This window comes from Coregonus clupeaformis, chromosome 14 (assembly GCF_020615455.1).
Source record: "Coregonus clupeaformis isolate EN_2021a chromosome 14, ASM2061545v1, whole genome shotgun sequence".
NCBI classification, from domain to species: Eukaryota; Metazoa; Chordata; class Actinopteri; order Salmoniformes; family Salmonidae; genus Coregonus; species Coregonus clupeaformis.
In genome coordinates, this window is record NC_059205.1 from 16,280,736 (window position 1) to 16,351,662 (window position 70,927).

The window sequence follows — 70,927 nt, forward strand, 5'->3', positions numbered from 1 at the left end:
TTTTCTCCAGTGCGCCATTATTACTGCACTGTAGTTGTTTTACGCATTGCTGCATATCGCTGTATTTGCCGAATAAACCATTTATTCTGTGATTTACCCCTCCTGCGCCTACTCCATCCAAATCCCCCGCTACAGAATCACACACCCAACAGCATGGAGTCAGCAGGAGCGGGGAATATGCCTGGAGTCGTTGAGCGGGTCCGGGAGCATTCCAACATGTTAACCAGCTTGGGTGAAGCGTGGATTGGGTTCTCCAGGTCGTCCAGCGCCTGGAGAGGAGAGGATCCGACCCTGAGGAACCAGCTGAGCGACCAGATACAGCCACCCACACCCCAGCGCCCAGAGGTATTCACCTGTCTCGACCGAGGCAATACGACGGGACAGCGGCCTGCTGCCAGGGTTTCCTCCTGCAGCTGGACCTCTATTTTACCACCATCAGCCCGGCTCCATCGGATCGGGAGAAGGTGTCCGCCCTCGTCTCCTGCCTCTCGGGGAAAGCCCTGGAGTGGGCCAATGTGGTCTGGAGTGAAGGAGGAGACGTGTTGGACAACTACGGGGAGTTCGCTCGCCTCTTCAGGGCAGTCTTCGATCATCTCTCCGAAGGAAGAGAGGCGGGTGAGTGTCTGGTCCATCTGAGGCAGGGGACGAGGACCGCGCAAGACTTTGCCATGGAGTTTAGAACTCTAGCGGCTGGGTCCGGGTGGAACGATCGGGCCCTCATCGACCACTTCCGATGCAGCCTGCGTCAGGACATCCGAAGGGAGCTAGCCTGCCGGGATACCACGTTGACCTTCAACCAAGTGATGGACATGGCCATCCGGTTGGACAACCTGCTGGCTTCGAGACGACGTCCTGGAAGGGGCCTGCCCGTTTCACCCCCCTTCAACCCGGATCACGTTCCGATGGAGCTGGGTGGTGCAGCGATCCGGGAGAACGGAGGACGACAGATCCAGTGTCACTCTTGTGGCAAGAGAGGACATTCTGCTGCACGCTGTCGTCAGAGTTATTCTGGGTCTGGAGGCGGCAGGCAGGGCACTCTTGCGTCACCACAGGTAGCGCAAACCCACACTCGTTCAGAGCCCTCTGCTGCGCATTTCACCATCCACGTCAACTTCCCTGATTACACAGTAGTTCCCCTGTGTAAGGCGCTGGTCGATTCAGGCGCAGCTGGGAACTTTATGGACAGGTCTTTAGCTAATAGTCTACATATTACCTTGGTTCCCCTTTCCATTCCATTTCCCATCAAAGCACTTGACAGTCGACCATTAGGGTCGCAGCACCAGTCACTATGATTACGCAGCAAATCACCTTTTATATTATTGAGTCCCCTGATTTCCCTGATGTGTTGGGCCTTCCCTGGCTAGCACTACATGACCCCACCTTTTCATGGCTGCAGAGGGTTCTCACGGGGTGGTCGCGAGAGTGTCAGGGTAGGTGTCTAGCTGTTTCCGTTGGTGCAACCATGGTGGAAAGTCCAGAGACTACCTCCACCGTACGCATTCCCCCAAAATACCTCGACTTGGCGCACATGTTTTCCAAAATGCAGGCAACCAAATTACCACCCCATCAGGCAGGGGATTGCGCGATAAACCTCTGGTTAGATGCTGTGCCTTCCAGGAGTCATATATATCCCCTGTCGCAGGCTGAAACAGAGGCTATGGAGACATACGTCTCAGAGTCCCTGCGCCAGGGGTTCATATGTCCCTCCACTTCACCCGCCTCCTCAAGTTTCTTTTTCGTGAAGAAGAAAGACGGAGTCTGCACCCTTGCATTGATTACCGTGCACTTAATCAAACTACCATTCGCTATAGTTACCCTCTACCCCTCATATCCTCTGTTATCGAATCAATGCATGGGGTGTGCTTCTTCACGAAATTAGATCTCTGGAGTGCGTACAACCTGGTGTGTGTCCAGGAAGGGGATGAGTGGAAGACAGCATTTAGCACAACCACAAGGCATTATGAATACCTGGTGATGCCGTATGGGTTGATGAGTGCTCCATCAGTCTTCCAGTCCTTTGTGAACGAGGTGTTTCGGGACATGTTTGGTCGCAGTGTGGTGGTCTACATTTGATGACATTCTGGTGTATTCCGCTACGCGCGCCGAGCATGTGTTCCTGGTTCGCAGAGTACTGGGCCGACTGTTGGAGCATGACCTACAGTGGGGAGAACAAGTATTTGATACACTGCCGATTTTGCAGGTTTTCCTACTTACAAAGCATGTAGAGGTCTGTAATTTTTATCATAGGTACTTCAACTGTGAGAGACGGAATCTAAAACAAAAATCCAGAAAATCACATTGTATGATTTTTAAGTAATTAATTTGCATTTTATTGCATGACATAAGTATTTGATACATCAGAAAAGCAGAACTTAATATTTGGTACAGAAACCTTTGTTTGCAATTACAGAGATCATACGTTTCCTGTAGGTCTTGACCAGGTTTGCACACACTGCAGCAGGGATTTTGGCCCACTCCTCCATACAGACCTCCAGATCCTTCAGGTTTCGGGGGCTGTCGCTGGGCAATACGGACTTTCAGCTCCCTCCAAAGATTTTCTATTGGGTTCAGGTCTGGAGACTGGCTAGGCCACTCCAGGACCTTGAGATGCTTCTTACGGAGCCACTCCTTAGTTGCCCTGGCTGTGTGTTTCGGGTCGTTGTCATGCTGGAAGACCCAGCCACGACCCATCTTCAATGCTCTTACTGAGGGAAGGAGGTTGTTGGCCAAGATCTCACGATACGTGGCCCCATCCATCCTCCCCTCAATACGGTGCAGTCGTCCTGTCCCCTTTGCAGAAAAGCATCCCCAAAGAATGATGTTTCCACCTCCATGCTTCACGGTTGGGATGGTGTTCTTGGGGTTGTACTCATCCTTCTTCTTCCTCCAAACACGGCGAGTGGAGTTTAGACTAAAAAGCTCTATTTTTGTCTCATCAGACCACATGACCTTCTCCTATTCCTCCTCTGGATCATCCAGATGGTCATTGGCAAACTTCAGACGGGCCTGGACATGCGCTGGCTTGAGCAGGGGGACCTTGCGTGCGCTGCAGGATTTTAATCCATGACGGCGTAGTGTGTTACTAATTTTTTTCTTTGAGACTGTGGTCCCAGCTCTCTTCAGGTCATTGACCAGGTCCTGCCGTGTAGTTCTGGGCTGATCCCTCACCTTCCTCATGATCATTGATGCCCCACGAGGTGAGATCTTGCATGGAGCCCCAGACCAAGGGTGATTGATCGTCATCTTGAACTTCTTCCATTTTCTAATAATTGCGCCAACAATTGTTGCCTTCTCACCAAGCTCTTGCCTATTGTCCTGTAGCCCATCCCAGCCATGCAGGTCTACAATTTTATCCCTGATGTCCTTACACAGCTCTCTGGTCTTGGCCATTGTGGAGAGGTTGATGTCTGTTTGATTGAGTGTGTGGACAGGTGTCTTTTATACAGGTAACAAGTTCAAACAGGTGCAGTTAATACAGGTAATGAGTGGAGAACAGGAGGGCTTCTTAAAGAAAAACTAACAGGTCTGTGAGAGCCGGAATTCTTACTGGTTGGTAGGTGATAAAATACTTATGTCATGCAATAAAATGCAAATTAATTACTTAAAAATCATACAATGTGAATTTCTGGATTTTTGTTTTAGATTCCGTCTCTCACAGTTGAAGTGTACCTATGATAAAAATTACAGATCTCTACATGCTTTGTAAGTAGGAAAACCTGCAAAATCAGCAGTGTATCAAATACTTGTTCTCCCCACTGTATATGCCAAGGCTGAAAAGTGTCTGTTCTTCCAACAATCCATCTCCTTCCTCAGATACCACATCACCACCTCAGGTGTGGAGATGGAGGGAGACCGCATTTCAGCCGTGCGTAATTGGCTGACTCCAACCACGGTAAAGGAGGTGCAGCGCTTCATTGGCTTTGCCAATTACTATGAGGTTTATCCGAGGCTTTGGCAAGATCGCAGCTCCCATCACCTCTCTGTTGAAGGGTGGGCTGTCCCGGCTCCGCTGGTCTGCTGAGGCTGACAGGGCTATCAGTAACCTGAGGGCTCTGTTCACCTCAGCCCCGGTATTGGCCCATCCCGATCCGTCATTGCCGTTCGTAGTGGAGGTGGATGCGTCCGAGGTAGGGGTAGGCACTGTCCTATCCCAACGCTCGGGCACGCCACCCAAGCTCTGCCCCTGTGCCTTCTTCTCTTAGAAGCTCAGCCCGGCGGAGCAGAACTGTGACGTTGGTGATCGGGAGCTGTTGGCTGTTGTCAGAGCCCTGACCGCGTGGAGGCACTGGCTCGAGGGGGTGAAACACCCTTTCCTCGTCTGGACTGACCACCGTAACCTGGAGTACATCCGGGCAGTGAGGAGGCTGAACCCTCGTCAGGCCAGGTGGGCCTTGTTCTTCACCCGGTTTGATTTCACGCTGTCCTATATACCAGGGACAAAGAACGTGAAGGCAGACGCACTGTCACGGCTGTACGACACAGAGGAGAGGCCCATAGACAACACCCCCATACTCCAGGCCTCCTGCATTGTGGCGCCGGTAGTGTGGGCGGTGGACGCGGACATAGAGCGGGCGTTACGCACAGAGTCATCTCCACCTCAGTGCCCAGCTGGGCTGCGGTACGTGCCATCTAGTGTCCGTGATTGTCTTATCTATTGGGCACACACGTCCCCCTCCTCTGGTCACCCAGGCATCGGCCGTACAGTGCGCTGCCTGACCGGGAAGTACTGGTGGCCTACCTTGGCTAAGGACCTGAGGGTGTATGTCTCCTCCTGCTCAGTGTGCGCCCAGAGTAAGGCACCTAGGCACCTTCCAGCGGGTAAGTTACATCCCTTACCAGTTCCACAACGGCCATGGTCCCACATCGATTGACTTCCTAACTGATCTTCCCCTCTCTCAGGGTAACACCACCATCCTGGTCGTTGTGGACCGCTGCCACCTCCTTCCTCTGCCCGGTCTCCACACGGCCCTGCAAACTGCAGAAACCCTGTTTACTCACATCTTCCGGCACTACGGGGTGCCAGAGGACATAGTGTCTGACCGGGGTCCCCAGTTTACGTCTAGGGTCTAGCCACTGCCGCTCCTCATCTCGTTATTCCATTTGCGCTTGTAACGCCAGGGTAGTGGGTTCGATACACAAAAATGTATGCACGCATGACTGTAAGTCGCTTTGGATAAAAGCGTCTGCTAAATGGCATATTATTATTATTATATTATTATTCATATCCCCTCATCAGTCCCTGTATAAGTATCCCCCCCACACAGAGAGACGAAAGATAAATTATTTTGTATATTTTTTTCTTGGTCCATTTTTGGGGGAAGCCTGGCTTCCCTTGGCATCTATGAATACATTACACTGGGAAGAAGAGAAGTAGAAGTAGAGCAGGTAGATGAAGGAGAGGAAATAGTTGTTTTCTGTGCTAGCTGACACACTGACCTAGTGGCACAGTGAGTTCTACCCTAGCCAGATTACAGCCCCACAGCAGAGGGAGGGAGCGAGGGATTAGAGGGGCTCTGAAAGAGGAGAAAGAGGGATTAACAGAATGAGAGAGAAGTGGGAAAGGGATTATACCCCCATGGACGACAGGATCCTGACATATTCTCTGTGGAAATGTGTGTGTTTGCGTGCGTGTGTGTGTGTGTGTGTGCTCAAACCAGTTCAAATATTGCACTTCCAGTTCTTTAAAGTATTTTCAGCTACTTTTCACCACCCAGTTCAAAACTATTTTCCATGTGTGCATTGCAACTTTATAGAAATATTTTAGTTAAATTGTTCATTTGTCTACTGGGATATGGAGAGCTCACTCTAAAAGAGAATAGGAAAAAAACCTAAAATGGGAAGTGATCATGAGGCCTCAGCAGTTTTAGTGTTGTTAATCATTTATTCTCAATAGCAAATCAATAAAGCTCCTTTCGTATAGAATAGTAGTCACCAGTCCTGGTCCTGATAGGCCATTGTCTACACAGGATTTCATTCCTGATTTAAACTGATCAATCTCTCTCTTCTCTTTCTCTATACAGTATGTAGCTATGCATCACTCATCCATGTATGTAATCTTTGTTTTCCCTGTGTGTGTCTGTCAGTCCGTCTGTTGCTCTGTCTGTCTGCCAAATATATCTCCATCTGTTCTGTTTGGTTTGTTTCGCAGCTGCTGACAACCTTCAAAATAACACTCCTCCCCTCTGTCTTTCTGTCCTTCTCTCTCTCTTTCTCTAATTTTCACTCTCTTTGCAAAATTTTCTCTCTCTGTAGTTCTCTCTCTCACTCATATTTGCATGCATGTCTCCCAGCCATGTTGGAGTCCTCCCTCTCCTTCTCTCCCTCTTTCCCTCCCTCCCTCCCTCCCTTTCTCTCCCTCCCTCTCTTTCTCCCTCCTTCCTCTCCCCACTAGCTTGTTCTGTAGTTATGTAAGTCTTTAGGTCAGAGTGTCACCTCGGTTGTCAAGGGAGGCAGAGAACAGAGGGGCTATGGAAGAGGGGTATGAGAGAAGGGAGAGAGTTGGAGGATAGAGAGAAAGGATACAGATGAGAGAAAGAAAAGAGAGATTTATGATTATGCTATAAAGGTTGGAACAATATACATTATGTATTATTAGTAATTTAAACAATGTATTAAAAGGAGAAGGAAGACAGATGAGGCATAGACAGGTTGGTTGTTTAGCAGCAAAACCAACCCATTCTCAACTATGGGGCAAAACAGATGGGGTTGGCTTAGATTGTTGACAACATGTAAACTATATTTCGTCTCCAAATGTTTATTGAAAACATAAATACATTTGCACAATGAGCACAACTGTACATCGTTACAGTTGTTGGTTAGATAGCTAGCACATTTTTGCCATATTAGCATAGACATGACATCAGTCAAAACACCTCAAAACAAGACATGGTATCAATAACAAGATATGAGCTGAAGTGAGCCACTTATAATTCCCCCATGGCAGCTTCTTGCCATTGTTGCTAGCTCTCTGACCTTTCAGAATCATAACAATGCACGCGCATAATTTTCGTGATGTTGTCAGCCATTAAAAAAATACTTTTAAAAAACACAGAAGGGCTACAAAGAGCAGGAAATGGAGGGATTAGCCTGGATGAAGGAAATAGAGGGGAGGTGGAAAAGGACTATTGGTGTAGGGAAAACCGAGAGTGGATAGAGGGAAAGAGAGTCACATGGGAGGGGGGTCATAGATAGGCCTATAGATAGGCGGTGAGTGGTGTGTGGCTCCGGGCTCCAATCACTCCAGTGTTGCGCCACTAACCTATTGCGTAATCTGCCTTCTCGCGGTTTCATTACTAAACTGCCAGAACTTTGCATGACAAAGCACAACCCCTATACAGCTCTCACAGGGGAGAACTCACACATTCACTTCCCTGTGAATGGCATGAATCAGAAGTAATCATTGCTACACAAAGCTCAGAATTGTATTATCATAATGCCCATTGTTCTTAGATATGGCCTATCCACCTCAACACAAAATGTGATACAAGTGCAGGAAAAAACGGGTTTAATAGCCCATACTGTTTTTGACCATGCCTTGCAAAAAAATGTGATTTGTGAAAACTACAAAAAAAACTATATTTTTCAAACCCACGTGACTAAATGAGAGTTAAAGACTTAATTGTTGTTTGTTGTTGACATTGGATCTGATCCTCCTTAAAACTCGATCCCGCGAACGCGCGGCCATGAAGAATCCGAGAGGAGCTATGGGGAGTGTGAGATCATATGACAGTCGAAAAGGAAGTCAGCAGGGTAGACTGAGCGAAAGGCAGTCAGAACGAAAAAGGGGAGTATAGTATTGGGACCTTGCTTGCAAGCTAAACCACAGTGAGAGCATTTTGTAAAAAGTTACCGAAATAGTGCATCGAGACAAACAGGATATAATTCAACTTGAACAGTCGAATTTCTTTGCATTTGATTCACCGTTGCAAGACTTTGTCGAACAATAAGGAAACACTCGCGGATTTTTGCCTTGTTTTTTGAAAAAATATTTTCTAGTTCATTAGGCTAAATACGCTTTATTTTACGTGCCAGCAAATGCTTGTCTTGCAACAGTTTGACAGATATTTATATTCAGTTACAAACCACATGAAGTCCAATTCATTGATCCAGAAACGATAACATTCAACATGAGAGGTAATTTCATTATTAGGCTATCATTCATATTCAAATGCACATCGTATACTTTGCAAAGTATACGATGGTCATTTGAATATGAAACAATGTATCAAAAGCTATTGAAATGTAAGTTACTGTAGGCCTAAATGTGTAATTAACAGTGCAACTGCTTTCTTTTCGAAGTGCGTATGATCTCTCATGCTGCTTTGCCTGACTGGGTTATCTGGCTAGTTTTGCCAGGTGCGCCACTGCCGCTGTGAATAGGCGTATAGACTAGAGTTTTCTGTCTGACAGAGAACTAGTGAAAACGTTTATATTCATGATAAAATAATGTTTTTGTTCAATATTTGAACACAGTTTTAGTGCTTTAATGTTGCATTTAATTCAGAATTGAGACCATAGGGTTGTAAATAGCCTATGTGTTTTGTTTTGTAGCCTATGATTTGACTTTTTGCATAAATGTCATAAAATTGAGGTTGATTCCACCTGGGACTCTGTCTGTAAAATGTGCCTGGGGATCCATATTGGGTTATGCAATGAGTCGAGGGAGGTGCACTGGGCACTACAAATTCTAAAATAGGCTACACATTATGTGATCAAAACATTATTCAGTTGGAATCTCATGACTAAAATTAGTTGGCTATAAATCAAAGAATTACATTTATAAATCATACTAGCATATTTGTGGCAGTTTATTTTTATATCTTTGCCAGAATAGTAGCCTTCCTGAGCACAAACGGCGCTATAAATCCATGTTAATTAATCCAGAGTTACACTGAGTGTACAAAACATTAGGCACACCTGCACTTTCCATGACAGACTGACCAGATGAAGCTATGATGTCACCTGTTAAATCCACTTCAATCAGTGTAGATGAAGGGGAGGAGACAGGTTAAAGAAGGATTTTTAAGCCTTGCGACAATTGAGACATGGATTGTGTATTTGTGCCATTCAGAGGGTGAATGGGCAAGACAAAATATTTAAGTGCCTTTCTAGGTGCAAGGCGCACCGGTTTGAGTGTGTCAAGAACTGCAACACTGCTGGGTTTTTCACGCTCAACAGTTTCCCATGTGTGTCAAGAATGATCCACCACCCAAAGGACATCCAGCCAACTTGACACAACTGTCAACATGGGCCAGCATCCCTGTGGAACACTTTCGACACCTTGACCCGACGAATTGAGGCTGCTCTGAAGGCAAAAGCGGGTGCAACTCAATATTAGGAGGTGTTCCCAATATTTTGTACACTCAGTGTATAATATTGTTAATGTATCGCGCTCAGTGGGTTAATTAATCGAAACATAATTGTGTGTTTTCGGCATGTTATTGTGATGGCGGTGCTAGCATGACCGACTGTGTGGCTGGTCCACTGGCTGGTCGCGTTCCCCTGCTTAGACGGTGCATGCATCAATCAATGGTTCTGGTTGCGTGCCACGTCATTGACTGTGTCATCGACTGACATTACATTTTAGTCATCTAGCAGACGCTCTTTGCTAGACGCAGATTTAGCAGACGCAGATTGCTATAACGTATGATGTGGTTTAGGGATGGGCACGGTTATTCAAATATCGGAATGGCGGTTAGTATTCGAATACTTGTGAGTGTTCATAAAAAAATAAAAAATAAATCATAGGCCTATTTTAACAATAAAGGCTTTGTCTCAATTAAATACAAGTTTCTATGTGACATTGCTACACACAAGGATATATCATGACTTTAGAAATTCTTAATTTAATAAAACAACAAACTTTTGAATGTTTTTTTTTAAAACTTATGCCCCCTGAAAAGACATACCGTATAGCCTACACAAGTTTCACGCGTGTAGCTTGTTGTTGTTGGCACTACAGTCAGAGGCTCCATGTGTAGCAACGTGAAGTGTGAGATCTTTAAAAATGGAATTCAAATTACTGAATTAAATTAGCTAAATGAGAAGGCGCAGGCTACAATGAGCAACCGACAGGTAGGCTGTTTAAACTGAATGGAGTTGTTGTAAACAAGGACGGGGAGCGCAGCAAAATAGCCTCAACTAGCCTAGCTGGCTAGCTATCATCTAGCTATCATAGCTAGCTACTTAACATAGTTTTGATGCAGTAAAGACAGGCCGATATATAACCTATAGCATTTACAAGTTTGTCTAACTAGCGCAAGTCAGTGGCTACTTTTTTCCTCTCTTCCTCCCATGTCACACACCACCGGCCCCTGCCCATCCCCCGCTCTGCTGCAGAGCGCACTGTCTCTCCCGAGTCGCGCAGGCAGCGCAGCAAGTTTAAACAAAATAAAAAATACAAATAAAGTTTTAGAATATACAGATATCCGGAAACATTTCATGATATTATTCGAATAGTGAAAATATTTCAAATAATCATCCCTAATGTGGGTAGCTGATACTTAAAATACCTATCCAGGTGTTGTAAGAACTGACATGTGTCAGCAACGCCTGGGCAGAGGAACACGTCGACGTGACACACATTTGGTTGATGTATACAACATCTGAGCAGGAGGACGCAAAGGATGAGAACAGTTGGTTGGTTGCAGAGCATCGCCCTTGTCAGGGGCATTCCGAAAGCGATCGAACTTGTACTCGGGCAGTAGGTTATAGATACATTTTCTTTAGCTCCTGGAATGGATATAGTAGTTGACAGGATTGACAAAATCAACAAACAGAAAGATGATGATGATGGTTGAGATTTTCTGCAATGCTACTGCTACTTTTCTTCCTGCCTATCGCCTCTAAAATTGCAACTTTACTGCAATCAAAAGGCATGCCAAGACTTGTTACATTTACATCATAGACTAGCCTACTGTCTGTGGTTGTCACAACAATGTAACAATACATTGTAAGAATGATAGACATATATTGCTATAATAGCATATAAAACATATTTTTATTTTTATGAATTACAGTATTTAGTGTTTGTTTGGATTGAGGGCTTTTGACACTGTGAGGCTACTCTGTTCCTAATCTGCTTGGGGAGGGAGGGAGATTATTTGGGCCTGTAGAGGGTGGTTCTACTTCTGGCGGGATATTGAAATGTAAACACTAACTATTTGACACGTCATTAAAAGCGATCACTAACACATTCATTTCACACCTCAGAGTATGTGGTCCTCTGTAGCTCAATTGGTAGAACATGGCGCTTGTAACGCCAGGGTAGTGGGTTCGATCCCCGGGACCACCCATAACTAAAAATGTATGCACACATGACTGTAAGTCGCTTTGGATAAAAGCGTCTGCTAAATGGCTTATTATTATTATTATTATTATTATTATTATTATTATTATGCAGTAACACTCCTCTAATAGGGTGTAGTACTAGGTAGTTATATTTGCATTCCATGTCAGACCATACCAGAAGTTGTTTTACATTTTAGCAGACGCTCTTATCCAGAGCGACTTACAGTTAGTGAGTGCATACATTTTCATACTGGCCCCCCGTGGGAATCGAACCCACAACCCTGCCGTTGCAAACGCCATGCTCTACCAACTGAGCTACACGGGACTTTTGAATACTTATTTCACAGCCAAAGTGCAAATAAGCATTTGTTTTGTGAGTGGGAGGGTAGATTGCGGGGTAGAGCCATTTGAGTACAAATAAATACTCACTGTACTCAATAATAATAATAATATCATCATGATGATAATCTCGCTTCACCATATTGACCGTAAGCAACCCTGTGTGCTACAAAGGGACAAATGACCTCCGTCGGGAAATTAACTGTTACACTTTGTCCTTCACCTTGTGTGACATACGACAGACAACAATCACCTAAGGGGCTTAACTAGAGGAGCCTTGTATGTGGCAATAACTGCCAATATGTGTCATGTAATGTGATACTGTTTTGTTAGCCTAGAAAAAGTGGTAGGAGTGGTGATCTAGAAGGCTGGTTGGGTAAATGGCATCCAATCCATCTGAGTTTACTGGCCCGCTGACACACTGACTGCTTGACACGCTGACTACCTGACAGTAAAATTATCTCAACATATTCCGAGAAGGGTTAGAGACCAGAGCCATAAAGCTATTGAATTAGCCTCTAGTAGAGAGAACACCGTTATGTGCTTAGGCTGTGACTGATCAACAGAAAGAGGTAGCTAGAGTTTTATTCCCTTTTTAGCATGGTTAGATTGTTTGCGAGATACCTGGTTTGGGTGTGTTGTGAGAAAGAATAGGCCTATTATGTTACCACTTTGAAACGTTTGTCTTTCTCTGAGATATCTGCGATGAGTTTAGGGTTAGAATGAGTCATTTTGAACTTGGGAACTTCTGTGCATAAACCTTAACCTTGTGTTAGTTTGGCCTCTACTGAAACAAACTGGGGACTCCTATTCACATTTCTTTGTTATGTAACCAGTTCAGTTAAGTTTTACTCTGTTGTGGTTGCTCTCCAGGAGGATAGGTCAGAGGTTAAAGGGGATTGGAGGGATTAGTCTGGCAGCCCAGGTCAGGGGTCAACTGCAGAACTGAGTGATGATGTCACGAAATGGAAAATAAAAGGCACCCTGGGAAATAAATATGCAAATAAGGCTTTACACCCTACAGTTTTAAAACAACACCCCAAAACAAGTTAATGTAATACCACATGTGTTCATTCCCTAACACTGAGAAAGTGTAACGGCATCAGCTCTAATAAAAAGTGTTAGTTTAACACTATTTTGGTGGGTCACATATAATTACTAAAAGTGGGAGTTAAAATTCCGATCATAAATTTGCTGTGTGTTATTCTGGCCACTGCCTTCCCTCAAGCTGGGGACAATAATATAAATAGTTGAAGCAGAAGCTCAATGCCAGCGAGAGTAGTCAGATAGCAGACATGGTACTGCTGTACCTAGGGCTGTGACGGTCATGGAATTTTGGATGATGGTTATTGGTCAGCCAAATGACGCGGTCACTGTAATAAACATTCGATTAGGGGAAAAAAAAAAGTTTTTTAAATTTTGTACTTTTGAAAGAAGCACATTTTCTCTTCTCCTCTCCTGACTGTATGTGCTGCTGCAGGGAGGGGGGAGGGGGGAGGGGTTCCCTAGGCTGCCATAGACTTGTTTGCTACAACACCTTGCTTGTTTCAGCAAGGAGCAACAAAGTTTAATCATGTTGTAGAGTCCATGTTACAGCAGAAACGGACTCAATCGCACGGATGCCCGGCCGTCCTGTCTTCAGTCAGCTGTCCTTTCCAAACACAAAAAAACATTGATAAAAACCGGTCATGACGGTCTTCATCCATAACCGTTGGTTACACAGAGAAAGTGTGTCAGTTGGACAGAATGGTCTGGCAGGCAACCGCACTTAAGTGATATCCCACACAACCAACCTGACAGGCCCTGCCCACCCCTCAGCCAATGGGAGCTGTAGCGGCAGAGAGTAGGCAGGGCGGTAGCGTTGCTAGAGTGATCTCCCTGAATGAGTGTGCTTGCAGAATGCTTGCAGATGAGAGTTATATAATCAAGAGGAAAGGGAGGGGGAGCGGGGGATTGGAGAGAAAAGAGAGGGCAGAGGGAGGAAGAGAGCAGGAGCTACTTTTTTTTCATTGCATGCCTGCAGCTGCCCTGTTGCTCTGTGTATTTGAGTCATTACTTAGAGAGAACAGCAGACTTTCCCCGTTTTTTCATAGAAAAAACACATTTAAAGTGATATTTTCCTACATGCAATGTCACAACAATGCATTAAATCACAGAGTTAAGTCATTTTCCTTATATCTATCTGCCTCTTGGAATACTAAAGATCCCATACTTTATGAATAACACAGATTTGGTATCTCTTTCTCTAGCACAAAAATGAAATAGACTGACAGATTGAGTAATGGTAGCATGTCACATTCATAAGTTAGTTGTTTTTGTCTTTGTGTAGCACTATGGCTGCTGTGAAGTAATACAGCTGACCGGCTCCGTCTGTTTAAAAGGAAACATGTTTTTCTTCTTCGCATACTGCCCTCCATTTTAGCCACTCATATCATATGGGCCCTGTGTATGTGAAGGGAGAGAGTGGGAGAGAGCGTGTTTGAGGGGGCTGAGTTTTCTGACACATGACTCGTGTCTATTTCTGTCTCTTTCACCTCACTGGGTCTACAGTCAGACAGACAACTTTAGAGACACTCGGCCAAGTTTAGGTGCAAAGCCATGGAACGCCGTTTGGGTCTTTGCGTGTCAAAAAAGATACACGTCAAATAACACTATTTGACGCATCAAATAAGCACGTATCGTTCTTACTCTTCTCAACGAGCAGCGGGTGCTTTGTTACCCCCGTCCCAAAGCACTCACAGGCGGCCCAGTCCTCACGCAGCAGTCCAGACTGCAAATGAATCGCGCATGCGGGAAGCCGCCGCTGGCTGATCCCGCCCTGGCTTACATTCAGGGCGGGATGTAAATATAGGGTGTTTTTTACTCACTTTTTGTCTCTCCCACAACGTTATTCCTCTCTCCTACAGCGTCCATCACAATTACATGCACATTGCCAATTATGCAAATTAGGTGATGACGTCATTTAGCGACTTCTAGCGACTTTTAGGACAGCCAATAGCTACTTTCCTTACTGAGGAGTTGGCAACACTGTGAATTTGCACCTGCAAGCCAAGCGCCACCATAACGATCACTGTCAAAGCTGTACAATACTGCGTTGGTAATAAGCCATTATTTGTCCGACCGAATGAGAAAACGTCTGTGTGAGCATTTGAAATTAGATCAAGATCAAACGAGCAGGATCAAAAATGTTTGCAAATATCTTTGATACAGATGTTATTAGCAACTTCTGGGGTATCTAGCTAGCTTTAGCTTGGTACCTAGCTAGCACCAATGCAACCAGCCTGAAAACAATGACCAGTAGAAACTGCAGTCATTTTCAATATTCTTAGCAATGATTTAGGAATCCATGTGAGTAAGTATTAGCTAGGGAGCCACTTCTTGTTCTCCTATTAAAATAACTAGCTAGCAAGCTACTTAACCCTGTTGCCCAAAACTAACTTTATAAGCAGCCAGCTAGCTTCATCTGGCTAGTATGGCTTGACCGGCACGGGTTATGTGTTGTGAAGCTAGCCACAATAAGGATTAGCCACAATAGTGTAATTTGCGTGTCACCTTCAAAATAAAAGTCGCCCTTTGAAAGTGATGCAGAAGGTTACAATTGGTGGAATCATGCCATATGTAAGACTAGGTCATGTTAAACAAGGTTGAAGTGTTGGAATGTGGAGCAATGAAATGAGGTATCAGCCTACTTGGTGACACCCACAGAACACAACTGTAAAGAGTTTATGCAAATATTAGCGTCGTACCTCTTATTGCAGGACTTTGACTGTGGGAAATCACCTCCCCAGACAGCCTATTGTGCGTATTGACATTCATATTGCAGTGTACAGCCTTACCTAAGGATTGGGGATCAATGAAATGGGGTTTCAGTCTACTCCGTACCCAAGTGCTTTTTTCCCCAAAGACCTACTCAGTTATCAGGCTCCAGAACATCCACGTTGTATTGTTTTTCCTCTGGAATAGTGTTCAATACACATAGTAGGTTGACTGGTACAATAAATGTGGCTAAATTCACAGTGGTTTCAGAGTCCCGCAATAAGAGCTACGACGCTAATGTTCTCTGGGTGTCACTGAGTAGACTGAGACCCCATGTCATTGATCCACAATCCACAGGTGAGGCTGTACAGTCAAATAAGTAAGCCCTTTGTTGAGTTTATATAATAACACTCCAACCTGGTTTAGCATGATCTATTCCATTATGGCATAATTCCACTATTTGTATTAATTTGCATCACTTTGATTGAGACTTTTATCTTGAAGGCGAAACGCAAATTCCACTATTGTGGCTAATCCTTATTGTGGCTAGCTTCACATCGGTGGGTCCGACCACCATTAATCAAATAAGAACTGTCTTATAAATTAGAGGTATTTTAGATGATGACACCTAGCTAGAAAGTTAGCTAGCTAACTATAGCTACTGAAACAGATTATGTCGTTTTGCTATGTTTTTGGGGAAGAACATTTGTTTGCATCCATCAGCTAGCTAGTTTTTTTTCCGACTAGCTCTGTGCAGTGCTTGGGGAAGTGTCTGCGCTCGTGGGCCAGACAACTTTACCAGCATCATAGCATACGTATCGGTGAATCGTTGTGACATGAAATACGGGTGATAGTGTAATCAATGTGTAATAACTACGTAACAAAATTATGAACGTGTTAAATTATTATATGACGTGCAGTCATATTCAGGTCCTGATTGGTCAACAAGCTTATTTGACGCGTCAAATAGTGTTATTTGACGTCTATCTTTTTTGACACGCGAAGACCCAAACGGCGTTCCATACAAAGCCCTTCAGTCAAATCATTCCTCCGTGCTCCTTTTATTTCATACTATGTTTACTTTCAGTTTTCTTCTTCTCTTTTCTGGATCAATCTGTCTGGGGTGTAACTGTACTTAATGTGATTATTGTGGATACATTAATATAATAGTTCGATTTAAAACGTTTACATGCTTTGCAAGAACAACGATTTCCCTAATAATCCTGTTTACATGGACACATCTGAAATCAGGCTACCTAATGGCACTCAAATTGGCAATGAAAGTAAAGGTTCTACTACAGCGACCGTGTTATTTTTGGGAAGCATATTTCATTCTGAGTTCAGACATATAAAGTTTGTCTGTGAAAACTACTTCTAAGACACATACAGTGGGGGAAAAAAGTATTTAGTCAGCCACCAATTGTGCAAGTTCTCCCACTTAAAAAGATGAGAGAGGCCTGTAATTTTCATCATAGATCTACAATGTGATTTTCACCATTTCGTCAACTATGAAAGACAAAATGAGAAAAAGAATTCCAGAAAATCACATTGTAGGATTTTTAATGAATTTATTTGCAAATTATGGTGGAAAATAAGTATTTGGTCAATAACAAAAGTTTCTCAATACTTTGTTATATACCCTTTGTTGCCAATGACACAGGTCAAATGTTTTCTGTAAGTCTTCACAAGGTTTTCACACACTGTTGCTGGTATTTTGGCCCATTCCTCCATGCAGATCTCCTCTAGAGCAGTGATGTTTTGGGGCTGTCGCTGGGCAACACAGACTTTCAACTCCCTCCAAAGATTTTCTATGGGGTTGAGATCTGGAGACTGGCTAGGCCACTCCAGGACCTTGAAATGCTTCTTACGAAGCCACTCCTTCGTTGCCCGGGCGGTGTGTTTGGGATCATTGTCATGCTGAAAGACCCAGCCACATTTCATCTTCAATGCCCTTGCTGATGGAAGGAGGTTTTCACTCAAAATCTCACGATACATGGCCCCATTCATTCTTTCCTTTACACGGATCAGTCGTCCTGGTCCCTTTGCAGAAAAACAGCCCCAAAGCATGATGTTTCCACCCCCATGCTTCACAGTAGGTATGGTGTTCTTTGGATGCAACTCAGCATTCTTTGTCCTCCAAACACGACTGAGTTGAGTTTTTACCAAAAAAGTTCTATTTTGGTTTCATCTGACCATATGACATTCTCCCAATCCGCTTCTTGATCATCCAAATGCACTCTAGCAAACTTCAGACGGGCCTGGACATGTACTGGCTTAAGCAGGGGGACACGCCTGGCACTGCAGGATTTGAGTCCCTGGCGGCGTAGTGTGTTACTGATGGTAGGCTTTGTTACTTTGGTCCCAGCTCTCTGCAGGTCATTCACTAGGGCCCCCCGTGTGGTTCTGGGATTTTTGCTCACCGTTCTTGTGATCATTTTGACCCCACGGGGTGAGATCTTGCTTCGAGGGAGATTATCAGTGGTCTTGTATGTCTTCCATTTCCTAATAATTGCTCCCACAGTTGATTTCTTCAAACCAAGCTGCTTACCTATTGCAGATTCAGTCTTCCCAGCCTGGTGCAGGTCTACAATTTTGTTTCTGGTGTCCTTTGACAGCTATTTGGTCTTGGCCATAGTGGAGTTTGGAGTGTGACTGTTTGAGGTTGTGGACCGGTGTCTTTTATACTGATAACAAGTTCAAACAGGTGCCATTAATACAGGTAACGAGTGGAGGACAGAGGAGCCTCTTAAAGAAGTTGTTACAGGTCTGTGAGAGCCAGAAATCTTGCTTGTTTGTAGGTGACCAAATACTTATTTTCCACCATAATTTGCAAATAAATTCATAAAAAATCCTACAATGTGATTTTCAGGATTTTTTTTCTCAATTTGTCTGTCATAGTTGACGTGTACCTATGATGAAAATTACAGGCCTCTCTCATCTTTTTAAGTGGGAGAACTTGCACAATTGGTGGCTGACTAAATACTTTTTTTCCCCACTGTACATTCAGTTGTTCCGAACTCAGTTCATTCACGCTAATGAGGGAGGCTCGCTCGGCTGTTGCTAGCACATGGGCAGATCAAATACACAGCTGGAACACCGATTTAAGGCGTTTACATGTCCTAATATTTCGAAAGATTGCTCAGAAAACCAGGTGTTTTAATCGGCATATGCTTACTTTGATTTTGACCTTACGCTGATTAAGATAAGCAGAGTAGGGTGTTTACATGTACTCAGTAACACCAACATAAAACGTCTTAATATGTCGTTGGGCCACCACGAGCCGCCAGAACAGCTTCAATGCGCCTTGGCATAGATTCTACAAGTGTCTGAAACTCTATTGGAGGGATGCAACACAATTTTTCCACGAGAAATTGCATAATTTGGTGGTGGAAAACGCTGTCTCAGGCACCACTCCAGAATCTCCTGTAAGTGTTCATTTGGGTTCAGATATGGTGACGGAGACACACACGCACCCTTTAAACCCCCTATGCTCCCTCAAAGTCACAGAGATCTCTTCTTCTAGCCATGGTAGCCAAAATAATGGGCAACTCGGCATTTGTATACATGACCCTAAGCATGATGGGATATTAATTACTTAATTAACTCAGGAACCATACCTGTGTGGAAGCACCTTCTTTCAATATACTTTGTATCCCCCATTTACTAGAGTGGTTCCTTTATTTAGGCAGTTACCTGCAGTAGATGCGGCATTATTTAAAGTCAATATTTGCCCATTTCAATACCTTTCTTTCTGCTGCTGCGAAACTCAGAGCACGCAAGGCAGAGCCAAACTGACAGCCTGCCTTACACTTTCACCAACTCTTCCTTCACACTGTGCTAACCATAGCCACATGCCAGGTAGAAACCTGTTAACCGGTTGCAAACGCCAATATTCCTCTGAATCGAAGCCAATGCTAGCCTTGCAAAGTGTCTATAATGTATGTGTGAACGTTTGCAACACCTTATGCAATCACATCTGGTTTTGATACAAGCTCTTCTTGGCTGTGCCCCAAGAGAGATTGGCCTCAGCGGGGGTGTTACTCAATAGTGAGATGGGTGTTTGTGTGTGTAGGCTGTATCAGTCCAAATTCCTGTCCTTATTTTGAGATCTACTAGCTGTAGACTTGACAGGGAATTATACTTTGTATGCATTCTCATTAGGTTTTGATACAGGTTTGATAACTCACTTGATGGCTTAATCTTCACAGCTTTTTCAATATGTTCCCTCTCTCTCTGTGTGTCTCTGCAGCTCAAATAGAAGTAATACCCTGCAAGATCTGTGGGGACAAGTCCTCAGGAATCCACTATGGAGTCATTACCTGTGAAGGCTGCAAGGTGAGCTAGTACTAGAGTTTTTCCACTGTACCACTTCACAAAATAGGTCATGGTAGACTTACTGTCTTAACAATATAAAACCAAGACAAGCTGCAATAGAAAATATCCTTTGTTGTCATCAATGATTTAAAACATCCATGCTATAACATCTAGGTTTATGATGCTGGAATTGTATACATGATGTAATAATTTGACTCATCCCATTGTCTTTCTTTGTATAGGGGTTCTTCCGCCGCAGCCAGCAGAACAATGCCATGTACTCGTGTTCCCGCCAGAGGAACTGTCTTATTGACCGAACCAGCCGCAACCGCTGCCAACACTGCAGACTGCAGAAGTGTCTGGTGTTAGGCATGAGCCGGGACGGTGAGTCTCTCTCACTCACTCACATACGTGCAAGTATTCTAACCCAGAGGATAACCCATGACAGCGTTATACAACAGTTATTTCCAATCCACACAGACATTGACTTCCATTCTTCCCCTTCTCATGTCTCCATCCAGCCGTGAAGTTTGGCCGTATGTCTAAGAAGCAGCGCGACAGCCTGTACGCTGAGGTCCAGAAGCACAAGAAGAACCAGGAGTGTCTGAACCAGGGTCTGTCCCTGTCCAGGGAAGACGTGGCTGGGGGAGAAAGCGAGTGGGACGGGCACGGGGAGCTCAGTCGCTCCTACAGCAGCGGGGGCTCCACCTCCACCCTGAGTGACCTGGATGACATCGCGGCGCTCCCCGAACTGTTTGATCTGCCCTTGACCCCACAGGAGGCCCACGAGTACTGCAGCCTGGAGCTGCAAGAAGACCACGGCGGAAGCACTGGGAACACCTCCAATTCTTCATCATCGTCATCATCCTCTCCCATTTCATCCAATCAGAATTCTCCCCAGCAAAATCTACTGGATGTCACCGACGCCAATGGGATCAAACACGAGTACCAGATGTTGTCACTCACACACACGCTCTTGGCGCACACACACGCCACGCTGCTAGAGCCACTGCCTGATGACTGCCCTCTTATGGATATAGGTAAGAAATCTATTACTATTGCTATAACTAACAAAGTTTCCCATTATCAATAAACATGTTATCTGTAGTGGTCTTGTATTCATAAGTGTGCCTGTGTTGCTTCTGTTTCAGAGCGTATCACCCAGAGTGTGGTCAAGTCTCACTTGGAGACGAGTCAGTACAGCTCTGATGACCTGAAGAGGCTGACATACAATGGGATGCAGTACTCACCTGAGGAGACCCGCAACTTCCAGTGCGAGGTGAATACACACTCACACTCACTCACATTGCACTCACTATCACAATACCTAGTATAATATATTGCATTATCGTTGTGTTCAATTATTATCTCTCTCTTTCTCCCAGTCTGCAGAGTCTGTGTGGCAGCAATGTGCCCACCACATCACCAATTCCATCCAGTACGTGGTGGAGTTTGCCAAACGCATTACAGGCTTCATGGACCTGTGTCAGAATGACCAGATCATTCTGCTCAAAGCAGGTCAGGACCTATATATACATGCACACATGCTAATTAGACTGACTGCTCAAATCACTTCAGTTCTTACAGGACATACACACTGATACGCAAAACCAGGTGGGCATGTTTACACAAGTAGTTATTTCTGTGTGACATGCACACTCTCTCTTATACACACACTTACATATGCAAACAGCCATTATTTCAAACCGTGTACCATAGAAGCACATGACAATTCCTGTAATGTGAGTGAAGAAATGGTGTAAATGGTTTATCTTGCTAACTTTGGCTCTTGTACTTCTTTTCTCCAACCTTCTTCCTTTTTGTGCTCTTTTTATTTGTATCGGTTTGTTTTTTTACAAACCACACATCACTGCTCTGACCACTTTACCATCTCTGAAACCTAAATGTATTTATATAATTTATCATTATATCTGCAACACACACAAAGACATTTCTTTTACAATATCCATATTATACCATTTGTAAATGTTTGAAATCCTTTTTGACAAATCCTTGGTTATCTCTATATTGTCCTGCTGATTTTCTAAATGTTCAAATGCCTTACATCTGCTGTCCTCCAATCTGAAATATTTACTTTTCATTGTGTGTTTGTGCATGTTGGAGCATTTTTCGTCTTCTTGGTTTTCCCCTCCCTCCTCTTCCTCCATCTCTCCATCTCTGTGGCTCTCTATGGTTGCCATTGCAGGCTGTCTGGAGGTGCTGTTGATAAGGATGTGCAGGGCGTTTAACGCCACCACAAACACCATGTTCTTTGATGGCAAATTTGCCTCCGCTCAGCTCTTCAAAGCCCTCGGTAAGTGTCTTATAAATAGGCTACTCTTTCTGTGATACAGTTGAATGTATAGGGTTGATAATGTTAGCGACTGCAAATTAGCCTGGTCCAAGACCAGCCTGACCGCTGCTCTTTATGTAAGCTCGCGAGATTCTGATGGTAGTATGAGGCTAACTCATACAATTCAATGAAAACTCAACATGGTGTCTGGATATCTAATATTGTGATATTTCTCTGCAGGTTGCGATGACCTGGTCAGTGCCGTGTTTGACCTGGCTAAAGGTCTCTCCCGCCTGCAGCTGACCGATGAGGAGATGGCTCTGTTCAGCGCCGCTTGCCTGCTGTCCCCAGACCGACCATGGCTAACCGACAGCCAGAAGGTCCAGAAGCTACAGGCGAAGGTCTACCTGGCTCTGCAACACAGTCTGCACATGAGCGGGGCTGCTGACGAGAAACTAGACCAGGTAAGGCCCAGCACACTCCACGGCACCATAACAACAAAACACAGCCCACAGTCTCTAGCCATGGCCCAGTTGTCATTAGCTGAGATCCACCATATTGGAGTCACTGGTGTAGCATATGTCTCCTCTCCAATAACTTTTTTATGATACGCTCCTCTCCAGAATATCCCAAACAGCTGCATATGCATATTTTATAGGGCCTTATGGCCTGAATGATCTTGTGCTGTAGACATTCTGACATTCTTTAAATCTAACAAAGACAAACATTTAACCAGTCTAGTGCTGTAGACCGGATCTATCCCATTTAGCTTAGCTTAAGTCCATACACATTTCATGCATTCTCTAGATTTTTCCCATTCCATCCCACCAAGTCCATAGATATTGATTGTGTTTTCCTGACTGATCCCGGTGTGTCCCCTCTGTAGATGGTGTCCAAGCTGCCAATGATGAAGTCCATCTGTAATCTCCACATCGACAAGCTGGAGTTCTTTCGTCTGGTCCACCCCGAGACCGCATACAGCTTCCCACCACTCTACCGGGAAGTGTTTGGGAGTGAGATCTCTCTCCCCGACTCTACAAACAACTCCTAGAGAGAAAGAAAGAGTGAACGTGTTAGCGAGAAAGAGGGAGAAGTGTGGAGGTAGGGAAGCGGAAGGAGAGAATGAATGAGTGAGGAATATAAATAGTGACCTCAAAAATAACCAGCAGTTAACGAGACAATCCAGGACTTCAAATACTCAGTCTCCCAGCATCCTGTGGTGTTAGTCCTCCACTATCCCAGCAGGCCATGCACCTTACACTACAGACTTCACCTTCATGGTCCTTTTGTACCGTAGCACTTTGGACAAACTAATAGGTGATATGCATATTCTACAGTATGCACATAGATCATTTAGCATTAGAACATCATTTTACATGAATGTACCTCACTGACAAGCACCAATGCACCAGCTAGAACCCCACACCAAATGTAAATACTAACACTGCTACAGTTCGACTGGTCAAATTAGAATCATTAATTTATAGTCCCACAGACAGTTCATGGCAGTACCCATATATGTAGGCTACATATACAGTACCAGTCAAAAGTTTGGACACACCTGCTCATTCAAGGGTTTTTCTTTATTTTTACCATTTTCTACATTGTAGAATAATAGTGAAGACATCAAAACTATGAAATAACACATATGGAATCATGTAGTAACCCAAAAAGTGTTAAGCAAATCAAAATATATTTTATATTTGAGATTCTTCAAAGTAGCCACCCTTTGCCTTGATGGCAGCTTTGCACACTCTTGGCATTCTCTCAACCAGCTTCATGAGGAATGCTTTTCCAACAGTCTTGAAGGAGTTCCCACATATGCTGAGCACTTGTTGGCTACTTTTCCTTCACTCTGCGGTCCAACTCATCCCAAACCATCTCAATTGGGTTGAGGTCTGGTGATTGTGGAGGCCAGGTCATCTGATGCAGCACTCCATCACTCTCCTAGGTCAAATAGCCCTTATCCAGCCTGGAGGTGTGTTTTGAGTCATTTTCCTGTTAAAAAACAAATGATAGTCCCACTAAGTGCAAACTAGATGGGATGGCATATCGCTGCAGAATGCGGTGGTAGCCATGCTGGTTAAGTCTGCATTGAATTCTAAATAAATCACAGATAGTGTCACCAGCAAAGCACCCCCACACCATCACACCTCCTTCTGCTTCACCGTGGGAACCATACATGCAGAGATCATCCGTTCACCTACTCTGCGTCTCACAAAGACACAGCGGTTGGAACCAACTATTTCAAATTTGGACTCATCAGACCAAAGGTCAGATTTCCACCGGTCTAATGTCCTTTGCTCGTGTTTCTTGGCCCAAGCAAGTCTCTTCTTCTTATTGGTGTCCTTTAGTAGTGGTTTCTTTGCTGCAATTCGACCATGAAGGCCTGATTCACGCAGTCTCCTCTGAACAGTTGATGTTGAGATGTGTCTGTTACTTGAACTCTGAAGCATTTATTTGGGCTGCAATCTGAGGTGCAGTTAACTCTAATGAACTTATTATCTGCAGCAGAGGTAACTCTGGGTCTTCCTTTCCTGTGGTGGTCCTCATGAGAGCCAGTTTCATCATAGCGCTTGATGGTTTTTGGGACTGCACTTGAAGAAACTTTTAAAGTTCTTGAAATGTTCCGCATTGACTGACCTTCATGTTTTAAAGTAATGATGGACTGTTGTTTCTCTTTGCTTATTTGAGCTGTTCTTGCCATAATATGGACATGGTCTTTTACCAAATAGGGCTATCTTCTGTATACCACCCCTACCTTGTCACAACACAACTGATTGGCTCAAACGCATTAAGAAGGAAAGAAATTCCACAAATTATCTTTTAACAAGGCACACCTGTTAATTGAAATGCATTCCAGGTGACTACCTCATGAAGCCGGTTGAGAGAATGCCAAGAGTGTGCAAAGCTGTCATCAAGGCAAAGGGTGGCTACTTTGAAGAATCTCAAATATAAAATATATTTTGATTTGTTTAACACTTTGTTGGTTACTACACGATTCCATATGTGTTATTTCATAGTTGTGATGTCTTCACTATTATTCTACAATGTAGAAAATAGTAAAAATAAAGAAAAACCCTTGAATGAGTAGGTGTGTCCAAACTTTTGACTAGTACTGTATGTTGTGCAGGTGTGTACTCACTAGCCCTAAGGGACCAAGATTATGATTCAGTTATTACACAAACATAGGCACTTGCTCTGACCGTGTTTGGTGCTGCCCTTTGTAGGCTTTTAAAATGCATTGAGAAACCTCAGTCCCACACCCCCTTCCCTTGTTAATGCCACTTAGAGACAAGAAGAAAATAAATGATCTTTAATTTATATACACATTTATAAATGAATGAATATTTTAATTAAGAATGTATATAGATAAATATGTGGGTATATATAGAGAGGGTGTGAGTGAGATGGAGAGAAAGAGGGAGATGAAAGAGAGAAAAAGGGAGTTAAAGGAAAATGGACTCCAGTGATCTCAAGAAAAGCACTCTTGGAAATGTATTTTTTTCATGGACTGTTTTCCTCTCTCGACTGGACTCAGGTTTCCACGGCAACACCCACCCCCATTGCAACCTGATGGGGTTATGTACTGTATGTCATGTGATCAATGGGGAGGAGGCTGAACACTCTTTGCCTAGTGGACACTCCCGGGGTAGGCAGCCCAATCACACAAAGGCAAAGGAGGAGACACGTTCTTGGGCCAGTATCTGAACTGTACAGACTATGGCCCAACATTGTCAATGACCCAATATTTACAGAAACGTAGGACCCTTGCCTCAGGAGACCGCTGAAATAACAAAGAGTCTTGAGGAGAAGAGTTTCTCTGTGAGAGTCCCTAACCAGCAACAGCCAGCCAATAGGAATAGGCCCCATTCACTCATAGCTTTTCTTTGGGTTACAGTTAAGTTTGTCTGTATCATAAGCTCTCTTTGCTGATTGGATCAACTGTATTATTTTTGTACATTGCTGTCCTGTGTCCTCCACTGACTGTATGTCAAAGATATTTCCTATCCATTGTCCCACTGGGCAGGATGGACTGAGCTACCAGCTACACCCCTGAGTTAGGCATTGATGTTAATTAGGTTTATGATTCAGAGAGGGCATCTCTTAACCCTTTGAAGAGGATGGATGGACAGCATATCCTGATTATACTTCAGTCCTTATTGAACTGTAATGTTCCGGAACAGAATATTGATAGTAAGGTTCTAAGAACTCACTCCAGAAAGGGTTCAAAGTGACTCTTGAGCGACTCGGGGAGCTAGCTGTTTTGTCTGGGTCCTCTCACCAGTGTCTTCTACTACCCTTGTATTCTTCTCACCCATAACCTTGATCACTGTGTACGTAAGCTCTATTTTTGTGAATGGTACTCGGTGTCTAAAGACCTTTTCTCTTTATTCTCGATATTATAACACAATCTGAATTTTAAAAGACATAGGATCAAGAAAATAAAAATAGATTAAAAAACATATTTTATTCTTGGGATTTAATGTTACTTTTGTTGTGATTTTTATTTCTCTGTTGGTCTTTGATCTTTTTATGTCATCACCTTTTTGTCTTGTAAAGTCAGTTATCTATTTTTTTAAAGAAGAACCTAGGGAAATTCAAAAAATTTATAAAATAAAAAAAATCTCTCTTCCCCCGTAAGACAAAATGTACAAGAGGTATTTTGTTAGTTAAATCGTAAACGAGTCAGTCAGCTCGATATATATTGTTGTACATATACATTACATGTTTAAATAATGTAATTAAAGTATTTCTTTTGAATCAGTGAAGTCTGTCTTTTAAAAATGTAAATTCCCTCATCACAAACTTGGTTTATTCACATAAAAAATATAATACCACTTACAGCATGTAATAAAGTGGTAATAGTATGGCAACAAGTTCACAATGAAAACATTATTTGCCTAGATATCCCTTAATTTCAGTATAATCATATTCTTGTTTACAGGGTAATACACCATATACTTTGTGCTGTGCTATAGTATAGAGGGGGTAACAAAAATAATATCTGAAAGGACTAGATAGGTGTGAATATTATCCTAATGGCTCCCCCTAGCCTTCCAACAAGCTAAGTGGAGCTTCTGCAATTTTGCTCTCACTGATCCAGACTGTGAACACAGAAGTGGTAGGAGTTTGAGGAAGGGGCTAGGGACCTAAATGAAACTGGGCGTATGTATAACACATTAGCCTGGTCCCAGATCTGTGCTTTTTCCTACTCCATTGTCATTGTTTGGCATGACAATTCCTTAAGAAGTTGGCAAGAGAGCAGAAACAGACTAGGACCAGGCTAATAACAACACATCACATTCCAAACTGCAGAGTGGGACCTGGATCATTCAGGATGGCATCACATTGTAAAATGTATTTCACTGAACAGACATGATTCTCTGCATGTAGAAAAGGTATTGGCCAACTGACATCAGCACCATCATTTTTTTATATATCATCTGCAGCATTGTGAATATTGCACCCCTCTGAAAAAGGCACAAATGTTGCCAAAAACATTCACCCCTTGCCAATGGGAAAGGAAAGTGAGCCGACTGGGATGCATCCATTGTCCTCAGCAGAGCTGTCACTGACTGTCACATCTACGGCCCACAGCTAGTCCCTTCACCGATATCTCCTTTCCTTTACCTGTACTGCTGTAGGGGGGATTGGGTAAAGGTGAAAGAAGATTCCAAGTGGCATCCACCTTTTATTGTAGCAACCACCTGTCCTCTCACAAATCAGCAGATAAAGAAGATGGCTAACACCTAACTCCTCCTGACGTCAGTTTGGAATGGCTCTTTGATGTTGTTGGCACAATGCGTAGATTAATGAAGGGGGATGTGTCTCTCCTCTGTGTCTTTCTCACTCAAAAACTCACACGCAAAACCATACACAGCCCCCAAGCACTGCCCCCTACCATTACATCGGTTAAATTTTATAATACAAACAATGAGGTCTCAACCCCCGAGAAAAACAACAACATTTGAGACAACCAATCAAACCGTCGCACAATTTCTGAGCTAATCTTGCATCAACAAACGACCTCCTTTCCAGACCAGTGCGGTCACAGAGCTCCTGCGCTGTGAGTCACGTGGGGCTCATCAGCCAGGCTAGAAGAGATAAGGAGCATAATCAAATCGGATCCTTTTGAAATACAATAAAGGGCCAGTTTCCTGGACACAGATTAGGCCTAGTCCTGGACTAAAAATACAATTTCAGTAGAGATTTTCCATAGTCCACCACATTGGACGTGTCATAATACCCATAAACAGGGAAATGTTCCAATGGTTTTTCCGCCATTCATTTTTCGCATCATGAATATTACAAAAAAATCAAATTAATTGTGTGTTTGGTGTAAGCTTACTTTAACGTTTTGTTTTGATAGCCATGTAATTCTCTCTCGGACAAGGTGAGTTTTATCAATATATTCGCCTCAATTTACTCGCAAAAATTCACAATGCTAATTATTACTAAAAGTTACCTTGTCCAGAGAGGTTTGCGTGGTTATCAAAACATCACGCCAGGGTAAACCTACTCGAAACACATACCTTATATGAAGTGGCTAGTTGCAAAATCCCAGATGGAAAAATGAATGGTGAAAAAAACGATTGGAACCATTTCCGGGTTTTATGACTCATGCTCTTCAATTCAGAACTTGGTTTAGCCTAATCAGTGTCTGGGAAACTGGTCAGATGTGTTAAAAACAGAAGGGCTGTCATAATCTCGCGATGTTGTGCCACTGGGTTTAGAAACTACAGTATGTGCCCACACCATTCCAAAATAGAAACGTTTATTTGTAACATATTTATTTAAAAAATTGGAAGGAAAACTATTTCACTCATATTGTAAGTAATTATAGGTCATATTTCATAGAAATCTGGGAACACTGGACAGTTACTTTAATCCGCTTGGACAATAGTGGGAGTTGCAAAATCATCATCTAGCCACAGATCTAGCAGCTACTACGCCTTACAGGAAGTATGGTTGCCAGGCAAGTTCCCCTCGCCAAGGCATAAAGTAAACTAGCTTGAAGAAGTGTATGGTCAGAGCAGCAGAGAAACTTCAGCGAGCTATTCCTAAAATCAAACTTTCAGTAATTATTTTAAAGCAGCTTGCACGTAAAGAAATAAGCTAACATCCTGCTGCAAAAATGTCTGTTGCAGGCTTCAAGAAACAATTTTATAAAGCCAGCCAGGTCAGTGAACAACAACTTTTTACTTCGGCTAACGTTAGCTTGCTAGCTAAATTAGTTGGATTGCTAGCGTTAGTTCAATTTATGCAAAATATATAAATGTAATTTTTGACAAGAAAATATGTGACCCACATTTTTTTGTTAGCTAAATTATTCAACGTTTAATTTAGTCTAATGGCTAACTTCAGTGGACGGAAAAGTCCTGCAAAGTTAAATCGGCATTGCGCCAGTGAGTTGGGTACGTTAGTTAGCTACTGTTAGCAGCTAGCTAGCTGTCAGTTCAGCACGGTTTAGAAACTCTGACTGTGCTGTTACTTTGTCACGTCGTTATGCGATTGACACAATGTTTACATTTACTTCGGCTAGCTCACCACAATGTTTCAATTTACCATAACAAAAATGAGTTTGAAAACAGCGCCATTGCAGTGATTTCATTGTATAAGTTTGTATAGCTAAATTAGCTAGTGAGTTTCGTATCAGAATGTTGACTTGAAATACTTTCCCCCCTCTTTGTCTGCTGAGTTAAGCAGAAAAATTCAGCCACTCTCTCTTGACATCCTGGCTTGGGTTTACTGCCAGATTGCCCTTTGAGAAATGGGTAAAGCAGGGTAGATTAGAGGTGAATTAAACTAGCTGTGTGTGAGTGTGAGAGAGAGATACATTCATGGCAGGTGAATTCCTCACTCACACGATGAGTAGCACGGTCCCTACTCGCCAGATACAAACATGCTTATTACCCTTTTGTGGAATGTATTGCATGATGTAGTTGTCACTAACAATAGCACTTATCTAATAATAGGTTTGTTATTGCATTGGATGGATATGAGACGCATTGTAGCCTTTGCAGATACTATCAGAATCTGCATTTGGCCTCAAGGGAAGTAACTACAGAACAGGTTGTAAGTAGTCCTAAGGAAATCAACCGACAGCTTTGAGAGAGAGAAACTGTTGAAATGGGCCTATTAGATTTTTGTAAATACACTGCAGGCCCTCCATAAATACTGCTGTAACACAATGTGTTGTGTGTGTGTGAACTGGATTGGCATCTGACTGTACCACTCACCTCTACAGCATATCCTAGTCTCAGACAGGTTATTTGGCATATGCACCAATTAGGCTGGGCCTAGTCACCCTCAAGCCCATGTCATTAAATGTCCCTAGGAGAAATTAGGACATGGTTGAACATGAGTGTGCAGAGACTGACGGACCCTTATTATGAGGTCATCTGCTATGTATGAAAAATGTATGCACTCACTAACTGTAAGTTGCTCTGGATAAGAACTTCTGCTAAATGACTCAAATGTAAAAAAAAAAAATGTAAATGTTATAGGGGCCTGTTTTGGAAATATGAGTGCGGTCTGTTGTAGTGTTGTCACGATTAGACCTTGTCTACGATATTCTGCTCCAAATATCGCGATATCCAATATAATCATTTTGCCATGTTAATGACAATGTTTCCAGACTGCAATTTTTGTGCTTATTTACAATATTATAGTCGCATTCTCATTAAATAATGTTAATGTGGTGAAACAATATGGCTTAGTTAATCCATTTAGATGTCATTTTCAACATATTGATACAGCCTAACTGATAAAACTGCACCGTTTTGATTAGCACATTTCAAATATAGTATAGTCTTGCGCTTCACGATACAGTGAGGGAAAAAAGTATTTGATCCCCTGCTGATTTTGTACGTTTGCCCACTGACAAAGACATGATCAGTCTATCATTTTAATGGTAGGTTTATTTGAACAGTGAGAGACAGAATAACAACAACAAAATAAAAATAAAATACATGTCAAAAATGTTATAAATTGATTTGCATTTTAATGAGGGAAATAAGTATTTGACCCCTCTGCAAAACATGACTTAGTACTTGGTGGCAAAACCCTTGTTGGCAATCACAGAGGTCAGACGTTTCTTGTAGTTGGCCACCAGGTTTGCACACATCTCAGGAGGGATTTTGTCCCACTCCTCTTTGCAGATCTTCTCCAAGTCATTAAGGTTCCGAGCCTGAAGTTTTGCAACTCGAACCTTCAGCTCCCTCCACAGATTTTCTATGGGATTAAGGTCTGGAGACTGGCTAGGCCACTCCAGGACCTTAATGTGCTTCTTCTTGAGCCACTCCTTTGTTGCCTTGGCCGTGTGTTTTGGGTCATTGTCATGCTGGAATACCCAACCACGACCCATTTTCAATGCCCTGGCTGAGGGAACGAGGTTCTCACACAAGATTTGACGGTACATGGCCCCGCCCATCGTCCCTTTGATGCGGTGAAGTTGTCCTGTCCCCTTAGCAGAAAAACACCCCCAAAGCATAATGTTTCCACCTCCATGTTTGACGGTGGGGATGGTGTTCTTGGGGTCATAGGCAGCATTCCTCCCCCTCCAACACGGCGAGTTGAGTTGATAGCATTGAGGAGTACACCACATCAGTCACTGGCTTCATCAATAAGTGCATCGATGATGTCGTCCCCACAGTGACCGTACGTACATACCCCAACCAGAAGCCATGGATTACAGGCAACATCCGCACTGAGCTAAAGGGTAGAGCTGCCGCTTTCAAGGAGCGGGACTCTAACCCGGACGCTTATAAGAAATCCCGCTATGCCCTCGGATGAACCATCAAACAGGCAAAGAGTCAATACAGGACTAAGATTGAATCGTACTACACCGGCTCTGACGCTCGTCGGATGTGGCAGGGCTTAAACTATTACAGACTACAAAGGGAAGCACAGCCGCGAGCTGCCCATTGACACAAGACTTCCAGACGAGCTAAACCACTTCTATGCTCGCTTCGAGGCAAGCAACACTGAAGCATGCATGAGAGCACCCGCTGTTCCGGATGACTATGTGATCACGCTCTCCGTAGCCGATGTGAGTAAGACTTTTAAGCAGGTCAACATTCACAAGGCCGCAGGGCCAGACGGATTACCAGGACGTGTACTCCGAGCATGTGCTGACCAACTGGCAAGTGTCTTCACTGACATTTTCAACATGTCCCTGACTGAGTCTGTAATACCAACATGTTTCAAACAGACCACCATAGTCCCCGTGCCCAAGGACTCTAAGATAACCTGCCTAAATGACTACCGACCCGTAGCACTGACGTCTGTAGCCATGAAGTGCTTTGAAAGGCTGGTCATGGCTCACATCAACACCATTATCCCAGAAACCCTAGACCCACTCCAATTTGCATACCGCCCCAACAGATCCACAGATGATGCAATCTCTATTGCACTCCACACTGCCCTTTCCCACCTGGACAAGAGGAACACCTACGTGAGAATGCTATTCATTGACTACAGCTCAGCGTTCAACACCATAGTGCCCTCAAAGCTCATCACTAAGCTAAGGATCCTGGGACTAAACACCTCCCTCTGCAACTGGATCCTGGACTTCCTGTCGGGCCGCCCCCAGGTGGTAAGGGTAGGTAACAACACATCTGCCACACTGATCCTCAACACAGGGCCCCTCAGGGGTGCGTGCTCAGTCCCCTCCTGTACTCCCTGTTCACCCATGACTGCATGGCCAGGCACGACTCAAACACCATCATTACGTTTGCCGACGACACAACAGTGGTAGGCCTGATCACCAACAACGATGAGACAGCCTATAGGGAGGAGGTCAGAGACCTGGCCGTGTGGTGCCAGGATAACAACCTCTCCCTCAACGTGACCAAGACAAAGGAGATGATTGTGGACTACAGGAAAAAAAGAGGACTGAGCACGCCCCCATTCTCATCGACGGGGCTGTAGTGGAACAGGTTGAGAGCTGTCCATATCACCAACCAACTATCATGGTCCAAACACACCAAGACAGTCGTGAAGAGGGCACGACAAAGCCTATTCCCCCTCAGGAGACTGAAAATATTTGGCATGGGTCCTTAGATCCTCAAAAAATTCTACAGCTGCACCATCGAGAGCATCCTGACTGGTTGCATCACCGTCTGGTATGGCAACTGCTTGGCCTCCGACCGTAAGGCACTACAGAGGATAGTGCGTACGGCCCAGTACATCACTGAGGCCAAGCTTCCTGCCATCCAGGACCTCTATACCAGGCGGTGTCAGAGGAAGGCCCTCAAAATTGTCAAAGACTCCAGCCACCCTAGTCATAGACTGTTCTCTCTGCTACCGCACGGCAAGCGGTACCGGAGTGCCAAGTCTAGGTCCAAAAGACTTCTCAACAGCTTCTACCCCCAAGCCATAAGACTCCTAAACAGCTAATCATGGCTACCCAGACTATTTGCTTTCTTGAGCAGGGGGACCTTGCGGGCACTGCAGGATTTCAGTCCTTCACGGCGTAGTGTGTTACCAATTGTTTTCTTGGTGACTATGGTCCCAGCTGCCTTGAGATCATTGACAAGATCCTCCCGTGTAGTTCTGGGCTGATTCCTCACCGTTCTCATGATCATTGCAACTCCACCAGGCCGAGGGAGGTTGACAGTTCTTTTGTGTTTCTTCCATTTGTGAATAATCGCACCAACTGTTGTCACCTTCTCACCAAGCTGCTTGGCGATGGTCTTGTAGCCCATTCCAGCCTTGTGTAGGTCTACAATCTTGTCCCTGACATCCTTGGAGAGCGCTTTGGTCTTGGCCATGGTGGAGAGTTTGGAATCTGATTGATTGATTGCTTCTGTGGACAGGTGTCTTTTATACAGGTAACAAGCTGAGATTAGGAGCACTCCCTTTAAGAGTGTGCTCCTAATCTCAGCTCGTTACCTGTATAAAAGACACCTGGGAGCCAGAAATCTTTCTGATTGAGAGGGGGTCAAATACTTATTTCCATCATTAAAATGCAAATCAATTTCTAAAATTTTTGACATGCGTTTTTCTGGATTTCTTTTGTTATTCTGTCCCTCACTGTTCAAATAAACCTACCATTAAAATTATAGACTGATCATTTCTTTGTCAGTGGGCAAACGTACGAAGTCAGCAGGGGATCAAATACTTTTTTCCCTCACTGTATATTGTCAATGTCAAATATCACAATATTTGATTTAATCATATATCGGCCCATTCCTAGTCATGATACCCACATTTTAATATCACTACTTTATACCAGGGGTATTCAACTCTTACCCTATGAGGTCCTGCTGCTGGTTTTCTGTTCTACCTGATAATGAATTGCACCCACCTGGTGTCCCAGGTCTAAATCAGTCCATGATTAGAGGGCAACACTGAAAAAAAACACAGTGGAACTGGCTTTGAGGTCCAGAGTTGTTTCAGGGCTCTATATCATCATGATACCACAGAAGAAGAAAAAAAGAAAGTGGGGAGATGGACTGATTTTCCTTCTTTTTTTTCAGGGTTTCCCACTCGAAATCACACCTTTTTATTTATTTATAGGAGGGGAAAAAACGTGGATGTTCTAAGTCCACAACAATGCTCAAATCACACAGGAGACCATTTTTGAGGTTTGGGAAAAATCTAAATATTGATTTGAGTGTAGTTACCATTTAATTCAAGTGCGCATGCACCAAGGACTGTTTGGTTAGCAGTGTTTATTTAGCGCACATGGAGTTTGCAAAACAAATCCCCATTTGACTGGTGCAAATAATCATGATTCTGCAAAGTAGACGTATACTAGTTTGTACTTAACTTGAGAAGGTTTTTGGGAAAGTCTTTCCATCTACCTGAAGACTGTTATCATTAGCATTGCTAACGGCTACACAAACGGGAATTCCCGTGCCGTTTCCTCTTCAGAAAGTTGCAGGGAATACGAATCACTGATGCATTCTGTTCATGTCTTATGATAAACTTGAGAAAATGTATTACTTTTCTAATAAGTTCAATATATTTAGTTGATTTACAAACGTGAGACACATTTGATAGAAGAACCAAAAGTAACATTCTAGTACCGGACCGTTCTTCATGTTATAGTATCGAAAAAGTACCAAAGTTTTGGTACACCGTGCAACAGTAGTCTGTTGGTGTGTTACTCCCACTTTGTCTGGTGGGGTGACTTGTTCGCTTATGGGTGTGGGCCATGGTGTGTTTCGTATATCTTGCAACGCAGTAGTAGTGCCCAAACCGGATTCCCGGGTCATTATTTAAGCCAGGAGAACAGACCAGGTCAACAGCCTGCCGATAAACACAGTCACTTCCACACACACTATCTCACACTCACTCACACGCAAAGCATTATGCACATACAATACAACATCAGTAATAGTCTGTTGGCTTACGCGCACGCATACACACACACACATAGACCCTCTTGCGCTTCCTCTTCTCTCTGACGCAGTTCAAGTTAATTTGTTAGTCATGGTCAACATGAACATGAAATGATGGGTTATCAAATTTTTTACACCTATGACATTGAAAACCATTTCGTAATTGCTTCATTTTGTATCACTGAACTCCATGCATTAGCCTGTTCCCATTTCATAATATTGACTGTATTGTCTTATGAGGAATTATTTCAAGTTGGCTCTTGGCAACATATGTTGATAATTTTGCTCCTCACAGGTAAAAAAAAAATGAGTAGCCTACTCATTGCTACATCTTGAACCGCAGATCATGGAATAGGCTACGGCTACATTAATGCACAGAGAGAGAACCTGCAAAACCGCTGGTGATCATCATGTGAACACACACCAGAGAAATGTGTTGAGAACATGAACAAACATGCCTTAAATATGTTCCCACTCCCAGGCAGGCCCATCTCCAGTCCTACATGTTATGTCATATAGCATAATGTGGATTACAGCTATCAGTAGCTGAAGCCTGGTCACTGGGCATGGCATGTTATATGACTGACTATGGTAACTGCAACAGTTATTGCACTTAAGGTGCGACCTGTAGTTTCATGATTTATGGCAGCAAAAATATTATTGCCCCTGCAGGACTGAAGCAGGCGTATCGTCTTTGAGAGTGTATTGCACACTGATGGGCCGGTTATCAAGGTTGATGAGTAGTTACTAGTTGATAAGTTTAATCAGTTGTGTAAAACTTCTGGAATGGAGCAAAAGCCTGCACACACTGTGGATCTCCATGACTTAGATTAAAGAACACTGCTAATATAAAGACTGATTGACTAACCCATCTGCTGTGTGCATGTAGTGAGATAAAGGCCCTGGAGACAGCTGCACTGAGTCACATGGTGAAGGAATATACAATAAGAGTCTGTTTGATTTTACCTGCCAATCAACCAAAAGCTTTGGTGCATGTGCACATGGATGTGTGTGTGTGAGAAAGTCTCTGTCTGTGGAAGTGTTCCTGTCTGTCGGTGACTTGTGGGGTCCAAGGGCTATTATTTAAGTAATAATGCATCCAGTATGAAAAGAAAACAAAAAAGTGGTCATCTGAGTGCTCGTCGTCCTCCTTGACCTGACTGCAGTTCGGCATCGTAACAGACTTCAATGGGCAAATGCTCTCCTTCGATGGCCACTGGCACGCTGGAGAAGTGTGCTCTTCACTGATGAATCCCGGTTTCAACTGTACCGGGCAGTTGTGTGAGCAAGCGGTTTGCTGATGTCAACGTTGTGAACAGAGTGCCCCATGGTGGGGTTATGGTATGGGCAGGCATAAGCTACGGACAACGAACACAATTGCATTTTATCGATGGCAATTTGAATGCAGAGATACCATGGCGAGATCCTGAGGCCCATTGTCGTGCCGTTCATCCGCTGCCATCTCTTTCATATTTCAGCATGATAATACACCGCCTCGTCGCAAGGATCTGTACACAATTCCTGGAAACTGAAAATGTGCCAGTTCTTCCATGGCCTGCATACTCACCAGACATGTCACCCATTGAGCATGTTTGGGATGCTCTGGATTGATGTGTACGACAGCGTGTTCCAGTTCCCGCCAATATCCAGCAACTTCGCACAACCATTGAAGAGGAGTGGGACAACAATCAACAGCCTGATCAACTCTATGCGAAGGAGATGTCGCGCTGCATGAGGCAAATTGTGGTCACACCGGATACTGACTGATTTTCTGATCCACACCCCTACCTTTTTTTAAAGGTATCTCTGACCAACAGATGCATATCTGTATTTCCAGTCATGTGAAATCCAGAGATTAGGGCCTAATGAATTTATTTCAATTGACTGATTTCCTTATATGAACTGTAAATCAGTAAAATCTTTGGAATTGCATGTTGTGTTTTTATATTTTTGTGCAGTGTAGACTTTCACTGCTTGGAGTAGTCATGTCCTGTAATGAACCAGCACAAACTGGAGAAGAGCAAACTTTCTCCATCACGTGGTCAAATGCAACATTTCACTTATATGCTACTATTGTCTGAATTAGGCCTGCTTTGTTGTGATCGAAAAGTCATGTCCTGTGCAGAATGGATGTGAAAGAGACTTGTATTCAACGTATTATTCTCCTCCCTTTCTCTCTACCTGATCCTTTGTAGATGGTGAGTGAGAAGGTGGGGGGTGCAGAAGGAACCAAGCTGGATGAAGACTTCAAAGATTTGGAGAAGGTAAGGGCTCGGTCCCCTTAACAAAAACACACACCTGGACAACAAACCACCTACAGTTTTGTAAAAGGAAGTTGTACATAATTCTCTTACTCTTTCTCTCCTCCCCATAGAGGGCAGATGTTACCAGTAAAGCGGTGGTGGATGTCATCTCTAAAACCTCTGAGTACCTGCAGCCCAACCCAGCATCCAGGGCCAAGCTGACCATGCTGAACACAGTGTCTAAGATCCGGGGCCAGGTGAAGAGCCCTGGCTACCCCCAGGCTGAGGGGCTGCTAGGGGAGAGTATGGCCAAGTTCGGACGAGAGATTGGAGAGGACACAAACTTTGGTAAGAAAGAGAAATTGGTTTCATAAACCACCATAATAGTTGTATTTTAGTCTTTGGCCCTCAAAATACAGAATTCCAGGTGTGTTTGTGTGTGTGTATAATGTAGTGACCACTTAAAAGAGTACTCAACAGAAGAACCTTGTCCTTTTTGGCAGGTGAGTGGATTGTGTATCCACTCCTGTAACTGTGTTTGTCCTGTAGGTGGGGCCCTGGTGGACGTGGGCGAGTCCATGAAGAGGCTGGCCGAAGTCAAGGACTCCCTGGACATCGACGTCAAACAAAACTTTATCGACCCACTGCAGGCCGTCGTCGACAAGGACATCAAAGATATCCAGGTACAGATCTAGAATGAGATGAATGAGTGATTCTCAACTCTCCCCCAATGTTACACATTTTTGTTCTAACCTTGCACAATCAACTAATGGAGGGCTCTCTCCTTCTCCTTCCTCAGCATCATCTGAAGAAGCTGGAGGGCAGGCGTCTGGACTACGACTATAAGAAGAAGCGGCAGGGGAAGATCCCAGACGAGGAGCTGAGATCGGCCCTGGAGAAGTTCCATGAGTCCAAAGAGATGGCCGAGAGCTCCATGCACAACCTGCTTGAGACTGACGTGAGTCATACCTCAGGGGTCAAGGGTTAGGGGTTAGAGGTTAGGGGTCAGAGTTGGGGAGTCATACCAGAGACAGACAGCCACAATCAATCAATCAAATTTGTATCTATCAATCACATTTTTATCATAGTGCCAGGATAGTTTTTGATTCCCGGGACCACCCATGCGTAAAAATGCACACATGACTGTAAGTCGCTTTGGATAAATGTGTCTGCTAAATTATAGACAGCTAACTGCCAAAATAATGGAAACACAATTAGGGATACAAAGTATATTGAAAACAGGTGCTTCCACACAGGTGTGGTTCCTGAGTTAATTAACCAATTAACTTCCCGTCATGTATAAAAATGCTGGGTAGGCCATTATTATAGGATGACAATGCCCCCATCCACAGGGCACGAGTGGTCACGGAATGGTTTGATGAGCATGAAAACGATGTAAACCATATGCCATGGCCGTCTCAGTCACCAGATCTCATCCCAATTGAACACTTATGGGAGATTCTGGAGCGGTGCCTGAGACAAGGTAAAATCATGACGTCAGTGATCTTCAGGTCGGAGCTCTAGAAAGGCCAGAGTTCCCGACTTGGAATTCCGAGTTGGATGACCGGTCAAAATGTATTTTCCCAGTCGGAGCTCGTTTTTTCAGTGTTCCCAGTTGTCTTGAATTCACTGAAGTCTGAGATTTCCCAGTACCGAGTTTCCAGTTGTTTTGAACGCGGCAGAAGTCAAGCTTGGTGGACAGCCTGTCCAATGTATTCAACCTTTTCTGGCCCATGGTGTTGCGTGTGAATGTTTATCCTTTTAAGCTTGGAAAAGAGACCCTTAAACCCAGACTTGGACCACACACCCTCTCCATCGAATAGCTGGCAGGGGAAGCAAAATAGTGATTGCTTTGCAACGCTTGCAGTTAGCCACTGATTCCTTCCAAACCACTCATTGTTGAATTTGCGATTTCCATCTTGTTGTGTAATGTTTATGTCCAATGGCCGATGAGCACCGATACGTTTTATCTATAATTTCTCTTCATGTGACAAGGATTTATTTATTTATTTTTATTTCACCTTTATTTAACCAGGTAAGCCAGTTGAGAACATGTTCTCATTTACAACTGCGACCTGGCCAAGATAAAGCAAAGCAGTGCGATAAAAACAACAACACAGAGTTACATATGGGGTAAAAAAACAAAGTCAAAAAATACAACAGAAAATATATATACAGTGTGTGCAAATGTAGCAAGTTATGGAGGTAAGGCAATAAATAGGCTATAGTGCAAAATAATTACAATTAGTATTAACACTGGAATGCTAGATGTGCAAGAGATTATGTGCAAATAGAGATACTGGGGTGCAAATTAGCAAAATAAATAACAATATAGGGATGAGGTAGTTGGGTGGGCTAATTTCAGATGGGCTGTGTACAGGTGCAGTGATCGGTAAGGTGCTCTGACAACTGATGCTTAAAGTTAGTGAGGGAGATAAGTCTCCAGCTTCAGAGATTTTTGCAATTCGTTCCAGTCATTGGCAGCAGAGAACTGGAAGGAATGGCGGCCAAATGAGGTGTTGGCTTTGGGAATGACCAGTGAGATATACCTGCTGGAGCGCAGACTACGGGTGGGTGCTGCTATTGTGACCAATGAGCTAAGATAAGGCAGGGATTTGCCTAGCAGTGATTTATAGATGGCCTGCAGCCAGTGGGTTTGACGACGAACATGTAGTGAGGACCAGCCAACAAGAGCGTACAGGTCACAGTGGTGGGTAGTGTATGGGGCTTTGGAGACAAAACGGATGGCACTGTGATAGACTACATCCAATTTGCTGAGTAGAGTGTTGGAGGCTATTTTGTAAATGACATCGCCGAAGTCAAGGATCGGTAGGATAGTCAGTTTTACGAGGGCATGTTTGGCAGCATGAGTGAAGGAGGCTTTGTTGCGAAATAGGAAGCCGATTCTAGATTTAACTTTGGATTGGAGATTCTTAATGTGAGTCTGGAAGGAGAGTTTACAGTCTAACCAGACACCTAGGCATTTGTAGTTGTCCACATACTCTAGATCAGACCCGTCGAGAGTGGTGATTCTAGTCGGGTGGGCGGGTGCCAGCAGCGTTCGATTGAAGAGCATGCATTTAGTTTTACTAGTGTTTAAGAGCAGTTGGAGGCTACTGAAGGAGTGTTGTATGGCATTGAAGCTCGTTTGGAGGTTTGTTAACACAGTGTCCAATGAAGGGCCAGATGTATACAAAATGGTGTCGTCTGCGTAGAGGTGGATCTGAGAGTCACCAGCAGCAAGAGCGACATCATTGATATACACGGAGAAAAGTGTCGGCCCAAGAATTGAACCCTGTGGCACCCCCATAGAGACTGCCATAGGTCCAGACAACAGGCCCTCCGATTTGACACACTGAACTCTATCTGAGAAGTAGTTGGTGAACCATGCAAGGCAGTCATTTGAGAAACCAAGGAAAAGGATTTGCCAGTAGATTGTCGACGTGATTCATGATGACTGCTTGCTAGCTAAGATTTTGAAAGTATGATGTTGACATGATCAGTCCAATCAAAGCTACAGTGGATATAACGTGATTTGACGTAATTTTATCTGTGGCCAATTACCTTGAGCCTTCTTGGATGGGCACTTCTAATGTAACTCTATGGCAGCACCCAAGGAGGCTTGAACTTTCTAGCTCTCCCTGTAGATTTTGCGGTGGCGTAGTGTCCGATGAGTAACAGAACACTGAGCCAATCACGGCGCAACTAGAGACGATTACCAACCCCTACGCTCTATATTTTCCGCTGGCTGCCCCTCCCCCACAGAAAGCACTGAGCTAGGCTGAAACCCCTGCATTTTGGAGCGCCCTTACTCAAGAAAGCAAAAAAGAGACCATGTTTGAATGCGGCTTTATTAACTGTGTCCCACCTGCCCTGAATGACATGTCGCCACTGCCTGTATATAGTGCTTCTTACAAATGAATTGGTCATAAAGTGCTTCCTTAACAGAAACATATGTGCCTAAACTCCTCAATAGCAAGTAGAAACAACAGTGACAAGGAAAAAAGGGAGCCTGTTTTCCATTGGTTGTCTGGGTAGATGATCAGAGCTAGTATGATCGTCATGCCATATGAGGCTTCATACTCCCAAACCATAATACCCTATCGCTAGCATTAGCATTGGCACTAGATTTGGCATCAACGTTAGTATTAGCCTTGATGAGTATTTCAGGACCAGAATGCAGTCAGCTTACCACGACTACATAGCTGGCGAGTGGAACAGTTATGTAATGTCACAGCAATGTGTGTATTAGCAACTGAGAACAAGTCTAACCCGTCTCAGATGGCCTGGGGCCTCATTTGTAAATGTTGCGCATGTAAATATACCCCAAAACATGCATGCGCTAGTTTTCCCACATAAGTTGGCATTTATAAAAACTGAACTTGGCGTGAGAATGTGCTAAGAAAGGAAAACAACTAGATGCATCCATTTGCAGTTAGTAGGCCTAAAACCTCTGTTTAAAAACATATATTCTGAAATAATTAGACATTGGAAACTATTTCTTATTTATTTTATTTTCATATCCATTGCAGAATAAATTCCTCCCCTTTTCTGGCCGTGATGCATTCCCGAAGTAGCCATACAACAAATGACCATGCGCATCTCTAATTGAATTGGGCCCAGTAGCCTAGTAAATAGATAGACTATGTATTTCAAGCTTTGCTGTAGTGTAGCCTATACCATTCCATTGGCAGCACGGTTTATAACAGGCTACAGTCAAATTTAACAGGTGAACAGACAGTTTATCTTTTACATTGAAGTATGTATGCAACTACTGTAAGTAGCCTACTGTAATGTCAATGTTTTTGAGTAGCCTAGGCCCTAGACAATGTTTCAGAACTTGCAGGCAGTCCAGCATATTTAGGTTGGGGGTAAAAGTCGATGCAAAACATTGTTGCGTTCAAACGTTCTGCTGACAAGTCCACAACAATTAGCCATAGTTTTTTCTTTAAGAATCTGTCAGTCCTTTGCCAGATACAGCATAAGTTACTGCAAAATATTAAAAGATTCTGCCAACACCTTCAAAGACATTTGATTAAATTTGCCATTGCTCTTTCTTTTAGAAACTGACGTGGCCTAATTCAAATAGTTCTAAATGATGTAGCAAATAAAGGGTGTTATTGTCACCATAAAAGGTGAATGGAGGGTGTTTTCCAGGCAGAGTTATAACGCCAGTTCACGAGCGAGCAGTTTTAAGGCCGGTCTGATTTATAATGGGAAACATATGTATGGCGTGTGCCAAGTTTATAAATCTCAATATTTTTCATATCAAAAATTGCGCACAAAGATATTTAGTGTAACATTTATGCAACGGTTATAAATGAGGCCCATGTTAGGTATTTACCTTTTATTTGATCAGGGGTGAGGGGAGAGTACAACACGTGTTAGTAGGAACAAAGCAGTTTTGAGAGTCCGAAAATAGACCTTGTGAGGTGAGAGGAAGAAGAACAATAAAGCAAACATGCCAAAGTGTAAATGTGCCATGTCCCCCTGTATTAATAATATATCTGACTGGTTTCTGTGCTTGTGTGTAGGTGGAGCAGGTGAGTCAGATGGCTTCTCTGGTGGAGTCCCAGCTGCAGTATCACAAACAAGCCGTGCAGGTTCTGGAGGAGCTGACTGACAAACTCAGAGAACGGTATTTCAGCTGTGTGTGTGTGTGTGTGTAGACATCTACAATTCAGTTGAAGATATTTGTGTTGGTTGTTACTGTGTGTGTGTATTTGTGTGTGTGTGACTGAGTCATCCTCTCTCCTGTGTGTGTATCAGGGTGAACGAGGCCCAGTCTCGCCCCAGGCGGGAGTACACTCCTAAACCCAAACCCTCCTTTGACTACGGAGAGCCGGAGCACTCAAACGGAGGATACTCTCCCACTGCCAACTCCCCTTCATACTCGTCAGGTAAGACTGACCCTTAACTGTGCGCGTAGTGTGTGCGTGCTTTTGTCTCTGTCTGTATCTGTCTCACCAGCCCAGAACTGATCTTTCTCTATGTATGTATAGCCCCCCTTGTAGAAGTCCCATCCTTCCACAGAACACCGTCCATGAAGATCAATCGACACTGTGAGTGTGTGTGAGTCTGTGAAAAACTCACTTCAGTCCAGGAGTTTTTTTTAAATAACATGGAATGGTGTGTGTTGGATGCTTTAACCCTTCCATCCCCTGCATGTCACCACAAAGAGGATATGGTTGGTCACTAACACACACTTGCTCCGGCCTCTACAACCACTAAACTAACCCTGTGCACTGGAGATGGTAACGGTTCCCTTCAGCCCTGTGAGCCCAGCGGTTCGGAGGTTTCTGAAGTGTTCTGGTTCCGGAAGGGTTCCTCTCCTGCATCTCCCTCATTTAAACCCTGGAAGTGGTCCTGGTTTGAAAATGCTGACCAGAAGAATGCAAAATTCAAGTTCCTTTTTCTCTTTCCCTTTCCAACACATTCCTCTCCTTCCCTGTCCCAGCCTCTGAGCCGTGCGCTAAGGCAATGTATGACTTTGAGCCGGAGAACGAGGGTGAGCTGGGCTTCCGCGAGGGCGACATCATCACGCTGACCAACCGCATCGACGAGAACTGGTTCGAGGGCACACTCCGCGGCCAATCAGGATTCTTCCCCAACAACTACGTAGAAGTGGTCGTGCCCCTGTAACGCTCAGAGAGGAGAAGAGAACGAGAGGGAGGGAAGGGAGGAGAGAGGTAAACCAGAGGGGGCATCTCAATAGTCTAAAGTGGCCTCCAGTTCATGGTCACTGATCTAAAAATGCAGAACTGATGCCTACAAGGAGATCTCGGTGTAAGAAAATTCGATGAGGAAAGAGGTCACTTTAGGTTATTGAGATTCACCCAAAGATGGATGGATAGAAAAAGTGAGGGAGAGAGGAAAAGGATGTTGATTGAGAGAAAAGTTAGTACAACATTGGGGTGGGTGTATCTTTGTTTTCATTCTCTATGCACCTGTGCACTTTCTACACTTCACCTCCCTTACCGGGAGATATGAAGAAGGGGTTACTAGAGGAGATGTTTGTGTTATTATGTGTGACCTGTACCCATGAACACTACCAGGCTATGCTGTAAAATTGCCTTGAAATTGTTGCCTTTAATCACTCATTTACTTAAGGACAATAACGTTATTTCTAGGCAAAATAGTTTAAATATGTTTTACTCTTCCACAAGTGGGAATCAAAAGCCTGTTCATTTTAATGCACACACGCCCTCCTCTTTTATATACAAACACAAAATCCATACACCCATTATATTCCTCCCTGAAGTGGAGCGTTAGATGGGTCGCCGTTTTAGCAGTTAAATGCTGCCCTCTGCTGGTCTACGTGTGTTAGACCTTCAGGAGTAGGATGAAGTTGCCCATAGATACGGATCAGTTTTGCGTGTTTCCCCCTAATGGTTAATTTCATGGTCCTTTTTTCTAACTCGTAATCTATCCCATACTTGTAAAATGTGATTTGTTCAGCTGGTATGTGGAATAACTAGCCTGTTTGCCAGCCTGTTTCTACTCAAGCCAACGTGGCCATTGTCTTGGCGTGGTAACAATATGGTGTTGTTGGAAACAGTTGGGCACCTAGGCTAGTGAATGACTGTAGTGAATGGTCCTTTTCTGTTGGCATACACACATCTCTGCTGGTCAGAGTTGTACTATGTCTCTTAACACGATCTCTGTTTGGTACTGTTACTGCTGCTAGGCTGCCTTTCATAGACTCCGTCTGCAATACCCCTGTGCCTTCCTCCCCCTCTCCTCTGTATCTCTGCCTTACACTAACTTTTATATGGCCAAATTATCAAAAAGGGAAACTTTGCATTTCCCACCCCGTCCTTAGTTCTGAATGTGTTTTTGTGTTCTAACTCTGATTTGTAGCAATCTGTACCTTCTGACAATAACCCTTGTCTCTGTGTGCCTGAGGGCTGAAACCAAAGTAACACCTTTTTTTTTGAGAGTGGAGATGGATACCACAGTGGCCTCCTATGATTGACTTGCTACTGTCAGTCTGCGTACGGTCAGTAAGGTGTGTGCATGTCTGTCAGTATGCATCGCTTGTTGACACTGCTGGCAGTGTCTTGGAGAATGTATTCAGGTTTTCTAGAGCATGCATTTACAGATGCTACCAAAAGGGGATTTGAAATCACATTCTTCGTTGGAGAAGTATTTTAAAGACGGGTAGTTGTTTTTTATTTACACATGTCACCCCCGTGGTGTGTGTGGGGGAGAGAAAGAGAGGAAAGAGTACTTGATATGACCATGAACTTGTTTTTCTGGGTGTTACACTGTTCTAGTTTCAGTTCCACCTACACCTTTTACCCAGAGCCTCAACTGTAAAGATATGAACTCTACACACAGACAATAACTGGTTCTCCTTGATATCTAGTTGTTTCACTCCATCACAGCACCCGTGGAACTGGAACAGAATCTTTTATTTAGAAATGGCACAGGACAGCTTATCCCCTACCCCCACTCGCTGGCTCTCTGCCCCCATTCCTATGCCCCCTTTACTCCCCTCCTACCCCTCTCTCACACCTGCCCCGGGTCCTTCCCTATTGTCATCCCTAATCCTCCCCCTCGAGCCCTGCCCCTCTCCCATCACTACAGAACTCTCCCTCCCCATCTCCCTCTCTCCACTCCTTCCCTAGAACATGCAGCTCAATACCAAAAGAAACCTAATATCCCTTGTGCATTTTGGCATGTTCCTCTTAACTTAATGTTTACATGTGTCTCTTGTTGTCTGTTATATTCGTTGGATTGACATGGTTTGGGGTTTAGTGCCTCTGTCAGTGAGTAATGTTTAGGTTCAGGTGTGGTTTGCCATGGCCCATTAGCCTAACTAAAAATAACTACACAGGGGGACCGAGGTGGGGGGGAGAGAAGGGGCTCAGGTTGTGCCAAGTACCTCGTATACCTGTTTAATAATATAACAAAGGGCTCAGATCAACTTTGTCCGTTTTTGCGGACGTGTGTGTCGTCAACTATTCTAATGCCATTGGTGACTAATTATATTTGTATGTTTTTCACACTACATTCGTAGCTGGGGTAGATCTACCAAACCCCACAGGAGTACCATATTATTTGGATATTATGAAAATAAGTATTATCTTAACTAACTTTATTTGAATATACAGAATCATATTGGAAGGTGTCCAGTGTACATTTATAGTATCCTGCATGTGTCTCTATATGTAATGTGTCTTGCATTAGCGATGATGCCTCATTTTGAGGCTCAGTTTTTTTTTAACTGTGACGCTCTCCAGGGATCGAGGCTTGAACCGAGGCAGGATTATTTCTGGATTATCTTTGTATTGTCATGTATAATCTCCTGTGTATTGTATATTTTTGTTATGATGTAAAGGGGAAAGGATTCTGTCCTTTCGCTTCTTAAATAAATATAAAGGAAAGTGAAGTGGCCCTCAGTGTGCTGGTTGTGTCTTCAGGTTTACAATGCATGATTGGATGGATTGTTTTCTTTTTGGGGTCCCCTGTAGCTCAGTTGGTAGAGCATGGCGCTTGCAACGCCAGGGTTGTGGGTTCGTTTCCCACGGGGGGCCAGTATGAAAATGTATGCACTCACTAACTGTAAGTCGTTCTGGATAAGAGCGTCTGCTAAATGACTAACATGTAAAAATATGAATTCCACTATTTTCAGAAAAGTCTCATTCATTAATACAGTGTAGTTTCGATATTGTACACACATTTTGAATGAAATGATGTAGGTAATGTTAGCCTAAATTAATAGAATCATCTAATCAGTGGTTTCAAAAACACAAGTCGATTGTCAAAAAATAAATGGATCAATCAGGCTCTGGAATAAGTGTCCAAGCAGACTATTCCAGCAATATATTTGAGATGTCACAACCAATCTCTAACCCTCCTGAAGAAGCCTAGCCCAATCAAAGCAAACTGCACAATAAACCACACAATGACATATTCTATCCTGACTGACACATAAGGACGTGCACGACAGCCAGCTGTTGGCGGATATCCATGGTGATATCTCATCCGAGGAAGGCGTGTCATCTCCCCCAATTACTAAGCACCCCTTTGTCCTCGGTTTATGCCCAGCCAGCCAGCGATACTCATGGCGACTGCACCAGTCAAACAGCGCTCGGCAACGAGGGCGCAGCTCCCGCCCTGCTACTACGAAGGATACCTGGAAAAACGGGGACCGAAAGAAAAGGTAGGTGCAGCCATACCGTCAATGCGCAAATGTCGGTGCATTGCATTGCATGCTGTGTGAGTGGCTGCATAGTGTCGCCCGGATAGCGCGCACCGGGCGGCGGCGAATTCCTTGGAAACCCCATTCTGCGAGAGCTGTCAACTTCCTTATTGTGTGCGAATGGGCGAGGCTTGAAAAAACTGGCAGTGATTTTCATCTAGCGGTACACTTGCTTATTGCGCACAAGTGATTATTAGCGCGTAGGCTAAGCGTCATCCTATTAGCCTAGGGTTGGAATGGACACTGAACTTAAAAGGATAACACCACATACATGTCCCGGTGAATGTAGCCCAGTCAAGACATTATTTGTCATTATGTTAATAAAAACGCAAATAATTATATGTATCGGCGTATTCTATTGGCAAATCTCAGTATAACCAAAAAGGAAGGCTTGGGCTGGCTCAGTGATTTTTGACAACTGTAAATGTTTGACAGCTGATTTTGAATATGGCCATCCCTATCTCTGAGTGATAGTGCCACTGTGCTATGTAGTTTGGGAGAGGAGAGGAGAGAAGCATGGGGTTGTGTCAGTGGCCAGGCCAGCTGAGCAGTGTGGGTTGTGGTGCTGCATGTTAATGACACCGCCTGGGCACAGCTGGGAGGGAGGTGATGGGGGATTGTGGAACAAAGACACACACACAGACCAGATATTTCGGCTGGGGTTCAGGTGCACTCTATTGAAGGGAGGATCACATGGCCACAGATTGACAACAGCTGTGGTGCAGATTCATCCCCTGAGACCTGGGATCACCATTGGGCCAAAGTGTGTGTGAGAGGGAGAGAAACTGTGTGTGAATATACAGTACCAGTCAAAAGTTTGGACACACCTACTCATTCCAGGGTTTTTCTTTATTTTGACTATTTTCTACATTGTAGAATAATAGTGAAGACATAAACTATGAAATAACACATGAAATAATGTAGTAACCAAAAAAGTGTTAAACAAATCAAAATAAATTTTATATTTTAGATTCTTCAAATAGCCACCCTTTGCCTTGATGACAGCTTTGCACACTCTTGGCATTCTCTCAACCAGCTTCACCTGGAAGGCTTTTCCAACAGTCTTGAAGGAGTTCCCACATATGCTGAACATATGGCTGCTTTTCCTTCACTCTGCCGTCCGACTCATCCCAAACCATCTCAACTGGGTTGAGGTCAGGGGATTGTGGAGGCCCGGTCATCTGATGCAGCACTCCATCACTCTCCTTCTTGGTAAAATAGCTATTACACAGTCTGTAGGTGTGTTGGGTCATTGTCCTGTTGAAAAACAAATGATAGTCCCACTAAGCCCAAACCAGATGGGATGGCGTATCGCTGCAGAATGCTGTGGTACCCATGCTGGTTAAGTGTGCCTTGAATTCTAAATAAATCACAGACAATGTCACCAGCAAAGCACCGCCACACCATATCACCTCCTCCTCCATGCTTTACGGTGGGAACTACACATGCAGAGATAGTCCGTTCACCCACACCGCGTCTCACAAAGACACGGCGGTTGGAACCAAAAATCTCCAATTTGGACTCCAGACCAAAGGACACATTTCCACCGGTCTGTCCATTGCTCGTGTTTCTTGGCCCAAGCAGGTCTCTTCGTCTTATTGGTGTCCTTTAGTAGTGGTTTCTTTGCAGCAATTCGACCATGAAGGCCTGATTCACACAGTCTCCTCTGAACAGTTGATGTTGAGATGTGTCTGTGACTTTTCTGAGGCTGGTAATTCTAATGAACTTATCCTCTGCAGCAGAGGTAACTCTGGGTCTTCTATTCCAGTGGCGGTCCTCATGAGAACCAGTTTCATCAAAGCGCTTGATGGTTTTTCCGACTGCACTTGAAGAAACTTTCAAAGTTCTTGAAATTGTCCGTATTGACTGACCTTCATATCTTAAAGTAATGATGGACTGTCGTTTCTCTTTGCTTATTTGAGCTGTTCTTGCCATAATATGGACTTTGTCTTTTACCAAATAGGGCTATCTTCTGTATACCCCCCTACCTTGTCACAACACAACTGATTGGCTCAAATGCATTAAGAAGGAAAGAAATTCCACAAATTAACTTTTAAGAAGGCACACCTGTTAATTTAAATGCATTCCTGGTGACTACCTCATGTAGGTGGTTGAGAGAATGCCAAGAGTGTGCAAAGCTGTCATCAAGGCAAAGGGTGGCTATTTGAAGAATCTTAAATACAAAATCTATTTTGATTTGTTTAATACTTTTTTTGTTTGTTTACTACATGATTCCATATGTGTTATTTCATCGTTTTGATGTCTTCACTATTATTCTACAATGTAAAAATAAAGAAAAACCCTGGAATGAGTAGGTGTGTCCAAACCTTTGACCGGTACTGTATGTAATACAATTCATGTTATAACCATGATCGATGTTGAAGTTTTCGATTAAAATATTAAACAGTTCAAGCTCTAATTCTCTTTGTACCTCTGTCTGTGTATCTCTGTCCGTGTGTGTTACCAGATCTCTCGGCGGCTGTGGACCTGTCTGTGTGGGAACACCCTCTTCTTCTTTAATAATGCCAAGGACACTCACGTAAGTGCTCTGTGTGTGTGTGTGTGTGTGTGTGTGTGTGTGTTAAACACTTTGTATATCTTCAGGGATGAGTTATTGTACATGTTAATTTATGTTTATCTGTGTATCTGTTGCAGTATGTGGAGAAGATGGATCTCAGTGGCTTTGTCTCACTGAAAGACGACTGCAGCCGAGACAGAAACCTTGAGGCAGCTAGACTCATACTGCGCATGAAGGATGGAGAGACAAAACTCACAGTAATAAAACACACAGACACACAGACACACAGACACACACACACACACACACACACACAAACACACACACACACACACACAGCCAGAGAGTAACAACCTCTTCTCTGTTCTCCTCTTATCCAGGTTGCCAATCTAGAGGCTCGAGAGCTGTGGAAGGGTTTCCTCCAGTCTGTCATAGATGTAAGTATCAGACACCCTACATCACAGTATAAACCTGTCTGATTGGTGGTTGCTCCCTGACCTGTCAGTAACCCCCTGTGTGATTGGCTGTTGTAGCTGAGTGTGCCCAGCTGTTTGACGTTGCTGCCGGGGCAGGTGCAGATGCTGAAAGAGGTGGTGGACCGAGAGAGGAACAGACGCAGAGCAGCACGCACCCCCACCCGCGCTCCCCCCTCCCCCCTATCAGTACCTCTACTGGGGGAGATCCCATCGTGAGTCGCGCACACACACACACACACACTGCTGACACTGAAGTGAATGCAGGTGTGTTACACTTAGGTGTGTGTGTGTGTGTGTGTATATATGACACTGCGGTATATGTATGTTTGTGTGTGTGTCTCTAGGTGTTTCCGGCCTGTGTCGAGGACTGAGGCAGAAGTTCTGTTAGAGAGACATCCAGACTGTGGCAACATGCTGCTGAGGCCCGGCAGAGACGGATCCTCATTGGCTGTCACCACTCGCCAGGATCTCAACGGGTAATGGCCACTCAGCATAGGTATACACACCTAGATCTGCAAGCATTTTTCTTAATGATTTGATCCATCAATTGCGCTCTCTCTCTCAGGTCAGTGTTCAGACACTATCGTGTGACTCAGAGAGAGCAGGGAGGATATGTGATAGACGTTGAGAACCCAGTAAGTCCAACACACTCCCAGACACATTGTTTCAACAGGCATATAAACACATGCTACATTGTTGTCTTGCCTCATATCTTGCTATTCCATGGCTCCTAACTCTGTTTTCCCTCTCTAGATTCCCTGTGCTACGCTTCATGATGTCATCGATGCTTTGGTGGAGAAGACAGCAGGAACCCTACAGCCTTTTCTTCTGGAGGAACCTTATGAGGAGAACATCAGTGAGACACACAGACATACTTGAGTCCTTAACACATTTTCACTTACACACAGTGTTGCTTGAAATCCTGGGAGATACAGTATCTTAGGTTCTGTTCAATGTTCATGTAGTTTATTGATATTTGTGTCTTTTTTTTTTTCGCGTTCAGCGTTTGTTTCGTCCAATGATGAGAATGGAGAGAGAATCCTACACTGTGCCCCTTCCAGCCCACTACCCAAAGCCCCTGCCCTACCCCCCAAACAAGGTACCCAGAAATCCTACACCACACACACACAAACACACAAACACACACACACACTAACCGCTCTGTTTGTCCTGTTGTAGAGCGATGGAAACCCCTACCCAGGTCTCCCGCTCCCGACCGCCGTATCCTGTCGGCTGTGACATCACCAGTACCGTCATCACCCAGCAGCCCAATGAGACGGCTCGTTCTCTCCCCCTCCCCACTCCTCGCACAAAGTGAGTGGCATGTGTCCTGATCAATGTATCCATGAATTCACGCACGCAAGCATACTCATACTACAGAGGTCTCACTCCTCTCTCCTTAGGCCTCACAGAGGAGCTCAAAATGAAACTGGAGAAGAGACGGACCAGTCAGGAGTGACTTCCTGTAATTGCTCAGCCAACTAGTGGTCAGAACTCTTCCACCAGCAGCAGCAGCTCTCTTCTCTTCCTGTGCCTTCTGATTGGTGGACTACAGAATAGTTGCACAACTCTGGTCCTCATGGATCACAGTCCTGCTGAACCATTGGTCTACAGTACCTTTAAAAGTGTTTCCCACCATGTTTGGGTAACGCACCTTATCCACCTGAGCTGTGTTCAGCAGCGTAAATTTGCAGCCTCAAAACTTGACAGTTTTCAAGAAGGGATAACCAGTGGGGTTGAGCATTAGATGAGCACACAAACACAAAGGACCAGTGACTGAGCCTGTTGTTACTCTGTTGTTCCGATTGAGCCAATGTCTATTGTCCTGCTGCTGATGTAACTGACGCCACACTTTAGAAGTGAGAGAGTGACACCAGAAGCTTGAGAAACCAGCCTAGAGAGAGAGACTAGAGCAGTAGTCACCAACCCTGGTCCTGGCTACTGGGTGTGTGGGTGCAGGCTTTTGTTCAAACCCAACACTAACACACCTGGAACTGGAACAAAAGCCTGCACACCTTGAACCTGTACACCACTGCACACCTTCCAGGTCCTGGGTTAATGACCACTGGATTAGAGATTAACATATCTAGTTGTTCTCGTGCATCTAGAATGCCAATGCTCTAATCTATTGTATTATGTTGGTGCTATGATGGTATGGTGCTCTACTTGACTAAACCTTCTCTACTGTGTGTGTCGTTGCTACAACTCACGTAAAACCTTATTTTCTACTGTGTGTGGGTGTGTGTGTGCTAGGCCTAGGCTACTGTTAGCTGACTAAACTCAACTCCATGATTTACGATGGAGTTTAGCGGCGACTAGTGTGGGCAGACTGGAGCTCCGACATCACAATAATGACGTTTTTATCAAAAACGACTGATTTCAACACCCAAGGAATAGCCCGCAATTACACAGAACAATGTTGTGTGTAATTGTGGGCTATTCTTTGGGTGCTGAAATCAGTTGTTTTGGATAAAAAAAATATTTTATGTGATGTCGGAGCTCCAGTCCGCCCACACTAGTCTCCACTCAACTCCAATCGGGTAGGCTACTGTATGATGCTATGACCTACTGGTGCCGGGACACTTTTTACTCCTCAAAGGTTCTCTGTCCCCTGTCGCGACAAAAACAAACATATTAGATCTTAAGAAATGAAAGTATTTTAATTTAGGCTTACTATACAGCATTGATTGCATTTGCTCCTCTTGTTGTTTGGTGTTGTGGGCTGGTACACAAGCGCCATCCAGTGGAACTCAAACCCTGTGGTCATTGGCTGATTTGTTCGGAAGGAGTGCATCCTCTACTGGACTCTCTCAGAACTACATTTTCTTGTACCATTCTCTCTATGTTGTGTGTGTTGTTTAAGAATAATATCAGTGTTATTTATAAGATGTCCTATTCAAGGATATTAAAGAAATGGTTTGCATGAAACAGGAATACGTGCTTGTTTCTGTTTTGTTACACCAACAGACTCTTGCAGCCTTTCCTCTGCTCTCATCGAAGCCTCTGGAAGCAAAGGGCAAAATCATCTCTAGCCTACCTTCCATAATTGTTTCAAAAATGTTTATTTTGTTAGTCAGTCTCACTCAGATATCATATTTAAAAACTGCACACATTTAGCTCCACCCTATGGAAAAAATGTTTAGGATTGCAGGAAATGAGCTGTAAAACAAAATGAGTAGAATTGCACAAAAGGAGTTATATAATAGCAAAATCTTCTCTCCACCTCTTGGCAAAATGAGTAGAATTGCAGCAAACTTGCTTTAAAGCTGCAACATTTTCTCTACACCCCATGGGAAAATGTGTAGAATTGCATTAAATTAACTCTGAATCATAAAAAATTATCTCCGCTGTCAAGAGGGGGGCCACTAAAATATTTAGCTCTCAATGTGGTGGTGGTGGTGGGGATGGCGGGTATGATTGTGGGTACGCAGACCCGAGAGCAACTGTGGCCCCTCATGAGTTGAGATTTTTTGTGTCCCCAACTCCCATCAAAGTTGCCCATCCCTGCTGTAGAATACTATACTACACACTGTAGTTTCCCTTGATCGTATGGTGCTTACTATATGATATTGTAGTCTACTGTAGAACAGTGTTTCTTAATCCTTGTCCTGGGGACCCAAAAGGTTGCACATTTGTGTTTTTGCCCTAGCACTAATCAGCTGATTCAAATGATCAACTCATCATCAAGCTTTGATGATTTTAATCAGGTTTGTATTGCTAAGGCAAAAACAAAAATGTGCAACCTCTTTGGGTCCCAGGACCATGATTAAGAAAACGCTACTATAGAATTCTATACTCCACACTGTAGTATCCCTCAATCGTGTGTGGTACTTACTTTGAATTTTGTAGTATACTGTAGAATACTATACTACACACTGTAGAATCCCTCAATCGTAATATATATATATATATATATATATATATATATATATATATATACAGGTATCTGCCTAAATAAAGGAAACACTTGAGTAAATGAGGGATACAAAGTATATTGAAAGCAGGTGCTTCCACACAGGTGTGGATCCTGAGTTAATTAAGCAATTAACATCCCATCAAGCTTAGGGTCGTGAATAAAAAGGCTCAGTTGCCCATTATTTTGGCTACCATAGAGCTCAGTGACTTTGAAAGAGGGGTTTTAAAGGAGCATATGGGGTTTAAAGGGTGTGTTTGTGTGTCTTAGTCACAAGATCTCAACCCAATTAAACTCTTATGGGAGATTCCAGAGTGGTGCCAGAGGCACCAACAAAACACCAATTGATGGAATGTCTTGTGTAAGAATGGTGTAGCATCCCTCCAATAGAGTTCCAGATGCTTGTAGAATCTATGCCAAGGTGCATTAAAGCTGTTCTGGTGGCTCATGGTGGCCCAAAGCCCTATTAAAACAATTTATGTTGGTTTTTCCTTTATTTGGGCAGTTACTGAAAGATCATACCCCAAAGACATGCTAACCTCCCCTGTTAATGGAGGAATGGAAACAGAACACAGAACTAAAGTGATCTCTAGTGTTCTGGTCTTTAAAAATATTCCTAATGTCTAGTATATAATTCTGTAATTATAATGCTAGTAATAGCCTAAACACATTCGAGTTCACTTCATGTTCAGCGCTTCAAGCCAAGCCCCCTCCATGTCCACCACTCTCTCTCCCCACCGCTGAAATGTCAGTTGCATCTCGTACCACCCATTCCATAGCAAGCTTCTCTAGCCGTGCTAATGGGTCGAGTAAATTAATGATCTATTCTGTAAAACCTGTTGATTTCACAGGTTTAAAAAATTACGAAAAATGAACTATATGAGCCGATACTTTTTTGGGTCTCGAACCGGTTCAGAACTTTATTTTCTGGTCTGAACGGAACTAAAAAAATAGGGGTTCTGTTCAGAACGATTGGAAAATACTTTTGGTTACAACTAAATGGGTCATACTTTGACTGTATCCAGCACTTACTGTGACTGAACAGTATGCAAAGGATGAAAGTGAAGATTTTATTTGGGAAACTCATTTTAATTAGAACAGATAGTGTTTTAACGGTTGCCAAATAATGATATATACTGTATAATATTTTTATAATCAAATGTATTTATAAAGCCCTTTTTACATCAGCAGATGTCACAAAGTGCTTATACAGATACCCAGCCTAAAATCCCGCAAAATAAACACTACTGTGTGCTTGTGTCTTGAAAGGCTTGTTATTATATTTTGTGGAATTGCCCATTGTATATATGCTGTGTGAATGAGATTAAAACATGAACACACATTGAAAAAATAGTTGGATTCGGCTATTCAGACACAACAGAGGCATGGCAGTGCCAATCATAGATATACCAAGAGCCGTATGGATAAGGGCGAAGGTGTTGAGTGTAATAATGTTGACCATATTGGATTCAGAATCAAATGTATTTACACCAACAATTTTAATAGGTATGAGTGTTGTACACAATTCTGAAAAACAGCTACCAAAAAGCAAAGTTTACATTCATCATAATTATTGCTAGTTGATATTTCTGCCTATTGTATAGATCTGTGTCTACAGGTTTATATTTCAAAAATTATTTAAGATATCCTAATGCTGTTTATTTGGGTAGACAATTGACTGCTTGTATTCCAAATTTTAGCAATATCAGAGCTTGCAATATTGGGTTACCCCTCCAGCCTGACATTATTCTACACTGTTTGAGTTAAGGGGTGTGTCACAATATCTATAAATGTAACCACTTTTGCAGTAAAATATTTTTACACAACCATCCATTTCATATATGGGAGACCTTAGAGATATGGAAAAACATGGTTGAGCTTTGTTATTCCTCAGGTAGGGGTATGTATCTCCCGAATGGCGCAGTGGTCTAAGGCACTGCATCGCAGTGCTAGCTGTGCCACTAGAGATCCTGGTTCGAATCCAGGCTCTGTCGTAGCCGGGGGAGACCCATGGGGTGGCGCACAATTGGCCTAGCGTCGTCCAGGGTAGGGGAGGGAATGGCTGGCAGGGAGGTAGCTCAGTTGGTAGAGCATGGTGTTTGCAACGCCAGGGTTGTGGGTTCGATTCCCACGGGGGGGCAGTATGAAAAATAATGTATGCACTCACTAACTGTAAGTCGCTCTGGATAAGAGCGTCTGCTAAATTACTAAAATGTAAATGTATCAACAAAAAAAATAACTAAAGCCCTTTTTGAGGATTGGCCACTAGCCTAAAGTGCCTTCTCAGGATCCTGTTAACTGTATTGTATCAGTGTTGTTTATGTTATTAAAACTCTTTCTACCTGAACGATTTATGGCGTCTCCAATGTGTGTGTATAGAATAGCCAACAGGCTTGACTGGTTTCCATCTGGGGCAAGAGTGGACTTGCTAAGAATGTGCTAACATTGGGGGTTAATTAGTCCTAAATAGAACAGCTGTTGTTCCTAAGATTGAAAATAGGTCAACATTATGTTTAGCCAATGGTAAAAGTGACAGTTTACTATCTTATGATTTGTTGACATCCTCTTCCTGACTGATTGAGGCATACTTAATGCTACTCTTAGGAAAATAGAAATGTTGTCAAATGTTTGCCTCACAGCTCTGATGGCACCAAATGGAAGCCAGCTAGGAAAATAATCTTTAATATGTCATTTCAGAGACAGGTACATTGAAAATCACCATCTGATCAAACTAAAAATACAAACCATTCTTTGTGACACAACAGAATGGGCAGGGCTGCCATAGTAATAACACAGAGAAGTAGATCCATAGCGTGTCAATTATTTTTTTGAGGCCTTCAGACTAAACATTAACAGCTAGAATACATATTAACCTTACAGATGATCCCAACTGATGTGATGTCTGATCTATACATTCCATTTCTATGGTTAAAACCTTGCCGTTTGAGGTTCCTGGTCCGGATTGGGGTCTAGGCCCAGGACTGGTGTTGGTCTGTTGAGGTTCTAAACTCAGCCGGTTCTATCTCCTGTAGCGGTACCTCTTGAAGTGGAACCAGAGCTGGAAGATCCCATTGGCGAACTGACAACGGAACCCGTGGCGGTGAGAGTACTCCCACTCGCGGTTAACGATCTTAAAGGCAATGTCCTCGTATGGCGGGCCCGCATGGAACCGCAGAACCCCAAAGTCCTTGTTGTCGGGACTGGGTTCTAGGAAGTACTGCGGTGTGGAACGTTTGTTGATCAAGTCCGGGTAGAAGATGTTGAACTTGTAGCCCTGGACGATCTTTGGCGGAGGGTTGTCAAAGTCGTAATGGGTCTGGTTATATTTGTTCCACTCGAAGCCTGTGTGGACCCTGTTGAAGAAGCGAGGTTTCCGGGGACGGTATTTATCAGCCCACAGGTACATCTTCCCTGTGAGGGGAAGCTCTACGCTAAACTGAGCCTCGTCCCCGCCCATGCCCTGTTTGGCGCGACGCACAAACTCATCCTCTGCATTCTCATTGGCATCACCTGGAGAACAAGGGGTAAGCAGAGAGAGAAAGATTGATTAATTTGACAATGGGTAGAGATAGGCCTTGTAAGAATGACTGAGCGTTTTTGTATGTATGAATATGGGTGTGGGTATGCAAAGCCTCTTACCTGTGACGGCGAGCTGTCTGCGTGAGAGGTGTAGTTTGTGTGTGTCTTCGTCAGGTGTGATGGTGTGTGTGTCCAGCGGTAGCTCCGAGGGAAGCAGCAGTGTGGGACTGTAGCGGCCAGAGTCATACTCTGCCTGGCTCTGCTGGATCAAATCCTCCTCTGTCAGAACAGCCTCTACCACCTCACCCTTCTCCTCTCCATCCCCGTCTCCCTCCGTGGATGGGCCCGCCACTTGCTCATCCTTCTCCTCTGTATCTCTCTTCTGATTGATGGAAGGGGAGGAAGAGGAGGGGCCAGGCACCTCTGAGGGAGTGTCTTTCTCGCTCTCGGTCCTGTGAATGAGAAACAGAGGAGGCAAAGGTCAAACCTTGTGTACATGAGCGTGTGTGTGCGTGCGTGCGTGCATGCGTAGAAAGAGGTTGATGGTGTGCGTGAGTGTACTCACACAGCCTCCTCCTCAGGCTCCTCTTTGATGATGGGGAAGAGAGGCTCACTCTCCACTCCCTGCTCCTGTTTCAGCTTGAACAGCTTCTGACGCAACACGTCCTGGTGCCTCTCTCTCAACCTACAACACAGATAGGGATTTAATTTTTTTTAAACATGTTAGTAATATAGCAGATGCTCTCATCCAGAGCGACTTACAGTAGTGAGTGGATACATTTCTGTACTTTTCCCTGTACTAGTCTCCCGTGGGAATCGAACCCACAACCCTGGCGTTGCAAGCGCCATGCTCTACACACACAAACAACCGCTCCTCACCGTGCTCGGCCCATGTAGACCCTGACTTGCTGCATCAAGCTCTCCCAGTAGCCTATGTCCAAATTGGATCCCCCAGCTCGGATCTTAGTCTCGATATTGAGGTTCAGCGCCTGGAGCTGGCTGTACGTCTTTCCCTTAAACACTATCTGAACATCGGTGCTCACTGACGTGTTAATGCCATCACGACGGTCACCTGGAGAACAGAGAGACAGTTAACGAAACAGAAAACATCACTAGAGAGACTAGGGCTGCACCAGAAAATGCTCTATATATTACACTACTTTTAACCAGGGTGCCATTTCTGACACACCCTAGGAGAGAGAGACAAGGGGAGAAATGCCTAGGCGTAGGCATAAAGTATAGAGGTTGATGGTGGACAGCCAAGACAGAATATGGGCCAATGAGAGAGAGCAATACTGAGATGTCCATGTAGCTGGACCTATGAGAGGTTGAGGTGGTGCACCTGGGCCTTTTCCAGATGCCTCCAGTTTCCGGAGCTTGCTGATCTCATCCTCTGTGATGGTGGTCATATCCCTCCAGAAGTCTACATTCTTCCCCTGCTCCAGCTCCATGTACACCTACAGGGAAAACACACAGGGTCACAAACAAACACTCTCTTGCTCTCTTCCTCCACACACCACAATTTCTCAACCAACAAGCTCCATTTATTCTAGAAAGACAGTAAGCGCACACACACCTTGATATCTTCAAGCAGGTCGTCCATGTCAGTGACAGTGAGTCCATTGAGGAAGGTGTAAGGTTCGTGCATCTCCACAGCCAGGTCGTCATCTTCAGCACTGATGTACTTAGCCAACAGGTCTATGGGCTTAGCACGGCCGTCACGGATACGGATCTTAGACCTAAACACACAAACATTTATTAGTTAGAGGGCTACACACAAATCCACATCGGCAAACACCGGAGCAGCGAGGCGTTGTTTTTGGACCAGGCTGTTTTTGAGTGAGTAAATGGAACTACAGTGCCTTTGGAAAGTATTAAGACCCCTTGACTTTTTCCACATTTTGTTACGTTACAGCCTTATTCTAAAATTGATTAAATAAATAAAAATCCTCATCAAATCTACACACAATACCCCATAATGACAAAGCGAAAACAGGTTTTTAGACATTTTTGCAAATGTATTACAAATAAAAAGCAGATATACCTTATTTACATAAGTATTCAGACCCTTTGCTATGAGACTCGAAATTGAGCTCAGGTACATCCTGTTTCCATTGATCATCCTTGAGATGTTTCTACAACTTGACTGGAGTCCACCTGTGGTAAATTCAATTGATTGGACATTATTTGAAAAGGCACATGCCTGTCTATATAAGGTCCCACAGTTGACAGTGCATGTCAGAGCAAAAACCAAGCCATGAGGTCGAAGTAATTGTCTGTACAGCTCAGAGACAGGATTGTGTCGAGGCACAGATCTGGGGAAGGGTACTAAAAAATGTCTGTAGCATTGAAGGTCCCCAAGAACACAGTGGCCTCCATCATTCTTAAATGGAAGAAGTTTGGAACTATAGAAATACTCTTCCTAGAGCCAGACGGAAGCCACTCCTCAATAAAAGGCACATGACAGCCCGCTTGGAGTTTGCCAAAAGACACCTAAAGATTCTCAGACCACGAGAAACAAGATTCTCTGGTCTGATGAAACCAAGATTGAACTCTTTGGCCTGAATGCCAAGCGTCACTTCTGGAGGAAACCTGGCACCATCCCTACGGTGAAGCATGGTGGTGGCAGCATCATGCTGTGGGGATGTTTTTCAGCGGCAGGGACTGGGAGACTAGTCAAGATCGAGGGAAAGATGAACAGAGCAAAGTACAGAGAGATCCTTGACGAAAACCTGCTCCAGAGCGCTCAGGACCTCAGACTGGGGCAAAGGTTCACCTTCCAACAGGACAACGACCCTAAGCACACAGCCAAGACAACGCAGGAGTGGCTTCGGGACAAGTCTCTGAATGTCCTTGAGTGGCCCAGCCAGAGCCCGGACTTGAACCCGATCAAACATCTCTGGAGAGACCTGAAAATAGATGTACAGCAACGCTCCCCATCAAACCTGACAGAGCTTGAGAGGAAACTCCCCAAATACAGGTGTGCCAAGCTTGTAGCGTCATACCCAAGAAGACTTGAGGCTGTAATCGCTGCCAAAGGTGCTTCAACAAAGTACTGAGCAATTTTTCTAAAAACCTGTTTTTGCTTAGTCATTATGGGGTATTGTGTGTAGATTGAGGGGACAAAAAAACAATTTAATCAATTTTAGAATAAGGCTGTAACGTGACAAAATGTGAAAAAAGTCCAGGGGTCTGAATACTTTCCAAATGCACTGTATGTGAGAGGTTATTGAGAGTCAGGGTTTACAGAGGGACAGTAATGAAGGTGGCACCACTAACCGTAGCTTGGCCTGGTGCAGGTGGAAGTTGTCCTCTTGTTCTGCCCAGGTTTTGAAATGCTCCGCCTCCTTTTCTCTCTGCAGCATCTCCAGCTCCGTCTCTCTCATGGCCTTCTCTCTCTCCCTCTCCAGACGCAGCTGCTTCACCTACACACAGGCAGACACACAAACACAGTTACACACACAGTTACACACACACAGGTCCTGCGCTTGCATGGCTTTCTCTTTCTCGCCACATTGTTCTAAATCTATCAAACACACAGACAGACAGTAAAATCGCATGAGTTCGTTCAACTCCAATGGACTCAAATGTAACACTATTTTGGGGTTTATATGGTCCCACCCCCATTTTGTATTAAAACTACTCTGGTCATGTTGTTTGGACACTAAAAGGAGTAAATATCCAACTCTCACTGAGTTGGTTCAATTTAACTGCAATTTTAGTATTTTCAGTGTAGTTTTTAAATCAACTCCCATGCTATGTTACACTTTTCTGTGTTGTTTTGAATTAACAATCAACTACATTGACATTTTAGTCATTTAGCAGACACTCTTATCCAGAGCAACTTACAGTTAGTACAGCAGAGTACATATCTCTATGGTTAGTTATATGAATATTTATTCATGTGTCACATAGTGGTAGTTTGCAATGTGATATCCAATCTGTTGGAAGCCAACTTGCAGGAAGATATCCAGCACACCTTTACATCACTCACAACTTGCATTTAGAATGCCTGTCAGAGTAGCAGGTTGCCGTTTATTGTCATGAGTCTTGTCCTGGAGGCAGAAATGAGCGATTTCCCCGTAGATAGGCCAGCTACAGAGTCAAAATTGGTTATATTGTAAAAATTAATGAAATAAAAAAAACATTTATTTGTCTTCATTTAGTGTTAGTCATTAGGGTTAGCAGTGTGGTTAAGGTTAGGTTTAAATCTGATTTTATAACTTTGTGGCTGTGCTAGCTAGTGACCGCTTGTTCGTAAATTAAATCTGGAGTGACAGAGTGCGCTGCGGGCGTACGTAAATTCAGAGCGTTTGTCAGATTGTCTGTTTCGCTCTCGGAGCGTTCAGAGCGCACACTGGACGCTTTGACGAGGAGTGGAGTTGATCCGAGCGTTCTGACCTCACAGTAAAGCACCCAAGCTAACGTTGGCTAGCTACACACCTCACTCTGACCATTTTACTCGCCCTAGCCTAGCAGAGCTGGTTAGGCTGTTTTTATGTTATCCAGGGCCTTGGTGACTGTAACTGTGCTGCTGGCAACAATTTAATTACGCTTTTTTGCCGATGTTTACTGATACCAGCCATATTCAACTGTTGTTGAGCGTTCGTAAATTCATCAGTTACTCTGCGCTCTGGCACATTCAGACGAGTGCGCTCTGAAATCGGAGTAGATAGCCAGAGCGAATTTACCAACGCACCCTTAGAGAGACGTGGCCGCAGCCATATTGAAACAAACTCATGGCTTTTTTATCAAGACTCTGATCAAGAAGTGAATCAAATAAAAGCTAAAACTACCAATTTGAGATTGAATAACAATACAATACTAACAACCATGTTAACAAGCCTGTAAAGTCCGGTCAGAAATCCAGGTTTTTGAGCACATTCAGCTGTACGCTACATGTGATTTTCACATGGGCATCGGCTCTAGGTACTATTATCCTCCGTTAGAAAGCTAGCTAAATGCATGATGTCCACAATAACAAAGCAGTTAGCTAGCATCGAATAAGCCTGTAGAGTCCAGTCAAAAACCCACTGTGCTAGCTGTGTTAAACATGACAGTAGTTTTGACAATGACATCGGATCGTTCTGTGTTGGCCGAAGTTAGCATACATTTTTTCACTTCAAAATGTATGCCAAACAAAAACCATTGATTTAAAAGATTTCCAAACCATACAACTCTATGCACAAGGGCTACTTTTAACAATTTCCACTAAAACATTTACAAAAACGAATTTAGTGGAAGAACTGTGCAGATGCAAACTTTGGTAACGGAATTACGGTAACGTCTCCCTCAGGTTTGTATGAGACCACGTTTTCCAAAAACATGTTAAATATCTGGTCCGAATTAAGATTAAATGATGTCTGCTATCAGCTATGACATGGCACCTTGAGTGTGAAAATATATATTTTGGTTATTGAACTACAGTGAGTGAAGTGGATTTACACCCGGTACCGGCATTACAGTAATCGGAATTACATCATGTGTCCCTGATCTGTACTACACAGAAATGCATAATTATGGACATTAGAGCACAGTAGAGCAGAGTTCAGTAGAGTATAGTTCAGTACCAGTGGCGGCTCCTGAAAAAATTCTCAGGAGGGGCAATTTTTCTGATGATTTAGGTGACCTACACACATTTTTAAAAAGATATGTCCAGCAACAACATGAAGACAGGGGCAGCATATAAGTCAATACCAGAATCATTTATTGACTGATCTCAGGGAGTGCTCCTAATCTCAGCTTGTTACCTGTATAAAAGACACCTGTCCACAGAAGCAATCAATCAATCAGATTCCAAACTCTCCACCATGGCCAAGACCAAAGAGCTCTCCAAGGATGTCAGGGACAAAATTGGAGACCTACACAAGGCTGGAAATAATAATAATAATAATAATATGCCATTTAGCAGACGCTTTTATCCAAAGCGACTTACAGTCATGCGTGCATACATTTTTGTGTATGGGTGGTCCCGGGGATCGAACCCACTACCTTGGCGTTACAAGCGCCGTGCTCTACCAGCTGAGCTACAGAAAGTGGATACTCATGGATGCGCATCGCAATTGTAAAAATGTCAACACAATTGGAGACACCACGTCATTTTTGGAGACATGTTATTGACAGTAAACTATTGTAGATGCGACTGCTAACTAAATAAAACATTTTAGCTGGCTAGCTAATCATCTTAGCTAAATGTGGGGCAAACAATTCAGTTATTTACCGTTAATTTGAGGGATTGGGGTGAAAGAAATCGAGTTACATAGTGATACTTTACGATATACTGTATTGACAATATCGCAATATAACCATATCCACCCTGTCCAAAGTCTCTACTTGGTCTCAGTTCTCCAGTAAACTTGTGATTATCAACACTAACCTCATCGTTGTGGCGGCGGACAGCTAGCCTGTATCCCTCATCCAGTTGAGTGGCAATGTTATTTTTTCGTTCGTACCATTTTTTTGGAAAATCCTCGGGTGTAGGACTTCCCCCTTTAGTAGAAACCTGTTGAATTATTAAATTTGGTCTGGGAGGTCCTAATTGTTTCGTGCCAATTTATCTTCATTTGTTCGCCGACAAAAAGGAAATTCTTTCAAAGACACAATCGAGTTGCACTGAAGCCTAGCCATGTTGATAGTAGTAGTGAATTGATTGACGCTGCTACCCTCTCTTTTCTTAGTTACGTTCATGTGACGAAAGCGCGTAAGTGCAAGCCCACAGACACCCATTGAGATTGTATTGAAGGCTCTGAAATTTGAAAAAAATAGATTTTACATGGGAGTCTATGACAGAAGTTCTGGGCGATTTTCAATCTGACTGAAATCGCCCCAAAAAGGGGGTGGAGCCATTTGAAGCACGACTTTAGCCTGATTCGACATTTAGTGGCAGTGTGGCACTGTGGCAGATCAGACGTATAGATTACAACACTGATAACTACTGTTGCCGTGATATAATTGATTAGAAAAAAATCCCTTCCTTTTCCCCGTTTGGCAGTGCGTCGCCCATATCGCCCCTATTGAACAGGCCGTCCCTGTTCAGTACAGTACAATATACTATACTCTACTGTACTCTACTCATTGTACAGTACTGTGCTGTACTCAGTACTGTGCTATCCAAACTTATGAAACATACGTCTATGATAGGTTCAGATTTGGTTCAACTACTTTTTAAAAGTCCATGGACGTCCGGTGTCGGTCGGTGCTCAGTAAGTGAAGATGCTGGTTAAAGTAAATGGAAAGAGAGGGGGCTCATGGGTAGGTGTCAGTAAGACCTGGTATAGGTGACATTAACTAGAGAAAGAGAGAGATAGAGGGGTTGTCCAGACTCAGACTGTTTTAACACTCTTGGTTTGACCACCAGAAAGACAAAGAAAACAGTTATGAGCTGAACATAAAAGTATGCCAGTGGAAGAGAGGACAGTAGCAGGTGACCCAAATGTGATTGGTAGCTATTATGATTTCCCATTGTAGCCAATTCAGTTGCAGTAATTCCGGAACACATTTTTTGGTAATTCCTTTACCAATTTGGTCACGGAATTACAAGTTTGAATCACATAATAATTCATAAACAAAATTGATATCAGTAAAATCACTAACTAATTGGAAGGTCTACCGTTACTTGTTACTTCTGTGAACTTTCATTATCCTCCTTCCTCATGAGGGAGAAAAATTAGAAAATATTTTTAAGATATGTGGGTTTTTGGTAATGGAATTTCGAGTCACAAGGCAATATTTCTTAAACTTACAGAAGGTAAACAATTTATCCAAAACTAAATATAAGTGTTGATATTAGTTGGCAGGGGTCTTTACGTCAACATTATTGTGTTTTGATACATTTCTGATACTTTTTAATACTTTTTCTGGTAGATGTTTTTTAGACCCCTTTTCCATCTGTTTATCCAGAAATCAAAGCCATTACTTATGCCTAATTTTTTAAGATGGAAAATGGTTGAAAAATGCATCTATGCCTTCATTTCCCAAAAGTATAGACACTTAGCTTTCATTTGACATGCTGCTATGAACTTCACGTTGGTGCTCATGGGTCCTTTTCAGTGGAAATGCCCTGGAGTTAAAAGTACTCCAACCCAATAAACTCCAGTTATCAACACTAACTCCAGGGAGTGTATCACTCTCGAGGGTTAAGATAACTCCCAGTAGAGTAAATTTAACACCGATTTCAACTATCCTTGATTTATAGTGCAGACCCAGAAAACTATTGTGTTGCATAGAAGCATACCTTCTGCAGTTCTCTGCGATTCTCCTCCTGGATACGTTTGTTCCTGTCCTTCAGGTCCTTCTCACCCAGATGGCCAATCCCCTTCCTGTCCAGAGCCTGACCACAACAACAACATACAGAAACACACATATTCCTCAGAGACTGGTCTGATGAAGCATGAAGACCCAACGTTGAATTGCATATAATTCTAAGTCGGGCAGAAATGAGCATTTGGATCAGGAACATTTCCTTTCATGACCTCTACAAGCCAGAATGCTGAATAAAATTACACTTTACCGGTTATCCGTGTGGTTGTTCCTTTTGCTGGTAGGAATGTGAGACAAAATACCCACAGAATAATGTTATCAACCCGACCTTCAGTACGCTGTTCTGTATATCATTTGTATTTCCAGTTTTCATTTTCAATACTGATGCAATTCACACGTGACAAACACTTGCACAATATGGCCGAGCCTAACCGAATGGCAAACACCTCCAGCTGATTGCGAGGAAACGTGCTTCGGTCGTCAACATTCGGCTTTTGTTTACATATTGTGCATCACGTGTAATGCGACAACAGATTGATAATACAAGCGACAGAACCTACCGGCACCCCAAAAAGTCCGGTAAACAGCCCTTTCCTGTGGATACCTTATCTCCCCCTCCTACAGCCAAAAGGACCAACCGGTAAAATAAGTGTAAATATTTTATTCAAAATTCTGCCTTGTAGAGACTATTGCATCTTTTTTTACAGCAACTTCTTTTAGGCTGATATTCATGGAGTAACCATGATATCAGTCTGCTGTTTAGGCAAGGTCTGATAACCACTGTACTTCTAAAAGCAGGAGGTTGATAGTCCCATATACAGCCATTTCTCAAGTGATCACTCTCCTCTCCCTGTCTTACCTTCTGCCATTTGAAGGTGCCCAGCAGGTTGTTGTCTCCGAAGGGGTTGTCTGCATTGGTATAGCCCATGTACTCCTCACTCCAGCCCATCTTCTCCCTCTTCTTCCTCTCCTTGGCCTCCTTCTTGGCCAGTCGTCTGGCCCTCTTCTCCTCTGGGGTCTCCAGGGCCTTCAACATCTCTCTCTGGTTCTTCTTCTCATCTCGGACCGAGGGCCCGGCCTCTCCAGACCCCGGGCTGCCTCCACGGGCTCCGCCATCCGACCCAGAGCTCTTAGATGAGTCTGAGGAGCCAGAGCGACGTCTCTTACACTCATTGTCCCTTTGGTCCTTCCCCCTGCTTCTTTCTCTTCTCCCACGGTCTTCAGTCCTCCAGCTGCTTCTCTCTCTGTCTCGACTTTTCTCCTTACATAGGCTTGGGTCCTTGTCTCGGCTTCTCATTCTCTCCCTGTCCCTTGTTCTCTCCCTCATCTGTCGTTCCCTCTCTCTGCTGGGGCTTCTGCTCCCTCTGTCTGCACTCCTCCGCCATCTCCTCTCCCGGTCAATGTTCCCCCCATCCCTCGATCTCTTCCCGTCTGCACTAGACCCTGAGTCGGACTGGGACTGGCTCCTGCCAATCTTCTTCTCTCCTTTGTCTTCTCTTTTGCTCTTCTTTTTCTCTACTTTCTTCCTCCCCTTTGGATCATCTGAGTCAGAGCTGATAGATAGAAAAACGTTTAGTTGCAGATACAGTATGTGGGCCATTTTTTGCTAACTACATGCACTGTACATTTTTTTTAACCTGTAACGTTTACCTGGATCTGTCTTTTGATTTGCCCTTCAGTTTACGTCTCATGTCGCTGTCTGAGTCGCTTCTCGGCCCGGGATGGTCTCTGCTACGGGGCCGTTGTCCTTGTCGCCTCGCAGATCCACCACTGCTGTCCGAGTTTCCGCTCTCAGAACGCGCAATTCTCTGGGTTTTTATGTTCCGATCAATGGACCGACTCCGGCCTTTCTTCTCTTTGGGTGATCGTGATCTGCTTATTTTGGACCTGTTTCGATCCCGGTTCCGACTACGAGAGGTAGAACGGGACCGACGATGCTTTATTGGACCCATGGCAAAAGAGTTCCCAAATTGTTGTGGTCCGTTCTCTTCTCCGTCGCGTAAATAGGACCTGAACAATTATTTTTGTGCGCAGCACACAACTGTAATGTATTTGAGGGGAAAAAACGTTAAGAAAATTACAAACATAATTATTTAACTTGAAAACCACGAAGGGATCCTCTCTCCTAATAAACTTCGTATTGATTTTGTTCGCATTTGTTTAATTCTCAGGTATATTTAAAGCCAACCGCTGGGACTTGCATTGAGCCCTGACGCAGCTTGTAAACGTCATATTATAAACTGATTGGTCGTTTCGTTTGGAGCAGAATGGGGGATGGTGGCATACAACAGCGCTTTTCTAAAGTATTTTATCATGATCAATGAAATCCGCACACTACACCCCATCTATAAGTATTTCGTATAGACATATTTTAGTTTACACATCAATTGGCCTCGAAAAGGCCAAGCAAGGCACTTTACAGCAAAACAAACAACATTCGTGTTGTCGTAACGTCACACCATTTGATAGTATTCCAGAAATGCAGTGAGTGTAGTTCTTAAAACCCCGAAAATAATGTCATAAATGCATTGCTATACACAATTAATTGGAATACTTTTACAATAAACATGGTGATTAAAATGTATATCATGAAACATTTTTGCAATGCTGACAGAAGTTAAGTTCTGTTTAATTGGAACTACATTTCCCAGACGGCACTGCAATCTTATTGAACGTTTTGAGAGGAGAGGAGGAGACTGCTTCACTCTTCACATTACTTGTCAGCAGGGACATAGATGTTCGCAGTTGAAAAACGTCGTTGGTGAATAATTATTGTTTGTAGTTTTTGGCTGGTCCAAAACTAATTATTTTAGTATAACTATCAGTAGCAAAGTAACATTTTTTATATTCATTGGACCAATAGCTAGCACCTACTAGCTAGCTCCACGGCAGTTAGCTAGGTCGGTGAGCCTATCTACTAAAATACCAAAACATTATTATTTTTAGTATGAACTCTTCTAAATTCAGCTATTTCATATTGATAACTAGCCAGATAAAACATATTGCGCGATTTCACAACAAATCCATCGACTTGAAGCAAAATAAAGGTTAACTAACTAGCATTTGTGCGCATCGCGAAATCGCAACAAAGAAAACGTTTTTGTTTTGCAGAATCAGGTGGCTAGCTGGTTGCTAACTGTGTTCGAGTAAACAACAAGGTTCTCCGCCAAACATTAACAAGATTAGCTCGTTTGCTATTTTACCATGGCGCAACATGGTCCGACTCACGTAGCAAGCTCACAAAAAGCATTAATGTTAGAAATGAAGAGCCTTCAAGAGGAGCCAGTCGAGGGCTTCAGAATAACATTGGTTGACGAGGCAGATTTATACAATTGGGAAGTGGCCATTTTTGGACCTCCTAACACTCACTATGAAGGAGGGTATTTCAAGGTAAGTCAGCTTGTTTTGCAAATATGTAACATACACAAATGCTATTTTCCTAGTTTATATTGTTCACTAGGTAGCCATCATTACTAATGGACAACTACATTGTTGGCTTCCGTTAGTAGTAACGTTAGGCCCGTGAAAAACGTGACATCGCATCTGCTTTCTATTGATGCAGCCTGCAGTGACAAGCAGTACTGTTTAGTGTCAAACCTGTGTCAGGGTCACGCTGTTGTTGCTCTCTAGTATGGTCTACTCAGCACTGGGTTGCGACATCAGGATTACCATTGAATCCGGTTAGGTAGTTTAGGCCCCACAGACGCATGTTAGGACATGTTGCTGACATATTTGCTTCTCTCCCTGTGTCCCACAGGCTCGTATCAAGTTCCCCATTGACTACCCATATTCACCACCTGCTTTCCGTTTCCTCACCAAGATGTGGCACCCCAACATCTATGAGGTAAGAAGAGATCACTGACACAATTCTAGAAAAATACATTAAACTCCATGTAATTAATTTTCAAACACATTTTGTGGTGTCTAAATTTCTCTCCATCTTTTTATGTGGCCTAATCCTAGTCACACCTGCAATTTGTGATCTTAAACTTGTTTGTATTAATTTTAGCCTCTCCCTTGTTAGAATGGGGATGTGTGTATATCCATTCTGCACCCTCCAGTTGATGATCCTCAGAGTGGGGAGCTGCCCTCTGAGAGGTGGAACCCTACCCAGAACGTTAGGTACACATCTCAGCATGTTCTCTCACCCCCTCCCCTTCTCTCACCCCCTCCCCTTCTCTCACCCCCTCCCCTTCTCTCACCCCTCCTCTTCTCTCACCCCCTCCCTTCTCCTTTCGCATGTTCTCTCACCCCCTCCCCCTCTGTTTCTTTCAGTTTGCTTCTGTTTAAGAAACGTTTTGCAACAGAATCGGCGGAATTAATACACCCCTGCTCTCCCTCCGCTTACTGTATCACTCTCCCGTCTATCTATCACACTCCCTTTTCATCCCCTCTTTCTCTGTCCCTCTCCTCTACGCCCCCGCTCTCCCGTTGTGCTGTGTCACTCAT

General features: G+C 43.7%; 5 protein-coding genes across 7 annotated transcripts in view; 4 read left to right on the forward strand and 1 right to left on the reverse strand.

Moving 5' to 3' along the window:
- The first annotated feature begins 7,721 nt into the window (after positions 1-7,721).
- Positions 7,722-23,575, forward strand: LOC121581188 (nuclear receptor ROR-beta). Its single transcript, XM_041896634.2, has 9 exons — positions 7,722-8,133; positions 19,634-19,719; positions 19,941-20,082; positions 20,220-20,738; positions 20,850-20,977; positions 21,084-21,216; positions 21,905-22,012; positions 22,232-22,455; positions 22,878-23,575. The coding sequence occupies exons 1-9, from the start codon at positions 8,127-8,129 to the stop codon at positions 23,040-23,042; spliced, it is 1,512 nt and encodes a 503-aa protein (XP_041752568.1). The 5' UTR covers positions 7,722-8,126; the 3' UTR covers positions 23,043-23,575.
- A 5,301-nt stretch (positions 23,576-28,876) lies between these two features.
- On the forward strand, positions 28,877-47,023 carry LOC121581189 (endophilin-A2). 3 transcript variants are annotated; one of them, XM_041896636.2, is made up of 9 exons: positions 28,879-29,174; positions 37,539-37,607; positions 37,718-37,934; positions 38,136-38,269; positions 38,386-38,544; positions 43,121-43,224; positions 43,356-43,486; positions 43,589-43,648; positions 44,044-47,023. In XM_041896636.2, the coding sequence occupies exons 1-9, from the start codon at positions 29,130-29,132 to the stop codon at positions 44,226-44,228; spliced, it is 1,104 nt and encodes a 367-aa protein (XP_041752570.1). In that variant the 5' UTR covers positions 28,879-29,129; the 3' UTR covers positions 44,229-47,023. The 3 variants fall into 3 exon arrangements, with proteins under 3 accessions (XP_041752573.1, XP_041752570.1, XP_041752572.1); XM_041896639.2 differs by lacking the exon at positions 43,589-43,648 and having other exon boundaries at positions 28,877-29,174; positions 43,975-47,023; XM_041896638.2 differs by lacking the exon at positions 43,589-43,648 and having other exon boundaries at positions 28,881-29,174.
- A 433-nt stretch (positions 47,024-47,456) lies between these two features.
- On the forward strand, positions 47,457-53,146 carry stap2a (signal transducing adaptor family member 2a). The gene is made up of 11 exons (XM_041897072.2): positions 47,457-47,754; positions 50,261-50,332; positions 50,449-50,568; positions 50,692-50,748; positions 50,845-50,999; positions 51,132-51,263; positions 51,353-51,422; positions 51,541-51,643; positions 51,791-51,886; positions 51,967-52,101; positions 52,191-53,146. Exons 1-11 carry the CDS (start codon positions 47,632-47,634, stop codon positions 52,244-52,246), a joined length of 1,119 nt encoding a protein of 372 aa, XP_041753006.1. The 5' UTR covers positions 47,457-47,631; the 3' UTR covers positions 52,247-53,146.
- A 4,220-nt stretch (positions 53,147-57,366) lies between these two features.
- LOC121581190 (cactin) lies at positions 57,367-68,674 on the reverse strand. The gene is made up of 10 exons (XM_041896640.2): positions 68,129-68,674; positions 67,338-68,031; positions 66,453-66,548; positions 61,499-61,644; positions 59,796-59,958; positions 59,562-59,676; positions 59,099-59,291; positions 58,785-58,904; positions 58,340-58,671; positions 57,367-58,210 (listed from the first exon to the last, which is right to left on the reverse strand). Exons 1-10 carry the CDS (start codon positions 68,428-68,430, stop codon positions 57,720-57,722), a joined length of 2,652 nt encoding a protein of 883 aa, XP_041752574.1. The 5' UTR covers positions 68,431-68,674; the 3' UTR covers positions 57,367-57,719.
- A 467-nt stretch (positions 68,675-69,141) lies between these two features.
- Positions 69,142-70,927, forward strand: part of LOC121581191 (ubiquitin-conjugating enzyme E2 R1) — a 4,623-nt gene continuing 2,837 nt past the window's right edge. Inside the window, exons 1-3 of the mRNA XM_041896641.2 lie at positions 69,142-69,868; positions 70,236-70,322; positions 70,503-70,600. Coding sequence (XP_041752575.1) covers positions 69,683-69,868; positions 70,236-70,322; positions 70,503-70,600 — 371 coding nt within the window. The 5' untranslated portion in view covers positions 69,142-69,682. The remainder of the gene's footprint in view (positions 69,869-70,235; positions 70,323-70,502; positions 70,601-70,927) is intronic.

Coding starts and splice junctions, on each gene's coding strand:
- LOC121581190 (XM_041896640.2), bottom strand. CDS start 68,430: ATGGGTCCAATAAAGCATCGTCGGTCCCGTTCTACCTCTCGTAGTCGG. Junction 58,672..58,784: donor GAGCCTGAGGAGGAGGCTGT/GTGAGTACACTC, acceptor TCTCATTCACAG/GACCGAGAGCGAGAAAGACA. Junction 58,211..58,339: donor CAGACAGCTCGCCGTCACAG/GTAAGAGGCTTT, acceptor CTTGTTCTCCAG/GTGATGCCAATGAGAATGCA.
- LOC121581189 (XM_041896639.2), top strand. CDS start 29,130: ATGTCTGTTGCAGGCTTCAAGAAACAATTTTATAAAGCCAGCCAG. Junction 37,935..38,135: donor TGGAGAGGACACAAACTTTG/GTAAGAAAGAGA, acceptor TTTGTCCTGTAG/GTGGGGCCCTGGTGGACGTG. Junction 43,225..43,355: donor ACTGACAAACTCAGAGAACG/GTATTTCAGCTG, acceptor TGTGTGTATCAG/GGTGAACGAGGCCCAGTCTC.
- stap2a (XM_041897072.2), top strand. CDS start 47,632: ATGCCCAGCCAGCCAGCGATACTCATGGCGACTGCACCAGTCAAACAG. Junction 47,755..50,260: donor AACGGGGACCGAAAGAAAAG/GTAGGTGCAGCC, acceptor GTGTGTTACCAG/ATCTCTCGGCGGCTGTGGAC. Junction 51,423..51,540: donor TGATAGACGTTGAGAACCCA/GTAAGTCCAACA, acceptor TTCCCTCTCTAG/ATTCCCTGTGCTACGCTTCA.
- LOC121581188 (XM_041896634.2), top strand. Junction 21,217..21,904: donor GATCATTCTGCTCAAAGCAG/GTCAGGACCTAT, acceptor TTGCCATTGCAG/GCTGTCTGGAGGTGCTGTTG. Junction 22,456..22,877: donor CTGACGAGAAACTAGACCAG/GTAAGGCCCAGC, acceptor TCCCCTCTGTAG/ATGGTGTCCAAGCTGCCAAT.